We start from the raw sequence: 60,948 nt of genomic DNA, 5'->3' as shown, positions 1-60,948 counted from the left end.
ATTGCATGCACCAATAACATAAATGTAGACTTTAAATGTTACCAATCGCTTATATTCGTTAATATGTCCAGAAGGTGGCGATGGATCCCTTGTTCAGATTGTATTTATTCTGATTGATCAAGAAGTGATTTGTGTGTGTTAACAGAATGCCTTTGAAATGCACTGAAAAAATACACGAGAACAGAGAAACCCACCATCAGCCTTTCGAAATCCACAGCCTGTGCGAGAATGAGGCTCCTCTCCAGGATCTATACAGATTCTGACAGCTTCACTCAAGCTTGAAACGCTTCAACAAGTAGGTGTGATGAGAATTACATGTTTGTCTTGAGCATTGTAATATTTAAAAAAAATCTATCAAATCACTTTGTCTTACCTGGTACATTATGAAACCTACTGCTCCTCACCTCCCACTTACAGAGACGAAATAAAACTTTATAGCTTATCAGAACCGGTGTCAGCTGTCACATTTTTACTGCATTGAATATTTGATCAGGGTTTTTTTTTTTTTTTTTTTTTTTTTTTTTTTGGAAAGTATCTATCTTCTTGTCTTGGCTACAGTGCTTGTTTACATTTTCAATGTTATCGCCTAGAAAACAAACAGGTACATTTCACAGAACATACAGATAGTGTTGTCACTCTATAGGGTGTAAGATGTCATCATTAAACAGCATATTACAGGCTTTTCATTGAAAGCGAGATAATCCAGCAACAAATGTAAAAAATATATATATATATATATATTGAACCTTTGTTTTGGCTAGCAAATGCTGTACTTTATAAACTCTACAAATTTAAATATTTAAAATACTTGTGACATTTTGCCCTGGCCTGACGTTTATGAAAATACTTTTCCTTTAAGTTAAAACCACATTCATTATATATTGTTGGCAATTGCCTGAATGTATCCCAGTAGGATTTTATTTTGTTCACTTGTTCACCCAACACGTCAAAAATATAACACTGGAATTTTTACATTTACAACATATATTCTAATTTAAGAACATTCTGAACTGTGGGTGTAAAATCAATGTTAGGTGACATGTTTGCTTACCTTTATTATTGTGAAACTGTACATTAATTATATGATTAATTGTATATATTTTTTATTATTTCATTTTGGGTGTCATTTTGGGTGTAGAAAGGCGTTTTAGTTTTAACTGTCAAACATAAGTATATAAATACACTAACTTAAATCTGTATTTAAAAAAAATGTGTGATCCACAGTTCTTCATAAAATTCATATAAACCAGTAGAGATTGATCAAGTGCATCTGAGCTAAAGTTTTGATGCAGTACTGTTATTATTTTAACTAGCAATTAAGCCTGTAGGTTCTTTCTTGATCTTTTTTTCTACTTGGTATTCCTGGGGCTCATAAAATTGAATGATATCGGCAACAAGTCATCTCAACCCCTCGGTGCCTTCATAGATTTTCAAGCTTCTCAGTGTTCAGTTTCAGCTTCTGCAGATCAGATAAAAACAAACCCAGACGACTGTGAGAAACTCGACGTTGTCAATGGTTCTTTTTGTCTGTTTTTTTCCCCTTAATATAAAAGAAACAACTAGTAATTGGCTTCTACGCTTAATGTCACTTTCGGCCTGTGTGCGTAAGATTCGGTCCTTCTCACTTTCCGATTTGGGTGACTTAAAGCTAAATATGTAACACTTGGCTGGTTTTTGTCGTGTTCCAGAAGCGTAATTGCTTGTCATCGCAGTCTATTGATTGGTCATTGACTGATTAGTTTCGACAAAGAGTTAGCTTGCGTTGTTCGGTCTGTTAATTGAATATAACAGCGTTTAACAATGGCCCCTTAATGAAAACGAGGGCTTGTGGTTATAGCACGCGAAAGAAAAGAAGAGAAACAAGGGGGGGCTCTCTAATTAGGAGCTGTAACTCTCGGGATCTGTCCCTTTGTACGCGGGTGTGGGGAAGCTGCGAGGCCGGCAGGCAGGCGACAGGCGCCGGTTGCTGGACAAAGGGCTGTCTGCTGCCAAAGAGGCTCGGCGTCCAAACTCTCATCCTCCCTAACCTCCTATCCGCAGCACTTAACCCTTTCACTATAACATGAGAGTAGTTCCCCCCTAATATTTCGACTCTGCTGTGCAGCTTATCAACTCATTACGGCTGGACAGCCTAGAAGACTACGTTCTGGGCGCGCTCGAACCATTAATGGTCGGTGCCAAAAAGCGCACAACATATCTGGGTCGCTGAAAGATAATGAAGGAAAGGAGGTGGGGAGAGCCGAGGGTATTCTGCTTCCGAGTCAAGCTTGCTCTATAAATACCCGTACAGTGCAGTTCGACGACTATAAATAGGCTTAAAACAACAAAATCGTTTGCATTGTACTCCGCAGGAAACACTGGAAACGATAAAGGGGTCTAATTTAGACCCCTGGTCTTTGTACAACGATGTAGTATTTTTATGAATATTATCTTTTATTATGATTCGTCTGTTGTCATTATTAATTAGATTGTAAGTAATAAGGTGTTCAGCACTTTTTTTTCATCTGACAGCCAACGCTGTCATTTTTTCACATTGTTACGGATTTACATGTAGCCTAATAAATATACTAATATAATAATAATTATAATAAACAAACCCTAAATCAACTTTTTTTTATAAAGGCCTAATTGAAGAACTAGGCTACTGTTGTAGCGGTGGTTATCTTAGAATCACGCTGATGTCGATGAGGGGTAAAATAAGCCGGAAAATGAATCTACGACAGAGGGCGCACTAGCTTTTGCTTTGGCTGGGCTGCAATGCTTTTTTTCATTTTTGAAAACCCCATTTAAAAACCATGATGAATTTGTAAGTATTTCTACCTAATATTTTCCACATATTATTTCTTACAAAACATGACGTTTATTATTATTACATCTAACTAGTAATCACAAATAATGAGGGAATGGGTGACTTAATTAGCAGCAATAATATATATATATAAACACTTTGTTTCTGCTTGCATGTTGCAGTTATCCAAATATTGCTATTTTTCTTCTTCATAGGAATCTTCAAGAATTCTACAAAAATTTTCACTTCCCATAAGCTACATACCTTATTCATTGATATCATGCCATTAGTAAGTGTGCAACTTGTCACTGAGATAAAGTAGTGCCATAATTATAAAAAATATTTAAACACGTTGATTTTTTTTTATTGAAATTGTGAAAGAATCCTACAACAACAACAACAGAAAAATCCGGACAGCCAACACAAAGGGACACGTTCATATATTTCTTTATATAAACTCAGCTCAAGAAGAGGAATTTGGGTCTCTTCTGATGGAGTACATTAACCTGAGGCTTCCCAAACCTGGTGAGTCCCGCAGCGTGGTAAGTGTTTTACAGCGACTGCTACAATGCAATGATGGCACACGCTTTCATCACGTGTCACAGGCAGATTAAACAGCAACGCATCACAAATAGGAACACTTTCTGTCTCCAAACAACAAACGCTATAGCTTTCATTTACAACAACCATAGTGAAAAATGAAAAGAAAAGAAAATGCAACGAGTTAAATTCTAAATATTATGTACACGCAAATGTACAGCTTTGAATAAATTAATACCAATTTGCATATTCTTAGGTCCTTGTAGCTTATTTACAGAATTAGGTTTCTTTTATTAATAATTACATTAAATAGTTCAGGTACAACTGTCTGTCGGATTTAGCCTAACTAACGGTCCAACTGTCATGTCAGTCCCTTTTGAAATATCCTTTTTTATTTTTTTTCTTCTTTTTTAAGTTTTCCTTTTTGGATGTAGCTTGGATGTTTATAGTCTACAGGTTTTATGTTAATCACCATTTAGGCTAGATATTGCAACCAGCAGTGATCCTACTGACGTTTCGCAAAACGTATTTGTAAATTCATTTTTTTCTTTCTTTCTTTTTTTGTTTTTTTATTTTTATATATAGATTGATGTGGTCTTGTCAGCATGTTCTATAAAGAGTCAATTAGGCTACACCATAGATTGTCTTCGCAGCGCTTCCTACGTAGATATTTACCACCAAGAGCACCGAGTCCAACGTTTTCTTTTATTAATTGTTACTTGTTGACTGCTGTTTGCTTTTTTCCACTCCAGTCATCCATGCGCAAATTTCTAGCAGAGAACCACTTAATAAAATCCTCTGGCGATTCAAGTCATGCCCTGGATAGGTTTGGGGATGCTTGATCACTTGGGCGAATCCCTGGGTGAGGAAGTCTCCCGCTGACTCTCTAGGCCGCTCACTAGTCTCTGAATGTTCTTAAGTTCATTGACGGATTCCTTCATTGTTGTTTTAGGTGAGCCGTTTCTCTGACTCGCCCCCGATTTGTGATCAGGCACGGGACTCGCTTCCCTGCTACCGCATTTAGACGATTCGGATGAGGGGTTTAGGCCGCTTGGCAATCCGGTGGTGAGCAGGTTTGTGCTTTGAGGGATCGACACGGGGAGCTGGTAAGGGTTGAATCGCAGACGAGGGCGGGTGGAGCTGCTTAAGAACGGGTTCCTTGAGAGCGAGGAGGCCGTGTTGCTGTTCGTGGGAAGGGCGGAGGCCGCTGCAGCTGCCGCGGCCATGTAGGTGTAGGGGTACGGGAAAAGTCCACCGAAGGTTGGCATCGGAATGCCCTGTAATAGGAGACATTAGTTAGTTAGTAGCACATCGAACATGCAACAGTTTGAAAGGTGAGAATCTGATAGGTCTACATCATGGCGAATTTTCAGAGAGCTATTTGCGCAGATTAACTAGTTCCACCTGTTCGCAGTCCATCTGATTTCAATGGCAGGCGTATTTATATTGACTTTTAGGGCGCATAGATACAAACGCAACAGGGAATCATTGCTGATCGTGACAACTGTAAAACACAAAGATAATACGTGCCAATCAATCTGCGTCACTATCATCACGAATCGTTTTTCATGAAATAATAGGCCTTACTCGTTTACAAGAACAATTTGAGATATTTTAAAATCTTTATCTGGCTTTATTCAATAGCTAAAGTTTTGTAATCCTTTATAGCCTATATTTCTAAGTGATGCAAAAAGATTGAGATTTACAGGCAAGCAAAATCAAAGCATCTCTGCAAAAAGTATATCGCAAGAAGTCTGTTTTATTCACGTGCTTCCGTAACCAGACAGGATGTATGATAGCATAGCTCTAGATTTAAATTTGAATGAAGAGAGTTCCCTTACCTGAGAGGCAAACATGTGTTGCGATAGATGAAAGGGAAAGGCACTCGGGGTGCTCCCAGCTCCCTGGGCCGACAGGCTTCCATTCTCCAGGCCGCCAGCTCCTACTGAAGCCAATAGATGTCCCATTCCCATGGCTGAAAACGCTCCAGGTGCCATTGCAAATTGTCCGGGGTGGAATAATAGAGGTTGTCCGGTGTTTAGTGGGTTAAAGAACTGTTGACTGTGTAGGCCAGAAAGCGCCAAACTCTGAAGGTGCCCTGCCCCAAAATGTGAAGGACTCTCTGTCTGTACCATTAGAGGAGAGAAGCTGTCTTTACTGCCGCTAAGACCACCGTTTTCCGTGTCCTTCTTTGACAAGTCCGTGTCTTTCCTCGGCCTGTTCTCTAGTTTGTCTTTCTCCAGGTTTCTTATGCTAAATATGGAATCGCTTGATTTTCGGGCGTCCGGATAATCGTCTTTCTTCTCCAGAACAGGCCTCTCCCGTCCCCGGTCCCGGTCCTCACATCTCGACCTGAATGGAGACGGAGGCTCTGGTCCAGGACTGCTGGAGCCACCACACCTCTCGTCTTGGTGGTCCAATTCTTGTTCACTGTCAGTGCATGTTTTCTCGTCTGTGGTGGGACAAAATATTTTTTTATCCATATGTTCAAAAAATAAATATAGTAGCCTACTTACATAGTTAGCTATAATTTGCTCAAATGTCGTTTTAGAGTCGCCCAATTCCAATCGTAAATTTCATAACGTTTGACAATTTTTGTACACTTCATAATAGGCTACTTTATAATACTGTGTATTGCTAAACATAATATGTGGTAGACTAACTATGATAACAACTGAGAATAATTTCGATAAAATAGAAATTATTATCCAATTTTAAAAATCGGAATAGCTTTGAATGATCGGTGAGTTGTGTGTTGCTCCAGTCTGATTCATTTTATACCTTGTTTGAGAAATTGAATTTATCAGCACATTTGTTTCATGATAAACATTTTTAAAAAGACTTTGTCAATTATTAAAGTAGGCTTGAAAAACGCTAAAGGCATAATACTGCGGCTTGTAAATGATATGACACTTAGGCATGTTTATGCTCAGTGATCGTGAAGCATAGCAATATAATTTATTCATAGACTCACCTCTGCTGTTCCGGTTAAATCTAAGTGGGCTGGAAACCGGTCCAGGTGAATGACCAGCATCTCTGCCGGTTGTAGGTTCGCTCGAGGAAGCATCAGAGTCCGCGCCATCACGGTCCACTTTACATTGATCCTCGTACATGCGTAATGATGGAAGGGTCAGTTGTTTCCTTAAAAAAATTAAAATAAAGTGGAAAAAATAACTTAAGTTGACCCACATCACATAGTAAAACAAATAATAAATAAACCCATTACAATCTAAATTCGCTAGGCTTTGAATCCGGTTTCTTTGGTCATTTTACATTGCGTAATTCATGTGAACTATAAAGTTTCCAACCAAAACCTACCTTTTTTCCCTTCTTCCATTCCCTGTGTCTCTGAAGCCTTTGGCAAAGGGGTTATTGTCAATCTTCAGCTGTGTTATCTGAATGAAAAAAAAAAATATATATATATATATATAATTTTTCGTAATGTGTTCGTACATAGTTAAAATCGTTATACAGCAGCAGTCTACTAATATTAAAATGTTATTAAACGTAGTAGTGGTCATTTTTATCAGTTATGCTCCACTAATGCATAGCAAACATATTATATTCAGATTTAAATGCATAAAAGGCAAAGGCCTTATAAGTGGTCTGATCATCAGTTATTATCTCCAAACAGTTAAACACGCTACACAGACAACTTTAGAGTGATAATTTAATTATTAAATATGTTTAATGAAAAAGATCAAATCACGACCCCCCTGAGAAAATTCCACGGGTAAACATTTTCCATTTGTCAAATTGGTATTCTCCGCAGCACAGCAGAGAGAACAAGAGAGGCGAACTAGAAGAGTGACGCCGACCTGCTATCAATAATTAATAGTGTGGTTTGAATCATTGCCAGTTTTTACAAGTTCCATGAAAATACAGAGCGATGGAACAGAAGGATTTTCGTTGTGCCCAAGTGATTTGGAAGCTGTAGGCTATAAATTCAGGAGAAACCAAGGCCTTAAAGTTCATAGATTGCTAAGCTAGATGGCCCCTGCTTTTTGCGTTTAGTAACTGACACGCTTTGATTGCTGGGCCTCAGAGTGTGTAGCTCCCGGACAAACCGGCGAGCTTAAGTGCCTGCTAATCGATTGTGACTCTATGTCATAAACTTTACGATACCGACAAGCTCACTAGGCCCCTCGGACACAAACTACAATTAACATGAGCAGTAGCTTGAAGTAGCACTGGACACGAGGAATGTGAAATGTTTTAGAGATAGCCTACTCTTTTGCGTCCACATATTCAAAATAGGCCCACTACTTCAATAAATATTACTCATCTTAAGTGAGCATAAGATATAAATCCCATCAAATATAGAGCATGCAGAACGAAAGCAAAAATGCGAACATTGTGAAGTTGTTCTACTATATTATATAGTGCACATCTATAAGGTCCACAGCACGGTTGCTTTAATAAATGTTATAGTTTGAGTAGCCTACATACCTTGTCGTTTTGATAAGCTGTGACAGCAATAAAATCGGTCTCAGGAAAAACATATGTCCTGAAAGTGCTGTACGGAAGCTTCAGGATATCGTTGGCTCTCACAATATGGAACCTGGGCTGGTATTTATGCATTGAATTCAGGATGGTCTAATGAGAAGGAGAGGAAGAGGAATGGAAAACATTAGTGCTTGTCAAAATAATTATCCATTTAAGTCATTAGTCTTTAAAATGGTTTTAGACAATAAATACCGCATAATATATGTAGTAATAGTGGAAATATTGTTCTTGGGTTAAATCACATAACAACAAGCCAGTGGCAGGTAGACAGAAAACAGTCACGCGAACATGCAACATGAGTTATTTGGTGGTGCTATCATTATAACACAAATTAAATCTGAAATAGATATATATAAATAAAAATAAGGGTTTATTAATTTTACATTTTAAGAAAGCCTTACAACAATAAAATGTGATGATCAACACACACACACACAGACATATATGTATATATTTTCTGTTTGACTGTACAAATATCAAATGGTTGTGCCATGCATGTAAATGTTTCATTTGTTTCCAGTCGATTTGTTTGCAAGTCGTGTAAGGGAGCAGGTCACACACTATATTTGACTGCATGCTCGAGTACTGCTCAGCATCGTTGCGTTTGCACTATCAGAGACTGCACAGGTCGCTCTGCGCTTACTCAAAACAGCCCAAATTACACTTTCACTATTGCTATTTCTAAACTCATTTACTGTAGCGTGATTCAAGGTCTCAGATTCCTTTGACCTCATTTTTTGTCACTTCCTCCCCCTCATAAAAGTTATAGCGCTCTGCTCCTATCATAAACAATAGAAGTAACAGTGGCCAAGATAAAAAAAAAAAAACTCAGGATGAAGTATTTACATTACATAACCAAGTTGTCAATGTCATCATTATTCATAACGAATAAAATTATGACTTAATACCTCATATCTGGTTTATGAGCTTACCGAAACAAAGAAAGAAATGAATGTTGCGGTAGTAAAGAATTGTGCATGGGCCGAAGAAATTAAGTAGCCTGCTAAATATATATTTTAAAACATCCATAATTCTCTTCGCCCACGAATTAACAGGGAAATTATAAGTATGCACAATCATTACAACCGTACGTGAGCATTACAGCCCACGGATGGCAGTCAATTTATATTTATATATTATACACAGCAACACACAATTACATCAGGCCTACATGCAACACACAAAACGGGTTATTTGAAAAAAGGGGGTTACTTACAAATCCGTGTTTGTCCGAAATGTTGTTGGTTAGCTTCAGTTTATGAAAAGCAACAGGCTTAGCCATCCATTGTTCCCCAGTAGCTGGGCTATCCGGATGTATATACATTCGCTTTGGCATCTCCGGGTCGGCCTTCCCCGCGACCATCCAGCGAGAGTTGTGGAACTTGTAGCGGCAGTCGTCGGCAGCCACAATATCCATTAATAGAATATACTTGGCTTTTTTATCGAGTCCATTGATGCGGACTTTAAAAGGTGGAAACATTCTCCTGTAAAAAAAAAAAAAAAAAAGGAAATATGTCCATAAATCAAAACCGTTTTTTCTTTGCGAATATGGGCAGATGCAAGCTTAACGTTTTAACAAAACAACCAAATCACATGTAAACGTTTTTGTTTACCTTATTTATTAAATAAAACAACCGCACTAAAAATACATGTTCAACAAATATTAACATTTTACTTGGCTGCAGATAATTTAGCTCGCCGCAAGACTTAAATCTTCCATGACAGTGGCAGGTTATTTACATAAAATAGTTTCTTGTCACCTCAGTGCACAAGCAGACCAAGAGAAACATTTCTCTTTACGAAATACATGAAAGCACGATTTAACTGTGCCACACCGTATCTTGAAAGTCATTATTTGTTGGCATTAATGTAAGCAACAAAAAGCCTCAGCTATTTTCTTTTTGCTAGCCACACAATACACATCGCTTGTACTTTCCCCAGTTCGTTTTCACAAGTCAAATGAGCAGATGAATCGTTCAGGTAGGCTACACATGCTCTGACAGTAAGACATTCATTTCTACAGTCTCTTTGACATAATAATTAGGTCAGCTAGTTCAGGGCGCAAGACATGAATAGTGAGTGGAATAAAGGGGAAATCGCTTACGACATCGATGTGAAAAAGAGAAATTAAGTAATAAATTTACTGGGCCTGCTGTAGCTACACAGCCGTCGACCGACACGTCCGAGCAACAGACGGCGAATTTATTTTGGAGTATTATGTGAAACACTGAGTGCATCATAGCATTCCCTCATATAAAGACTGAAACAAAAGGCTAAAAATAGGCAACCATGAACTCACCTGCCAGATTTCGTAATAACCATTTCTGTTCCAAATTTGTGGAACTGGTCCCATAGATCCTTCGCTTCCAGTGTGACTTTTGGATCGTCTTCAACCTCTTCCTCTGGCTCCAGGCTCTTAAGACTGCGAAGATGAGCTGCCTGATGATGGTGACTCAGAGCCGGATGGAGCCCAGCCTCCGCGGCTCCGGCGAGGGCATGGTCCGGGATCGGCTTTGTGAGAGCCCCGGGAGGCAAGGTCAGCGCCGGGAAGAAGGAGGGTTGCGCGGCCGCGAGAAAAGCTGACATGGGAAAGTCGGTCGGCCGGTGAGCGTGGAAAGGGTGGTAAGCCATCGCAGTCCCTGTAAAAACTGGATCTCTCATCGGTGCATCCAACAATCGTAGTGAAAAAAATATATTTAGTGGTGTTTTCTGCCAAAAGCAGCGCGTATCCAGGCGATAGATTGTCTCACTACGAGGGATAAAAGCGCAACAAGGCAAATTAGGCAAAATGTGTTTCGCGAAAAGGCGAGCAAAGACGGTGTTAAGGATCTTCCGCTTTAACTCCCGTAGCTGCTAGTTTCCACGAAGTCCCCGCAATAATATCAGTCAAAGTGAGCGCAGCGACGCTATAAAGGCAGATTTGGGGATTCCTGTTCTCCAACAGTTGCTCTCATAAAAAGATTACTCTTTCGATGCAGATGTCCATTCAAGCGCAGTCATTCTACGCAGACACGGAGTTGAAATGGTTAGATCTTGCCCTGTCCACTGTACAACTGTAACTATCTCACATGTCCTTCCTGCTCTGATCCCAGCACTAATGAACCAAGCCCCCTTGATTGCTGATTTTACGCTTTCTGGACCAATTGTGGGCCTCCATAGGCGTGGTTTTGACAGCTCCGGCCAGGCTCAAGGAGAGGGGGTGGACAAGAAGGTGTCGGAAGCATTAGCAGTAAGAAAACATGTCAACAGAATAAAATATTAACCAATGACAGAAAAGATCGGGAAATCCCACCCCCGTCTCCAAGCCAAGCAGCGGGTCAGCCCTCAGTGCTTAGCCGGTGGTGACTGCACCTCGGTCGGCTTACGCTTTATAATTACGATGCCTCTTTGTTCGAGGAACAAACTCACCCTTCGACACACTGAAAACTAGAAATTAATATTATTAACGTGTAAATTAACAAAAAGTGCATATTGTTATGATCAAGTAGTGCAAAATATATGTTTTTCATTGGTAGCACATTTTAAAGCATTGCAAATTGAGGATAACTATTCGTAATGGTCAATAAAAATATCAGCAACACACCAAATGACGTAGATTTTTTTCGCTGTACATGTCAAAGTGACGCGTACGAGTATTTTGTTCATGATATAGCCTAGCACTGCACACTCATAGCCAAAGGACCTTGTTGTGCGTATCAATTGAATTCAACGTTTCACTGTGTGAATAACTATTTCCGTGCTTCCTGCGTGTGTCCGGACAGACTTCATGTGAGGAACAGCAGCCAATAATGGGACATTGGCACTTTAAATTCTGCCCCGGGTCATTCAAAGCGCACAGCCGAGCGCTATACTGAAGAAAGAGGAAGAGAGTTGATGGAATCTAAAGAGCAATGTAAAGATCATTTTGGTGAGTGCTGCATTACTCTTAACTGTTAACTCTTAACAGGCATCCGCGGTTAACTTTTAATAATATTATTATTATTTACTCTATTTATGTGGTAATATACAAAGACAACTGTTTAGGGAATGTAAAGGTTTTGCATTCACGAATTTACATGTTTTATTGATCCTAACGCTGATGAGCTTCAGGTGAGCGGATAAAAGTTTATGCTCGGCTCTATTCTCGGAAAAATAATAATACATTTCAATGCATTTAGGATTAAATGCCACGCTACTAAACGTTCACCATAAATTTTCGACCAGTAGTTTTAGCAGTGGGTCGACCCATAAGTGTAGTCTCTATACCTTTAAGAAATCCACTCGTGGACTCTAGATTTACTGGGATTGGGGTTGTTAGATAGCCGCTTGGCGCCAGTCGGCTGACGTACCGCAGTAAGAACCGTCTCTTGTCAGTTCATATTTACTCCAAAATCCTCTAACAGTGCACTCCAATCCCTTTAGCATTTACGCCAAAAGTTTTGGCTTGCGCTTGCCTTCTTTGTCTCCAAATGACTTGTGATCTTTATAGATTAGTATTTCAGTGTATGCTTTTCGATCAGATGTCGCACTGAATAGTTCCAATATTTCCAAAACGCATCAGTGTCCAATCTATGTTTTTGTGCGGACGGATTCAACCGGTTGCGGAATGTTGTCACTTTTACACTTCGATACAAATCAGCAGAACATGATGACAGGCTGTATGTTTAACCCTTACTGTGCCAGAGAGGTCCTGATGGCGTGATTAAATGTTGCTTATAAAATAGCCTACTACTGAAAAGTTACAAAGTAAAAATATCAGTGTATTAATTTATTTATTTATTGTCAACAGCTGGCCAGAAACTTGATTCGTTTGCAGCTGTTCTTTAAAAAAGGTAGTGAGGACGTTTAATATAGTCTTTTTTTTTTTTAGCTATTTAGTTGCACGATTTGTGATATTTACTGAATTGGACATAAAATGGTTTAGAGAGCATATGTTGCATTACGCATTGCCGCTCACGTCATAATGTCATTAAATCTTACAATGTGATCTTTGTGAAAAATAATTTTAACGCGCATTTTCAAATTGAACATTAAATATCAATCAAGGATAACATGTTTATCTAATTCATGACTGTCTTTTGACAAGTTAAATTACACATTCACACCATAACATTGCATTAGAAGCTAAATCCGCGCCGTGAACGGAGAAAGCAGAGACAAGTAGGCAGACACTTGTTGCCGAAGCCACGAGTGAACAGACACAGAGCTAAAGCGGGACTTATTGAAACTGACAGTAAAATATGGGATATGCACGCCTTTACCAGACAGGTATGCTAATTATGTAAACAGGATACAGTTTTAAAAGTCGTGAAAACAATAGCCTACCAAATAAACATAATAGGATACAGAATGAAAATAAATCAATACTATTACGAACGTAACATGTTCAATATGTATTGTATGACAATATAACAATAAAACGTTTTTCTGCTTTTGTGATAAAGAATATTTAAATATAACCAAACGAAATGGCAAATCAAAAAGTAGGTGTCTCTTGATATAAAATATTAATTATTTAAAGCTAAAAGTAAGAGCCATGCTTAAATACATTATTTTAGATGATTATTTCAAAGTCAGACGAGAATAAAATAAGCACATAACTCTCCTATGCTGAGTTTTATAGTCATTTAGAATATTAAGTGATAACTTGAAATAATATCGAATTAATTATGCGAACGTCATTTTGACAAACCAAAAAAGCCTGTGAAATGTTAATATAAAATCACATTCTAGAGGAGAAACTGCCCATTTATGATCAATATACTTCCTGGTTTAGTGATTAAACTCTTTTTTTTTCTGACACTGAAAATGCCGTTTCCACAGTTACTCAACAGGCCTATCGAGTGCATTTCATGCACATATTAAAGATGGTTTATGAAAAATATGGGCAACATTTTTTTTTTCTTTGCATGTAAAGTGTTACCTGCAGCACGTTGTTGAAATTGGACTAATCAATAGTCTTCTTTGATCTCTGGGCTAAAACCTCGACAGAGACTGATTTGGATTGAGAAGAGATTAACCACACATGGGAATGGTAAAGGTTTTCTATGTATATACTTAAGGAAGTAATGACATCAACAGAGTCTCTGCAATTACGCCAGGTTTATTTTTCCTGCTGTACACATCTAAACCGACAAGAATGTAATCATGCGCTGAGCTCTTATCACACATGATTTAAAAAGCGTTCATGCTGGAAAACTTTTCACAGCACTGCCACTGTTTACTGGCCAAAACAACGAGGCGTCGGAAAACCAATGACCACTTCCATTCCCAATAATTTTACTGATGAAAATCATCGTTAAAAGTTTTTCAGGAGATGCAGAGAAGTGTCTATGCGCATCAGCTTCGACCAGAGGACATTTTCATTAGTTAAAAATAGCCTGGTGCCAAACTTTTCTGCATGATCTGCTTCTGTCAGCTTTTGTGTCCTTGAGACGGTGTCCGCTAGAAGACAATGTGTCTAATTGTGTTTCCAGGTTCTTAGGAAATTAATATGTTCCTGCAAAAAGATAACGCAAACCTTTGCAATACCTCTCACATATATGAAACCAGATGATCCTCTAGGGCTGATCATTAAATGACCGTTGCTCTTTTTTTTCAGCTTTTACATTGTTGCTCCTTCTTTTCATCTTTTCATCATCTCTCTGCATCATCTCTTCCTGCTATATTTAGCCAGTAGACTGAGGCCTTGGCGCCAGACCGTTTAAGACCTGTCAAAGTCCCTCATATTTCCCCTTGTCACATGTAGCCTATACCAGCTAGCAGCCCCCTCTCTCCTCCTTTCTCTCTCCTCCAATCTTCCTACCACGCACACCCTGTATACATTTCCCTAAGTCTCCTCTTTTTTATTAGGACAGCGTATTTGATATGTTCGTGCTTATTTTGCCAAATCGTACAATTTGCTTTTCGCATAGCCCATTTTGAATCATCCAACCGAGTCAGCAGAACCTCCTCTGGACGTGGACATGCTGTATCTGATGGATGCTCAGCAACAGTTTTAGAGACAGCTCTGGTGCTCTGCTTCTTCTCCACACTCTCATTTTGCCCAAAAGTATATTGACAAACTCCAAAACACGTAGCATGTTGCTTTCACTAGGCTATTAACGAAGATCCCAGATAATCTTTATCCTCACATAAACCTGTTGATTTTAATAGATTTACAACAAAACATTATTTTCTTGAATGAGAACCAAAACCAAATCAAACTCATATTAGAGATAGGCTATACGGATTAACATTAGGTTTAACTTTTTGAAAAAGTAGTCTACTAATAGTGAAAAAAAGCTTCCTATTTCTGTAATTATGTTGTATTTTTACAAGACAGGTGACATATGCTGAAAGCGAGTCTCGCTTATCTTTATAGTAATTTAATAATGGGGACACATACAGTTTGTAAAGATCATAGGTTTCCGGGTTTTAGGCATTTAGGGCAAAAAGGAAGATTCGAAAAATATGCACGGGCATCAGTGATCAAGCAACAATCGCTGCAAAAAACAAACAAACAAACAAAAAAAGATATTATAGTTTTCTCGGTGGAAATGGTCAGTTATTCTTGCAATGTTTTATTAAATATTCAATAGGATCAGGAAATCCTTAAGTTTAATGCTTTAATAATTCTGAACTTCCAGAATCCACTCAAAATGACTTATTATTATTATTATTATTATAAAGACGCTTAAATTGATTTGGTCGAAGCAGGGCTGATGATTATTAGAAGCTACACCTTTCTCAGGTAACAGGTGGGGGCGCTCTAATGACCTCAGGGAAGAAGTTTACCTGCTTCTGCAGCCCGTTCACTGCCGTGTAGAGTCATCAGAGACCAAAGCAAACCATAAAATGTTGTCTAGTATGGAAATCCTGGTCTTTTCTCTCATTTTAATATTTTTTTCTAGCATGGGTTTAGCACCCTGAGTGCTAACTCGGTTATTTTATACTAAATAATGTTAAGTAGCCTATTACACATTGATAATTGTATTTTGCAAGCATTAGATCCGCACCAACTGAAAATAATAGTCTCTGTTTAATGCGTTAGTCGTAGTAGGGATAACCTGTTGATACAACCTTACATTGTGTAACCCAAAACCTTTAAAATGTTATAATCACAAGAAATAACATGTACAGGTACAGATGTATCTAGATGTTAATACCACACTGTATTAGTAATTACATCAGTGTTTTAATTGTTTCCTTTATGATGACACACACACACACACACACACACACACACACACACGCGCGCGCGCGCGCACATACTTTTGTGTTGTGTGATGCTGACTTGACTGAAGCCTCATTCTGCAATACACGCAACAAGTGCTTACCCCTTTGTAAATTTTAAAGTTATTTGTGGTTGATTTATATTTCCTTCACATCTAATGTAATTACACACTAACCGGGCTTATTACTAAACATATTTGTTTCCATGCATTTAACAAACAATTGCTGTCTGTTTACTTTTTAGTATAATCAGAAATTAACAAGGAACTAATTTGCTGCATATTTTATGAAAATACAATTTATCCTAATTTAGTTTTTCTACTATTGAATCGTGTGTAGCCCTATATATAAAATAGGACTTATCATTCGTTAAATAATTGTTCATTTATTTGTATTTCTTCCTTTCTGTGGCACACGTGCTGTTATCCTGCTGCTTTAAAACAGCAATCGAAGACTAGATGTTATTACTCTGAACATTAGTGCTGATTATATTAACTCACGATTAGCAAATAGCCTGACGTATTTTTTCTCAAGAATATTCGTAAAATACAAAGGCATTTCAGTCATATGATCACCTCCGATGAGAAATGTGTCGTGTGCAGTGTGAATAAAAAAATAAAAAAATTCTACATTATATTTGCATGCACGATTTGCAAGTTTCCTGCTTTATAATTAATTACATTAAATATATATGACTTTTTTAGGCTAGACTTCTAAATAATGGTTTTCCACAGACTGCTTCAAATAGGAAAGTTCAACTTGTCATTGTAATAGGATACAAAATAAGGGATGAGAGGGGAATTCTTAATTTATAACATCAATAATATAAAACCACCATCCTTTCACAATCAATCTGGCTCTATTCAGTGAGAATGACTTCAAGATAAAGGAAGATTGTTCTCACTGAGTCTGTAAGCATCGAGCAGACGCCCATCGTTTCGATCAGGACGCTGATCCAGGTGTGGGATCCTGAAGATAAGTTGATCTAATCGAGGCTATTCAGCAGCTAATTGAGAATAGTGTATGTCACACATTAATGTCAACACTGACCCCTTTAATCCTCCAGGAGCTGTCAGAAATGATCCAGTTTCCTGTCTCTCAAACAGTTGTGCATGGAGATGAGTGCTTTACACGCCTCGTCTGATTGACAAGTAACAGGCTTTTACAACACGAAGCGATTACAAAATGATACTGTTTACGGTTTACTGGAAGACAACAGACAACCTCCCGTCATCCAGCCCCTGGAAACACGTTGTTTTATTCGTGTATGTAAATATGCATGTCGTATAGGCCTATGAAGAATACAGCAAATAAAATATGTGGTGAACTTTAGCTCACTCGAATAATTTGCATCGTAATATTTTTTTTTCTCACAAAAGCAAGAAGGTGCATTTCTCAACATTATTTTCAGACAAAGAGTGTCTTTAAAATATAATGAGTGGGATTGTACAATGTAAATAACATGTCTGGATATAGATAGTCTACAGCCTTTTCCAAAAAAAAAAAAAAAAGGAAACAGGGTTGACAGTTTTTCATGACTACAAGGTGTTAAATATAAGCTCTGTTTATTGAATAAAAGATATTTGCATTATATTTTGTATACCTAACACAATATAGTGAGAGACACTTGCTACTTGAATGATGTTTATTAATAAAGGTTTTTTAAATTTTAACAAGGTTGATGTTTTTTTGTTTGTTTTTTTTAATAAAAAAAATGCATAATGCAAATAAAATCAGCGAAGCCACTGCAAAGTACAAGCTTTTCTTTGCACAACTTGATGCAGATGAAAAACAAGTTACTGGATTAAAAAAAAAAAATAATACCTACAAGAAACCGTAAAATACTCCAATATACTTTATTCTAAGGTGGTTGAGGTTCTTGTTCTCAAATTTATTCCCCTTTAAAGAAAGCTTATGTTTTCTGTTTATGGTTCAAGAGGAGCAGCCATTAGTTCAGTTAGAAGTTAAGGGATGCATGACCTCTGAAGGGGGGAGAGACCTGCAGTCCTGCCAGAAAACAGCCTGTTACTGAATGGAGCTCGTTCCCATTGGGATACATGGAGTCTGGAGGATTCCAGGAGTGTTTTGGAACAAACAGCCACAAAATCGTACATGGATTGCCAACAAGCCTTGACAGATTGACTCATGGTAGATTGTGTATCAGTGCCACTGCAGACTGTTTATAGATTAATGCTGCTTTAACTAAATGTACAAATTTGCACAGCAGCCTTCTGACCCCGCAGAGAGGAGGAAACCTCTGACACTCCTCACTGAAATGCTTGCTATCTTCTGTTGGTATTTATAGGCTGTCGCTCCGGTGATAAGGTGGCACTGGGGGTCTGGAGGGAGACAGAGAGGAACGAGGGCTGACCTGAGCTCTGCCACTGTCCTCTACACCGTCTAGATGACCACTTCACGTCACCTTTGAGACACTGTGGGAAGCATTACAGTTTAAGGGTGATTGTGTGCGTGTGTGTTTGATTTTAAAGGTGGAAGTGATGAGAAGACGCCTGAAGATGCTGGAGAGGATGGAAAAGTGAAAAAAAAAAAACGTTTTGCTTTGCATAAAAAAATCTATCTGCTTGTTTGACTCAGTACAATAAAGATCACTATGATGACAAAACAGTGGCTTTTTTATACTCTCTGTCTATCAAGACAAGTTGCATAAGAATTGTTTTCTTTTTAAAATAATTAAATGACAAAGTTACCGGTTATTATATATTGTTGCCAATTTGATAAATTTAAATATAATTACTCTATGATGTTATTAATTTCACACACTCAATATTTTAACAGAACATATTGATAAATTTGCTAGAAAATTCAGCTGCTCTATATAATCGCAAATACACCTTTCATTATAATATCATAACACAAAGTGTACACACGTGCAATTAAAGCAGCGATGGAAGAAATCTCAGCCTGTGTCCTGAAGCTTGTAGTAGATTCATGATGATAAAAAACAGTTCCCTAAACGAAGGCAGTGATTGAGATTCGTAGCCTCAGGCCCACATTTTTACCTCGGCATTTAAATGCATTTATTTATTTTTTGTATAACAAATATATTCAAGAGAGAGCATGGTAAGTTAACAAGGGAAAACAACAAACTAAGGAAGTCAGAATGGATATGCTGTATTAAGCAAACACATAAATGACTATTATACCCATTTCAAGATCACATTGCGTATTATTACAAAAAATATAGTCCATACAAAGCATGTGCAATGCATTCAGATTTTAAGTCATGGCAAACTGAATGGCGTTATAAATGATGGTGAACAAACTCTTGATGTTTCCTCTCCAGCTTCTGAGGCTTTCAACACGCACAGAGCTGCCAGCCAACAGCGAGATCTTTAAACCTTTTGACAAGCTGATGACTAGGACCAAGTATTCACATTTCTTGTTTAATTGGTATTTATCAATAACTGTGGGTTGTGTGTGTGTGTGTGTGTGTGTGTGTGTGTGTGTGTGTGTGTGAGGAACGTTACATCCAGTCAGGCAAAGCTAAAGACATTCTTTAAACAAAGCCATTTAAAATAGTTAAACAAACAATCTAATACAGAATGATATATAAATGATGAGAATGATAATGATGGAACTACATTTTTCACATTTGGGTAGTGTCAAAATAAGTTTGCTGTGGATCGTTGAGACCACCACTGCTAAATATCACCCGGAAAAAAAGCCAGTCAAACAAGGAAACATTAGAACACAAATATCCCTTTTTGAAAGAATCAGTCATACATGTCATTTACGCATAAATTGAAAGGAATTTAAATCATTTGTATCCACTGAATTTATAAAGCAAATAAAACTGAATCCAAGAAACTGACTCTTGAAAATAATGAAATCAAATATACAGAAAAATGTGCATAATAATAAACACTATAACGTAACAAGATTCGATTGTAAACACGACCATGACCGAAGCCAAATCAATTCAAATGTGAACTACAATACATTCTACTAAAATATATCAAACACTGTCTACTGATGTGTTGATCTAACTAAATCAGCGTAGCATTTTGTAAGCTCAAAGCTAAACTCAACTACCGAGAGCTAATTAGGACACACTCTCACACACTCACACACACGCATGCATTCAATGAAGATGCGCACTGGAAGTTCGATTGAAAATGATATTGGTAATATGACACATCTTTGAGAAAACAGTTCTACAGTTCAGCCGATATCCATGCACTCTCTTTCTCTCTCTTTAACATTAATCTACAAGGGAAGTGAATGACGAAGGATGTTAACGCAGGGCCTGATTGAACAGGGTTTTCCTGCATGCCAGGTTTGATTAAAGGAAAATCACATTTCAAAGAACAGAGAGAAGATATAGCGGAGGAGGATGGAGTTGTGGTTGTACTGTCAAGATTGTTCAAAGGGGACAGAGAAGTTTCCTTGGGGCAGGACGGCTGGTTTTAGGGGAAGGCGGTGGGGTAGAGGCTGAGGGGCTGGCTCTCATTGGTGGGGAGAGGGGACCGGTAGCCCTCGAAGTTTCGGGGAATGCTGCCACTGGTAGAGCCAGAACTATTGCTGAGCGTCTCGATGCTTCCCTCCCTCTGGAGCTCTGCTGCATTCAACACACACACACACACACACACAGAGAGAGAGAGAGAGAGAAGGATGAAGCAAATAACAACATTAAACATGACCGAAGTGCTTGAAGCCATTAAAGATTTGAAATGGTTCACTGTATTGCTGTAAAAAGATCTCACTAGTCTCCTGAAGGTGTTTACTTCTTTTAAATATAACTGAAACGTTTGCAGTTTAAGAAGATTCATAACTTCTAAACAATGTTTCAGCTTTTAGAATAATGGGGAAATGATTATTAACTGTATAAAGAATTTCTGGTCTATTTAAAGTAAATTATAAGATGGGATTTTAAAGTAAATTATAAAATCGAAAGATATATGACGGCTTGGAGACAGTAAGATATTATAATTTTTTTTTTTTTTTACATTTTATTCCATAAGGCTGCATTAAATGATAGAGAGAGACAGTAAATACTTTTATATTAATACAAGAGATTACTATTTCAAATATAATTTGATAAGTTTTTTACTTTCTATTCATCATTTATGTTCAGGAGTAAGGGGAAAATGTAACAGTTTCCACAAAAATGATTCTTTGTTGTTTCAAATATCTTTAATATGAGTTGATGTTTAGTTACCTGTGCAGCCTGAAAATTTCCAGAGGAAAAATCAACCTCCCTAAAAATTACTGTATAATTCACACACTGCTCAAAACAAGCTGCATGAAAATACAGAGATACCATGCTATCAGTTTGGGGGGAAATAATCCTTTCTTGTTTAAAAAAAAAATTAGATGACTAAAGTGAAAGAGGAAAGAAAGTGAATAGTGAAATATTTGTGGACATAATGACCGAAGACTGTGTTTTGGCACGTTGTGGAGAGTGTTATTCTCAGCATGATTTGTACTGTATATGTTGTGGATGTTACATGTTGTTAAACTTTGTCCATTGCATACACAGTCCTGGCCAGCAGGGACTCATAACCGCTGAGATATATGCAGTGTTTTAAACATACATCAGATGCAGAATGGTGGCGTCCATAATTTTTCAGTTATTATCTGGTGTGTATACAGAAGATCTCAAACACGCACACTGGACGGTGCTAAAGCGATAGCAGGGACTGGGTGGCCACATTCCCCCTGATGATTTGCACTGGTGGAGGAGGAGAGGAGGCACATACCCCTGTGACAGGTGCTCGTAAATCCTGTTCTACTGCCTCAAAGAGAAAGAAGCGTGCCAGGGAAGAGACGGTGACTCTGCTTTTCCTCGTGTGCCCAGCAGATAGCACAGGAACACAGTGGGGCAGAGCCAAAAGCCGCTCGCACGTGGGCATACGCAAATAAACAGAGCTTAAATGATGCCGTGCGGTGCTGGAGTAATCAGAGGCAGAGCCCACACCTGGATCGGGATAATGTGCCGGTGTGGTGTGTGTTTGTTTGTGAATCTGCATGTGAGGGAGAGAGCCAGCAATGATACGCTTCCGCTGGAAACTCAAACGCAGAAGAAATAATGATGTCATACACCAGGGGCAGACAGTCACTGTTTACTTAGTTTCACTATCTATCTATCTATCTATCTATCTATCTATCTATCTATCTATCTATCTATCTATCTATCTATCTATCTATCTATCCATCTATCCATCTATCCATCTATCTATCTATCCATCTATCAATCTATCAATCAAATTAGTAAAATCCAGTAAATTAAATTATATTGTTATATTATTAAAATATTTGATTTACTGGATTTTATCGTAATAAAATACTTCACAAATGAATAGCACTTCATATAATTAATTATATTGTTAAAGTGCTATTTGTGAAGTATTTTATTAACAGTAAAATCCAATGAATGAAAATATTTCATAATAGAATTATATCAACTACTACTATTTATTTGTGAAATATTTCATGTACAATAAAATAATATACTTCTACGTAATTATAACTATTATATAATACTATTAATTTGCATGGTATTTACAGTCAAATGTAATCAATTAATTTCATTCTATAATTTGATGTAAGCAGTAATAATAAAAAACAGTGGCTTCATGCATGCATGCATCATACAAAAATAAATAAATAAAGTAAATTGTGACTTTTCCCCCCAGAACTCATGGTGCATTTCTGAGAACTTTCAGAAAAGCCAGAAGTCAAGTCAGAATTGTGAGAAATAAAGAAGTTTTATTCCATTGTAAGACCTATGCTCAGAATTCAGAGAAAAAGCACAGAAATCTTAGATGTAAGCTTAATTATATATATATATATATATATATATATATATATATATATATACAGTCTTGTTCAAAATAATAGCAGTACAACGTGACTAACCAGAATAATCAAGGTCTTTAGTATATTTTTTATTGCTACGTGGCAAACAAGTTACCAGTAGGTTCAGTAGATTCTCAGAAAACAAATGAGACCCAGCATTCATGATATGCACGCTCTTAAGGCTGTGCAATTGGGCAATTAGTTGAAAGGGGTGTGTTCAAAAAAATAGCAGTGTGGCATTCAATCACTGAGGTCATCAATTTTGTGAAGAAACAGGTGTGAATCAGGTGGCCCCTATTTAAGGATGAAGCCAACACTTGTTGAACATGCATTTGAAAGCTGAGGAAAATGGGTCGTTCAAGACATTGTTCAGAAGAACAGCGTACTTTGATTAAAAAGTTGATTAGAGAGGGGAAAACCTATAAAGAGGCGCAAAAAATGATAGGCTGTTCAGCTAAAATGATCTCCAATGCCTTAAAATGGAGAGCAAAACCAGAGAGACGTGGAAGAAAATGGAAGACAACCATCAAAATGGATAGAAGAATAACCAGAATGGCAAAGGCTCAGCCAATGATCACCTCCAGGATGATCAAAGACAGTCTGGAGTTACCTGTAAGTACTGTGACAGTTAGAAGACGTCTGTGTGAAGCTAATCTATTTTCAAGAATCCCCCGCAAAGTCCCTCTGTTAAAAAAAAGGCATGTGCAGAAGAGGTTACAATTTGCCAAAGAACACATCAACTGGCCTAAAGAGAAATGGAGGAACATTTTGTGGACTGATGAGAGTAAAATTGTTCTTTTTGGGTCCAGGGGCCACAGGCAGTTTGTGAGACGACCCCCAAACTCTGAATTCAAGCCACAGTACACAGTGAAGACAGTGAAGCATGGAGGTGCAAGCATCATGATATGGGCATGTTTCTCCTACTATGGTGTTGGGCCTATTTATCGCATACCAGGGATCATGGATCAGTTTGCATATGTTAAAATACTTGAAGAGGTCATGTTGCCCTATGCTGAAGAGGACATGCCCTTGAAATGGTTGTTTCAACAAGACAATGACCCAAAACACACTAGTAAACGGGCAAAGTCTTGGTTCCAAACCAACAAAATTAATGTTATGGAGTGGCCAGCCCAATCTCCAGACCTTAATCCAATTGAGAACTTGTGGGGTGATATCAAAAATGCTGTTTCTGAAGCAAAACCAAGAAATGTGAATGAATTGTGGAATGTTGTTAAAGAATCATGGAGTGGAATAACAGCTGAGAGGTGCCACAAGTTGGTTGACTCCATGCCACACAGATGTCAAGCAGTTTTAAAAAACTGTGGTCATACAACTAAATATTAGTTTAGTGATTCACAGGATTGCTAAATCCCAGAAAAAAAAAATGTTTGTACAAAATAGTTTTGAGTTTGTACAGTCAAAGGTAGACACTGCTATTTTTTTGAACACACCCCTTTCAACTAATTGCCCAATTGCACAGCCTTAAGAGCGTGCATATCATGAATGCTGGGTCTCATTTGTTTTCTGAGAATCTACTGAACCTACTGGTAACTTGTTTGCCACGTAGCAATAAAAAATATACTAAAAACCTTGATTATTCTGGTTAGTCACATTGTACTGCTATTATTTTGAACAAGACTGTATATATATATAAACGATTGCATAAAAAAAATTCTGAATTATCTTTTTTATTTTTATTTAATTGTGGAAACACTTACATACATTACAATTATGATTAAATGAGTGGCAAGTTGTAAAATACACAATCATTATACTGTATTTACCAACAGCCATCTCTTTTAAAAGAAACTAAAACTAAAACTACAGGCACATCACACACAAACAGTGAAATTCTTTCTGTTTCTATTCCCTCTTCTGCATCCCTGCAGGCACGTCTTTTCGGCAGTAAACACCAGTCCAGCGTGGAACAGACATTTCCAGATCCTAGAACACTGTTTGCTGTGGGTAACCAACACATGCTTACACATTCGACTCACTCAGAAGAACACGACTGAGTGACAGAGAACATGCGGGCACTGAGGGGGAGTCAGCTATCATTAGAAGGAAACCAAACAGGATCAAACAGCCCTTCATCAGACTGCTGCCAGTGTAAATGCCAATGAGAGAGTGGACCCAATTTGTGCCCTCAGTATGGGGGAAAGAGGGGGTGAACGGGACAGAGGCCGTAACTTACTCTGATATACTCTCTTTAAACAGAGTTCAGCTTCTTGTTTGTGCTTTAATCGTAGCATGGATGCAGCTGGAGTTGATTAGCACACTCGTCATTCTTCTCTCCAGGTCATCTGTCTCTGCCTGACAAGATGGGCTTTTAATAAACCCTGGCTGTCTATGCATTAGAAACACACTCAAACAAGTTTGAAATCCATGCTATGTGACTAGAAAACTGAAAAAAAAGGGTTGTGGCAAAACCCGTAATACAATTTTAAGTTTACACATGATCTCTGGAGTCTGAATAATGCATAGTGAAGTGTTTTGCATAACCCAGCAGGACTTTTACAGAATATATTACACATTCTGGTGTGCGCACAATCACACACACACTAGATGGTTATTTCACAGCTCCTCCGAGTTTATCACTCAGATGAAGAGCTGGCATTAAGGGAATCATCCTCTCAAAAAGTGGGCATTAGCAACACCCCAGCTGAGGGGCATTGTGAGTGTGTACGGGTCAGATTATTGGGACAGGGCCTCATCCTGCGTCCAGTTTACTCATTCTGTCTGGGCTATAAATAGTGTGTGAGAGAGAGAAAGAGAGACCCCTTTCCAGATAAGAAGCAAAGTCGCTGCCAAACCGACAAGACCCTATCAGAACGGATGGAAGACATAAGCCCAGCCCACATGCAGAAGTCCATATTTCATGGTCATTACAAAATGAGCTTTTATGAGCAGTGCAGGTAAAGGTGGCCGGCCTCCATTATGCTTTCAATTATATTTAATGAAAACCTACTGTAACCTCTGCTGCCCTGACACATACCATCCTCCAGCAAGGGCGCATTACTCATTTACTCATTAGAAACAGAGCCACGCTATTGGTGGAGGCGATGGTGATGCGTGTGAGGGACCAGACATCATCTCACTGCATACAGACGGCCTGGAGGGTACAAACATAAGACAGACCGAATGGAGTCTATCGCTTCATGATCATTTCACAAAAAGCTCTTTTCATTACTGTCGACCACCCGAACAACCAGCAAGCAAGAAAGAAATCTAGTGAGTGAGTGCTAAAAAGAAGAACTGCTGCATACAGGAATATGAGTTATGAATGTTAAAACTTGCAGTGCACCACTCTCAGATCTCACATTGCTGTGGCGTTTCTAACTAGAGCACAGTGAGCTGAGTGCATGCTGAAATGAAAGCATATTCATGTCCCTGCATGTAACATCCGAGCTCAATGAGGCTCTAGTGTAGCATTAGCACAGAGGTGTGAATGACTCTCCACACATATACTTATGAGCTTAAATCATTCATTTTCTACTATGCTTTTTCCTTCCCTTACTTTCACTGAAATAACACCATGGTGATGAATGAGTCGGAAGAGCCAGAGAGAATGTTTCTAGGAAATATGAGAGGAAATATTGTCCTCGGATGCTCATGTCTGCCGTATCTGATATATCAGCTGCTTGTGCTGTTCCACAGAAGCAGAGTCTGAACTAGATTTTTAGATTTGCTGGAGAAAACGTGAAAGGAGAAAACAGTCTTTGCTCGTACAAAACTCATTTTTAGGGTGACAATTTAAATCATTAAATGCAGATCTACTAAAGGCTCTTGGGGTTGTTTATCAATAATATAAACTTCTATTAATACCATCAGTCTGTATTACTTGACCTTTTCACAAATCACACTGACAACTTAATTATCGGTATACATTACCATTCAAAAGTTTGGGAAGAGTAAGATTTTTAATGGAGTCTCTTATGCTAATCACGGCTGTATTTATTTGTTAAGTAACACAGAAAAAAACTGTAATATTGTGAAATATTATTGCGGTTTCTAATATTGGTTTCCTATTTTAATATACTTCAAAATATTATTTATCTCTGTGATGCAGCAATTAATTTTCATCAGCCATTACTCCAGTCTTCAGTCTTCAGTGCCACACGATCCTTCAGAATTCATTCTAATATGCTGATTCATCATCAGTGTTGAAACTCTTGGTTTTGAAACCCGTGATACTTTTTTCTCTGACTCTTTAATGAATAAAAGTAAAAGAAAACATCAACAAAAATGCATCTTTGCTGAACTGAAAACATTAATTTCTTGACTTATTCTAATTTAAAATGGCAAGTATGTATATATAGCTTTAAAATCCAGTTTGTAAAGTTGGGACTCACCTTTGTGACATACCTTGTAACTCTTACATTATGAATCTTCCAGAGTGGGCAGGCATGGTTACACTTTACAGCGATTCTTGTCTTAACAACGTCACTAATGACTCTCAAATGATTTAGTTTGTGATTCAATTGGATTATTCTTATTATTGTTTCTGAATAGTATACAGTGATAGCAAACTTTCCAAATGTGCTAAATGGACTAAACGTGGCCAAATCCATTGAGATAACAAACACGACAGATTTCGTATTTATCGCACTAGACCACAGCCTCAGAATAAAAACCCAAGTCAAACAAAATCACTCCGATTCTGCCGGCATTAAGAAGGTCTATTACTGCTTGCAGAGTAATTGGTTAAATAGTTGCTCAAGGCGCAGGTCTCAAATTTAAGCAAGTGGGATGGAAGGCTCATGCCATTTACAATTACAAACCACTCAGGCTGGTGGCTTCATTTGAGTTTTGATTCAATTAGCTGATTTAATTGCTGTCCATATTGCTTTATGTCTCTTTGATTGATGGGCATGGTCAATGTGACGGCCACGGAGCTGTACGCCATGCCAAGCATCCTAAGATGTATACACACACACACACACACAGTCTTGCTGATGGAGTGAGTTTCAATAAAGCCCTGTAGCCCAAGGAGGAATCCTGCACTCAGCTGGTCTTTCAATGAAAAGCACCATTGCTCACTCACTCACCCCGAAGCTCAAGCTCGCATGTGCTCACCAATACCAAACCGGACTTTACCAGCCACAAACACATTAGAAAATAAACAGCAATGGGCTTTCTGCTTTGCATAATTGCCATTTTGATTTGCATTAGTCCGATCATCACTAAGCGATTAAATAATAGCACTAAATGATGTTGTCCTCTTTGAGCGCACAATCACCTGAAAGTGTCGGAACGCCTCTAGAGGAAGAAAGAGAGAAAATGTTTATTCACAGCTCCGGGAGAAGTGTGTGTGAGTGCTTTCCTAAGTGTGAGGCCATTAGAGAACCGTGTGTGTGTGAAAGAGAGGCAGCGGTGCAGGCAGCGACACTCACACTCTCTCTTCCTCGCTCGCTTCACATCCTCTCTCCTCTTTTCACTTTCCTGGAAAGTGCTGCAGTCAGGTCAGTGATCTTATATCGGTGCGGACCGCTGGCGCTGTAACGCCTCTCAGCTGCACCTTCAAGAAACCCTCCATTATGTCCTCTATCTCTAATTCATGCAACCTCTTTTACTGATATATATACAGCATGCACATGTGTAGATGTGAAAGGAGAGGGAGGAAGAGTTTGGAGAAGTAGGAAAGAGCTAAGTAAGTGAGGTATTGAATAATGAACTCTTCCTTATACTCTGGAGAGGCTAAACACAGTAAATGCCCTATGAGTCCGGATCGGTTGTGGAATCACGGCTGAGACACGTAGCATGTCTCACTGACACCTGCCTCTTGCTTCCATTTGCAGCGCTCTCAAATGCCTGCCGCTTTCGTCATGTTTCACCAACACCATGTCTAGACATCCTGGAACATCTTTTAAAAGTGCCCCTTCCGCCCCCTCAGCTGTCTCACTTTCTTTTCCCCTTCTTTCTTTCCGAGACGCTATTTTCTGACTGCCGCTCCCTTGAGCGAGCTGTTAAGTGCAGTCTCAAAAAATCCCACAAAAAGCCCATTTACTGCAAGCTTCGGTTTCTACCCTCAATCCCAGCTTCCGTCCTTTTCTTTACTGTTTTAGCAACTAGTTTGTCGGCTAGCAGAAGAATGATATCCTCACAGTATGACGAACCACAGAGATTTGTTTTTGTGTTCCTGAGCTCAGACAATGTAAGTAATGATGTCAGCTACAGCTGAGCTCAACATCAGGGTCAATGGCCCAGTAAACTCACTGAGAGCTGCAGGCCCTATCCTCAGCAACAGCTCCACATAGGTCAGATCAACACGGCATACAAAAACGGACCTAATATCTCTATGATCACGCCTGTGTTGTTGCCCACAAATGCAGGGTCACTGCGTGCTGGAAGAAATGCAGTTTACAGAGGGGCAGTTTCAGGAGAAGGAAGATTGAAATGACATATGGAGGTATTTACACTTACCAAACTCAGATGCACCAGGCATTATAGAGCAGCTAAACACTATAAACTTGAAGCACAACTTCATGGTCCAGCACACTTTCACTGAGGAACTTGGGTTTGGCAGGAGATTGAGCAGACCTAGATTAGAGCCGGGTTTGTTTATGCAATCCATCGTCCGTGTGCCTCGTATAGGTGGCAGATGATTGATTAGCACAAGCTAAGTCCTTTGCGTGGCGAGTGACTGGGCTGCTGTGCTTTCAGCTGTGTCTTGTTGCTTTAGTGATGACTATCGCACCACATTAAAATGAGCCGTGACATTAAGACACGGAACGCTCTTTCTGATAATAGCTTGCGATTTGGCGAAAGAATACTTGTGAGTTTGTCCAATTCAAACAGGGAAAATTACTGTCATTAACCAGGTAAGCAAACAATAGAGGGTTTTCAGTACACCCAGAACAGGATCTACCCTATTGTGCTCTGGAATAATCTGCCATGCCAGTAATTAGCTGCTGCACATTACCAACTTAAGGCTTGTTTGATACATTTTCATGCCCAATTCTCAATCAAACCTCAATTTTTTTTTGTTAGCATGCATGAAATAAATAGTAGATGGTGAGGCTCCGTCTGAGTAAGCATTACCACAGACATTTACTGTAAATCTACTTAAAGTTCAAACTATCAGTGATGTCAGTCTGCAGCAAGACGTTCACATTTCTGTGCTTATTTGGGAAGGAAAATGAAAGAATAAATTAAAACAGTAAAAAGTTTAAAGCTGAGAATATAACATGGTTATTTATAGATGAAAACATCATCAAATTTGCAAAAATATTAAATAAACAAACACACGAGCACTCAGGGACTTTTCAGAATGACGTCATTCTAATTCTATGGAAACCCGAGGAACTTTCTGTGGAGTTCTGCACGCAGATTCCATGAGACCCAATAACCAATTCCTGGTCTTACAATTAACTCTGAAACTTTGAAAACTAGTGTGCAAAGGCTAAAATATCGAGTGATGAATGTTTTGATGGCTTTGGAGAGGTTGGAAAACAAACATCCTGCTTCTTTCATGAGTGCTAACAGCCAATCGAGAGGAAGACAGATTTTTGGCGCCCTGGAGTGTCTAGCCATTGGCGAAGTATGTGCAGACGAGTGTTACTGGAGGATGTAAGCGCATTGTTCTTAGTTTCGTGACAAAAGCTCTAATCATCGTAAGTTCAGCCGGTCACAGTTCAGTCAGCTCAGTGGTGGTCACAGCATGCAAGTGTCCATTTATGTCGGGAAAACTATGCTCATGTACATGTGTTCTTTCTTTTACCAGCTGCCATGCATGACCGTTTAAGGGCCAGCCATGTGAATGTTTCAGTGTTGGGAACCTACGTCAAAACTGTAGTTTAACAAGCAACTAGATATTCATAAATTAAAGTAGTTCAACTACAGTCAAGCTGAATAAGCAGTTCGCAACACTATAAATTATGACTAAAAAGCTAACAACACTGACGTGTGTATATATAAAGGTGTTGTGTATGTGTGTTTTAGAGAGTGTATGTACGTGTGTTGCTGTCAAAGTGAAGCTCTGCCCTGAGGGTCGAACTGAATACTCAAGGATGAAGAGGAAGAAAGAAAGAGAGGGTGCTTGAGAGCTGTCGCTAACATCCTCTTCACAATGAAGCTATTGTGGCATGTCCCACTCCGATAGCGTGGGCTCTCCTTCAAGTGCACAAAAACCCATCGGCCTTAATAATTTTAAAAGAACACATATATTTGGTTCAGTGGACAACAAAGGAGGGGCCTTTCAACTTTGACACACAATTTCTGTAAAACCTTTCCATAATCACAATACTGTGCTAATCACCCACACAAAACATACAAGCATGCATTCAAATCTTTATATCAACGAAGAAACGTTAACAACATTTTAGCATTGCTATATTCATTTTCACAAGTCATGACAACACCACTACTAGAAAACACTGGGTATCATAAGTAGGACAATTGCATTATTTGATTTTGAAACCGTTTGGACTGTGAACCAAATGAACCGATTCACTAAAATAAAATAAACGTGAGAAAAATATTCGCTGCAGCATTTTGTTAAAAGACAGATAGTGTATTAGCATTATCAAATTTTTAAGAGTCGTGTCTTTCTGGGAGCTCTGTAAGGCTGAAGGGGGATGGGGATTTGAGAGTGTGCACTCAGTACTGTAGGCTTAACGGGGAAATAGATATAAATGTGTTTTTTGGGGCGGCTGGAGTAATGAAGAATGACAGAGACATAATCCCTGTGTGTAACCTCAGTAAACACTGGCAGCGGTGGTGTGGGGAGGGACGCCGCGCTTGACAGGGTTGAGCCCTGTCCTCTTCCCCCTGCTTAAATGGAATTTATGTTAGGTTAGCACCAATGACAAAAATCCAATTTGCAACATTATGCCGCCGGCCAAAATCTAATTTTAAGATGACTGCATTTCAAGAGTTTTCTCTTACATTCCTTGCGTGACGGTAAACTGGGAGTCTTGCGTTCGCGCTCTATTACCTGCATGAGAAGAAATTCCCAATTCTCAGTTTTCCAATTTCATTGTTGTTAAACTTTGCAAGAATGCAAAATCTATGGAGTGGAGGAAGGGGATAGATGGAATGAAACATGGAGAAGTAGTTAGCGGCTGATAAAGTAGAAGAAGAGTCTGAGACGTCCCCTGATGCTACAACCCTCTTCTGAAGAAGCGCCTGTGCGTGAGGAGATGCTAAGTGTTGAACCATCTGCTTTCGACCCTTCAAAGAGGCTCCCGGCTGAACCTGTCTTATTAAACGGGGCGTCCCACAGCTACAAAGAAAGCTGTTCAGATATTACATATGCAGATGCACTGGCTCACCAACAGCTCAAGGACACAATCCCACCCTGCTTTACAACCGATCAGACAAATCCCACACCAGCTGTATTGTACAGTCATGTCTAGATGGCAATCCTCAATCTGTGAAAGTCTAAGAATAAAATTATGGCACTTATGACACACTATAAAAGAGGTTGAATTTGGGGCCCATTTAGAGACCAAAAGAGATATTGTGGGAAAATAAATGTTATCTATCCATCCATCCATCCATCCATCCATCCATCCATCCATCCATCCATCCAGACACATTACTTTTCAAAGGTTTGAGATCAGTAAAGTATTTATGTATTCATTTTAATTAATTTTAATTAATTGTAATCCTTGAATCATGGGTTACAAAAAAATTTTTATCGGCATATTCGAATGATTTGTGTGACATTTAATGAAGGAGAAATTGCTTCTGAAAATTCAGATTTTACCGCCATATTTTAAAATATATGTAAACAAATAAAGTGAAATTGCAATAGTTCATGTTTTTGTGATTTATGCTTTTACTATATTTTTATCTAACTAATAATGCTCTGGTAAGCATAAGAGACTTCAGGCAGTGGTCATGAAATTTCAAAATTGTTTTTTTTTTTTTTTTTTTTTTTTTTACTTTTGGTCACATGTCAGATCATCACTTTGACACATTCTCTGCTTTTCTTTTGATGTGCAATCTTCATGGAAATCAACAAATTCATTGCATTCTCGTACATCCTGTCGACCATAATTGGCGAGTTGCTGCAACATACAAACACACTGTATTTTGTCGCACATGAATCCTGCAAGATTTTTCACAGAACACCAGTTACCGTCTAGACACATCCCAGACACGACCCATGGCAACAAATGAAGAGGCTACTCTGGATGACTATAGGGTAATTACCAATATTCGCCCGTTACTCTCAGCACTTACTGCCACATTAGTCGGTACCTTCAACAAAGACCCAAATGGGAACTCTTAAAGTCTGGCACCGATTCCTAACTGCAGCCGGACGTCTGGGTGAAAAAGACACAGACTGACATAACGGATGGTTAGCGCTCATCAGAGGCTCCAGCACCCTGTCCCCAGCCACCATGCTGTTTATTTAGAGCCTCTCGCCGCAATCCATTTTTCGTCCGTACTCTGGGTTTCCTGCTTCAGGAGATGCTTAACGTTACATTCATCCGCCAGCCCATGGGGCCAAAAGTTGAGAGTAATGTGATCAGTAATGAATTTTGTGTTACATTAGGCTGTATAAATGGATGGACAAGCGCAGACTACAAGTGTCCGGGAGTCGGGCTTAATCTAATGATGCAAAAATAGAGACAGAACCAATTATGGAGAGGGCCAACTCGGTGCTGCTGCAGGGACTGCAAATGAATAGGTACAAATCAAATTAGTGCCTAATAGACGCGCTACGAGAGAGGGCCAGTCGATGCTAAATGCATTAGGGCCTTGTGACCTCGCTGCTCCAAGCAGCGGCGTCTAGGATCCAACCTCCATCTTCTCCAGATATCAAAGAAAGTCTTGTTCAGATGAGGGGGAGGGCCGGAGAGCAGCAGCTTCCTAACTGAGTTAAATATTTGGATTGTCAAGAGTGGCAATTTCCCCCCTCATTGCGCGTCGCTCGGCCGCCTCAATGCGAATGACCTAATTTGTTATTGTGAAACCTCTGAAATGTGTCTTTTCCAAGATCTGTCCGAGAAATCACGTATATACGCCAGGACATATTCTAATCTCTGTGTAATTCAAACAGAATTGAGGAGACATAACTGATTCCTCAAGTCACTGGAGGAGTACGCAAGAACAATCGAACAAAACAGGGTTTACCATATTAACTTCTGAGGGACTTTGTTTGCTTTCGAGCTTAATGAGCCACTAATGAGAAGAAAAAACATGACTGAAGTTCTTTTTGTAGGTCTTTAACAACTAAAAAAAGAAATTATATATATATATATATATATATATATATATATATATATATTCTATACACTTTAAGAAAAAAAGGTACAAAGCTGGCAATGGGTGGTACCCTAAGGTACAAAAGCTAAAAGGTAAGTACCTCATATGTACTTCGTACCTTACATGCTACATATAAGTACTTTAAAAATACGTAGCAGCAGCTAAAGTGCATGTTAGTACTTTATGAAAGGGAAACATCCCAGTGACAGTGTTATACCTTTTTATCTTAGTATACAGAGTTATCAATACATATTCTACTTTTGAACATCACATAAAATGTCCATACAAAGAAATTCAGTGGGGCCCAATGACTTTCATTATATGGACTAAAAGATTTGAAACTTTTTTACTTTTTAAGAAAGTCATAAAAATTTTGAAAAACAAAAAAGATTTTTGTGAGAACCATCCCTTTTAAACTGTGACATTAACTGTTGCATTTATTAATGGTATGTTATCTGACATCCATTGCCTATAAAATGTGCATAATACCATGAATGACAGGGTTTGCGCTCACCTGTCCCAGAGCCCACAATGTCTCTGCTGGGCGACTCTGACATTGCGTCTGCAAGCCTCTCCTTCAGGCCCTCTTCAGTGGCTTCCACAGAGGACATGTGACGCAGTCCGAAACTCTCAGGCCAGCTGCCACACACCTCCAGCAGGGTGACGCTGCGGTCAAACATGCCTGCCAGAGCAAAAAACAGAGAGAAGAACAACAGTTCAAACCACGATTTTGATTCACAATGCATTAAAGCTCATTACGAGTACATATTATCACTGCAAATTGCAATTTTGTCTGTTCTTTATGTATTGTTGCTTATCAATTTTTATAAAATTGATGATCACACCAAAATAAACACACAAATAACCAACTTGAAAATGTTTCAGTTCTGTAAGTCTCATTGAAGTCATAACACATAATGAACCTGAAAAAGTGTCCATAGCTACGCTGGTGTAACTCGGAGGTCATAAACAGCTATCTGTGTTTTATCTGGCACACATCCGACCCCCCCAGCCTTCCTCTGACTGGGATAGCAAAGAGGAAATGACTGACCCCTGAAAAACACCACTGTGGGCCAATATGACTTCAAACAAAAACACTGGGCTCATTTTTTCCAGCAATAAGCGCCTAGGCCAATAAAAGAGATATTGCGTAAGGAGGGGGGTGTTAAGGTAGCGCAGTTTGTCTGTCTCCCGTGATGCTGCATTTCAGACAGTGGCGTCTTTCTGTTATAGATACCTGCTGCATGAAATACAGCTGCTTTATCTGAATGGCCTGTAGGGAGACCCTTTGATCTGCAGGCCAACGGCTATCTGGCTTTGTCTGGCCTCCCCTGCAAACCTTCAGCCACACTCGAGGCCTCTGACAGGCGCTAATGCGCGGGCGGCCGGTGGAGCAGCGCTGATAGGGAGGCAAGAGGCCTGCTGTTATCTGCTGTAAAACACCAGCCCGGCCAGACTCACAGACAGCAGATAACTTCATACCACTTCATAAAAAGCTGTTTGTCCTGTGTCTGCCATTGACTCCTCAAAGCACTGAAATCGCCCAAGTCAACAGGCCGGCCATCAAAGCAACTTCCTGCAGGCAGAGTGGGAGTGGTCACCGTGCCTGCTGCCCACAATCAACAGCTCTAAAATACTAAAGCACATACTGAACAGCACTTTGGTCTTATGGGATTTTGATATTTCAGAATACCAAAAAATGAGTACAGAACTCAACTTTCGAAAACAAAATCAATAAAATTCATTTGAACAAAAGAATTTGAATTAAAATCACCAACGAAAGGATTGGATCAATACATAATCAATACATAATTATATATATATTAGTATTTTTTTAAGTAATAATAATGATGATAATCTCTATATAATGTAGCTGATATATACGCTGCCCGTTCAAAAGTTTGTGGCCAGTAAGTGTTTTGTTTTTCACCCAGGCTGCATTTATTTGTTCTAAATACAATAATAACAGTAATATGGTAAAGTATTATTAAAATAACTTTTTTACTTGCAATATATTAAATTGTCATTTATCCCTGTGATGGCAAAGCCAAATTGTCAGCAGCCATTACTCCAGTCTTCAGTGTCACATGATCCTGATTTGGTGCTCATTTCCTCTGATTATGGTTTTAATCATTGTGCTGCTTAATGTTATGTTATCAGGTTTCTTTTTTCTTTTTAGGGTTCTTAAAACATTACAAATGTCTCTCCTGTTATTTTAATCAATTTTATTGATTAAACTCTGTGCTGGATAAAAATTATAATAAGTAAATAAATATAATTTTCCTAAACTTTGATTGCTCAGCTTAATGGTCAGCAACCTGTTCAGAAGACAGACAAGCACCTGACCAGTGCAAAGTGCTTTCTTTTGCATTGCATCATTTGAAACAAGTTTAGGAGGCTGTATGTCTGTGAGCATTATTTTAAAGCAGCCCAACAGCTGAAGGAGAATGGCACAGAAGATGTGGGGTCAGAAGTTCATCCCCACCAATAGGGAAGATCTCTTCATCAGACAGGCTGACAGCCGCCACAGCCCACATTCCGCATTATTCACACCCGTCAGAGAGCTCAGCCTCACCAATTCAATAATAAAACGCCTGCCGCAGGTTCTGGGTGAGACGAAAGGCCTGAGCGGATCCACGTGGATCCTTGCGTGTTGCGTTTGATTCTTCACTTGGAAATCCCGTCTGAACCACTGAGGTATGAGGATGTGATGTTAACATTTAACAGGCCGGAGAAAAAAGAAAACATTTATCATCATAAAACCCATGTGGGTTAGTCATCTCTAAGATGTTGGCAAACGCAGGGCTACTTATCTCATTTTTGAGATTTTCTTTATATAGTTCAAAGAACATGCACCTTGACAGCCTCGGGTTACGGCAGGTTTACTGAGGCATGCTGGGGACACACATTATCCCGTTTCTGGGCTACAAGGGGTACCAGAGAAGCGTAAACACCTAGAAGAACAGCAAAGGTGGGGCTAATTCAATTAGGTTTTATTAAGGGGCCATAAGTGAAATTGAGCTAACAAGCAATTATCCCTAGGAAAGTGTGTTAGACTTGTGTAATGTTGCTCACTTCTATCTAAAAACAAACAGGCTTCTCGTGGAAAATGGACAGTGTGTAAATCACAGGCTGCCATTTGTCCAAGAAGGCATCTGCTGAGAAGACCTCCACCTTTTTCTGGCCTTCTGCCACTTTTATTTAGAAGAGGGTAGACGGAGGACAGGGAAGTGCCCACATGATCAACACAATATGCACCAATTACAAGCTGACTGAATAAAAAAAATTAATAAAAAATAAATAAAATAAATGCAAATAAACAAAAACTAATTCCAAGTTAAATAAAAGCTGACAAAAAAAAAAGCAAAAGCAAAACATATATATATATATATATATATATATATATATATATATATATATATAGTACTATGACTAGCTGCTAATAGTATTTATTACAAAAATGTTGGTGGCAAATTTAGTGGGAAAGCAGCATGGCCAGAATTCAATTGAGTCCTTTAGTTAGTCAAGTAAACTTTATTATCAGTTGATTATGGCCATGCTCGAGTGAGTGTCCTCTTTGAAGAGATCAAGCCGTCCAACTCTCTAGATAAGAGCGACACTGGGCACTCAGGCCGGCTTTATTTCCGTGCCCTCCAGCTCCTCGATGTACCCTGCTTTCACTGGCTCTTAATCAGAGACCACTTTAAAGTGCCGCCGGTATACAGACACACACAGCATCAACGGCTCCTAAAAGCCAGTCTGACAGCGCTGCAGACGAGCACACCACGGCTAGAGCGATACGGACCCAAAAGCTGCCAGAAGTTGTTAGCGGCGATGTGTGAGTGTTAATGTAGATGTAAGCTCTGAGGATTAGCAGTCAGATAGATGGCCATAAGGAAGTCTTTTCCCTCACCTCCAAGGCCCCCATCCTCATTACATTACACTGCCTTTTAAATCATTTACTCCCTCACTCTCTCTTTTCACTCTCGCTCTTTAGCTGTGAGACTTTGAGTAATCCCATCAATACCCTCACCGGGCTTTTACACTCTCGTTCACACAATGGATTCCGGCTCACTCAGCCACGGCACTCTCTGCCCCGCTCAAAAGCCAGGTCGGCAAACTTAGAAAAACAGAGCGCCGTCTGGCAATTAGCCTTAAACCTTTAATAGCCAAGAGAGCAATGCTTCGTGTGTGGCGCTGGCTGCGATTCCTTAAATTGTCAGTGCGAAAGTGTATTCAGAGACATTCTGTCTCCTATTCATAAAAACACCTTTATTCACTCCATGGGTGTGAAACGGCTCTTCCTGCAGGAGGAGGATCAAAAATCAGGGTTAAATCCATGATAATGCCGCTAAGAGTTATGATGACCTGGTGTCTCCACAAAAGGGTTGTGAAACAATCATAGCACTGGATCATAATGCACCCATTGAGCTTATCTGGATTAGAAAGTCCTGCCTGGGCTCCCGAACACCTTTAACAGATTAAGACAAGCCTGTGTTTTTATGTATTCACATGCTCTGCCCTTTGTATTCTCCTTCTTTAATTATATATGGTTTCAAAACACTTATTCATTCCACTGAGAGATGGGATGGAGACGAGGCACAAACAGGAAAGCCAAAAATTCATCCACTACATCTGGCATTAACATGCGTTTTAGGTGATAGGATAGGAAAGCGCATTACTGAAAACACATTTTTGGATGGTTTGAAATAGTTTATGACCACATTTATTGAAGATATCAATGCAAATGTCATTTTATTATTAGATTACAGATATGTGCATTACATGCAATTAAGTTTACATTACATGCAATTAAGTTTCACACTGCTAATAATCATATGTCACTTTGATGGAAGAGTTGGAGTGAATGTAAATCATTCTGGTTAAAAAAAAAACATGCTTACTTTAGTAGAATGCTAAGATGTAAAGGTGGCCTGAAATGCAGCACTAGAAATCAAAATCAAAGTTTGTGTAAGGTTTTATATACAAAATGAATGTTCATGTCCATGTGCGTCCATGTCAAATGGTAAAAACATACAGGAGCTTTCACAAGCCCCCATCTGATACTGAGTGCACAGGTGCTATGTGTATCTTGCTAATGTCAGAAGAAACCCATTGCATTGATGATTAAAGCAACAGGGGTGATGTTGTGATTGGTGAGGGCATCATCAGTATTAAAACCCACTGGTTTATACAGGATCAGCTTCTCCCTTTCCCCTCCCTAAGAGCAATTCCAGGCAAGAGTGGGGCTGCTGAACTCGTCCCATCCACCTCCATTTCCAAGTTCAAGCCACTCTTCTCAGTATTTGCTCGCAGAAGCCCTCAGAACCCCATAACTCAACATCAAACATCAGCATTAGCGAACAGCATGGCTGCTGCAGCCTCTGCGGTTCTCGCTCAATGTCCGGGAAATAAACGAGGGCAGAAATGAGTGCGACCTCACTTGGGACAACACTGCTGTGTGTTTTTCCTTTCCCATTCCTTCGCTTCGAATCAGAGGGCCACGGGACCGCGTTAATAATAAAGAGCGCCGCGGTCCCGGCAATGATTAAAAGAGAATGATACGCTTGACGCAGAGCAGACCCTGCAGGGTGTGTTTGCTGACAAACTGCCCCGCTCTCTGACAGCTCGGGCGAGAGAGCGTACTCCAATGGCCCTGTTCAGCAGGGTTCACACACATATGCACGCAAACACACTACATACACACATCCGAGTGTTGATCAGTCGAGTCTTTCACCACTCATGCCGGAGTTCAGCACATTAGCGTAATATATGCTACTGAGTTAAACAGTGTTCGCGTCTTAGGTGTGTCCCGAGGCTTTTCTAATAAATGAAGCTGATGGAGTCGGTGTAAACAGAAAGCGGCCTAATGATGGAGAGCGAACGAGCGAGAAGCCGTTTTCCACCAGCCAAAGTGGCAGGGACGCCTAATTGATATGGAAGAGTTTTGTATTACGCTGTAACTTAATGAGGCAGACGTCTTGTTTATGCTGAGAAGCTAATGTGTTTCACAGCTACTTGAGTGCATTCATTTCTCTGACAGGCTGGAACATATCGAGCCCCTCCCAAGCTCGTCAGAGCCAAACTCTACAGGGCCGCACCGATCCATGAACAAAACATGACGCCGGGGCTTGACTCAACAATCAGCACTTAAAATACTATCAAATCTTATTCAAAACAACAACAGACAGTTACTTCTATTTAAGCTGTATTTGTTAATAAATTTCAGCATGGCTGAAGTTCACGGTAATTACAGGTGGCAAATTGCAATATTTGTCAAAAATGTCACTTGGGCTGTGATCAGACTTGTAAAATTAAACGTTCCAACTCAACTGATAATAAAACAAAGACTTCTAGAAAATAAAATAATTTTGTGCACTATTCAAAATTAAACTAAGAATCTTTTAAATTTTACTTAATGTAATTTAAATGTAAATAAAAGCAGAATAGAAATTTGAACGTAAGGAAATACAATTAAAATGAACTGAAATTAAAATTAATTCATATAAGAAATTTCTGAGTAGAAAATCTTGTGAAATCAAAGGATATACAAAGGTTTGTTTAAACATTTTGAAAAATGTTTAAGAAGCCTTTTTGTTTGAAGATTTATAAATCAAACAAACAAACAAACATCAAAACGAAATAAGCCTTTTTGTTTGAAGATTTATAAATCAAACAAACAAACAAACATCAAACGAACCAATGAACAAAATAACTAGAACAACAAATGAAAAATTAGCAAATGAACAAACTACTAAACGAATGAACAAACCGTCGAACCACAAATGAACTAACTACTAAGAACAAACAAGAAAACTATCAAACCACAAACTACTAAACAAAATGAACAAACTACAAACTAATAAATGAACAAACAAACCATTGAACCACAAATGAACAAACTACTATAAGAACAAACCACAAACTACATACAACTAAAAGATTGAACAAACAAACTATCGAACCACACATGAACCAACTACTAAACGAATTAGAAAAACTATCGAAAAACTAATAAATGAACAAATTACTAAACGAACAAACAAACCATCAAACCACAAATTAATAAACTACCAAATGAACAAACGATAGACAGACACAGAGACTGACAGACAGATGGAGAGACAGATAGACAGACAGGGTGTCATCAAAGCATACCGTGTGTGTGGACATGAACATGTTTCTCAGATCTATGAGAGACGCGTAAAATCTGGCGCTAGGGGTGAGTATCCACATTAATCACAATACCGCCCATCCCAGCAGACCCCATCCATCAGACCGCTGTTGCCGGCGGAAACCCAAGCCCACGCATCGCCTGAGACTGCCAACCCGCAGTTGACGGATGGACATGGCCTTAATCCCCACATAACACAAACACACACCTGTACTCACTCTCTCTGTCAGTCTCACACACACATACTTCTAATACCTCAGAGCAATGAAGATGCACACAGGGACAAATACAGTATGCATTAGGTTCATGCAATAAATCTGAAATGTAACATTCCTGTTACATCTGGTCTGACTACAGGAATACATCCATGATATAAATACAAAGGACTTTGTGCTCATAAAAAAATAAATCGTCTGCATGACACCAGGATTTATTACACTTTGTGATGCCTAAATTCACTTGCAGCATATAAAAGGATTTATTTTTAGTTTTTTTTAGTTTAAATTTATTTAGCATACTGGTCATTTATGGCCTATAAAATGAAAATAACTACTGGTGTATCACTATTGGTCAGCATTTTTATTACAGTTTATGCCTATGTAATGAAATGTATACATTTTTATGTGAAACTTAAGCATTCAAATACATTTTACTGCCCAGCATTCCAATTCATGCAACAAATTGTAGACACTCTCCCTGTCTCTTTCAGCATTTATTTACAGTGTTTGCATTTCCAAGCGTCTTGATAGTTCACACTTTCAGTCAGGAAATGACCCAGTACAAACACAAACTCACACTGCATTCTGTTTACTGTTGCCTTAACGCACAATGACTAAATAGCAGTGTGTTTAGATATTCTCAAGCGAGCAGAAATGGAAAGTCACGCTCAGGGCACTCAGGGGGCTTTGTGATCTCATTTGTAACGAGGAGGGATGCTCAGACAGACATGGCGACGGTGATTCCTGCGTTTGTCCGGCTAACTAAGTTAGGATTGCATGGACAACAATTTGTCTCATGTCCACCAGGGACGAGAGAAAAGGAGAGAAAGTGAGAGAGAGAGTGAAGACGTGCAGAGGACAGAGGTCTCAGCTGGCTGTGAGATGGGAGGTTAGCGCCATAGAGTTCCACCATCGCACAGACACGTCCACAGGGCCCTGGCCTTGTCAGATGGCATTATCTATCAGACTGGTGAAGTGCACCACAGAGGCTGCACTATGGGAGAATGTGATCTGATTGATTGGAAGCACTGTTACACCTGACTGGAACAATGACTTGATTGGCCACCAGGACTGTGGACCCTGGATTCTCTTCTTCCATGACAGAGCAGCAGTGGACTACTAGGTTGAATCAGATAATGTTTGGGAAGAACTGTATATGTTGTATTTATAAAACAGATACTGTAGCTCTTAGCTGTTAAATATTATTTGATAAGCCATGATGTAATAACTAATAAACACATGTGCATTAATGTACAACAATAAACAACCTTCAATTAATTTACACTCTGACTACAATTAAACAAACAAACAAACAAATAAACAAAATCATAGAAAAGCCTATCTTGGTCAGAGCAAACCTGACACAGCACATGGTACGTAAGCAAAAAAAATTGAAGTATATTTAATCATCATCACCATTTATTATTATTATAATAATAGAGCTGTCAAATGATAAATCACATCAAGAATAAAAGTTTTTATTTACATAATATATGTGTGTTTATTGTGTATATATAGATACACACACACATATAGTATATATTCTGAAAATATTTACAAGTATGTATTTACATGCATATATTTATATAATTTATATAATATATAAATTTAATATATAAATATAACTTTTTTCTTAAATATATACATGCATGTGCTTATATATACTTAACATACTTAACATATATACATATATATACATATATACATATATATATATATATATATATATATATATATATATATATATATATATATATATATACACACACACAAACAAAGTACACATTTATTATGTAAACAAAAATTTATATTGTAGATGCGATTAATTGCGATCAATCATTTGAGAGCACTGAATAATAAAATAATAATAATAAAATATTTAAATGCATTTTCTCTTGGTCAGACCAACCCTGATACACCACATGGTACACAAAACAAAATAGTATGTATATTTCTTCATTTATTTCTTCATTTATTCTTCTTTTTCTTATAATAATAATAATAATAAATAGTTGTTGTTGTTCATAAAATAATAAATCTCATTTCACATTTCCTGACTAAATTTGAAATGTCATTCATTATATTGTCTGACTAAATACGAATTCTGACTAAATTCTATATATATACAATAATAAGAATGGTTATCCATTTTTAATTCCGAATTTAGTTAGAATTCAAATTTAGTCAGAAAATACGATGATATTCCAAATTAAGTCAGGAAATGTGATATTACAAATAGCCATTCAGCTATCATTTCAGAAAATATGAACTCGTTTTGACATGTAACACCTCTTTTCACAGTCCAATCAATTCCCTGAAAAAAACCATATAATAAATCAAGTCCCATCTTAAACATTTTCTCATTAAACATCCTTCTTTCTTACCGAACAGTGGTTGTGAAGGACAGTTCACTTCAAGTTTAGCACTGTGTGAGTCCGAGTTTAAAAACAGCTGTCTACAAGTTTCTGTGAGGGAGGCAGTCTCACTTTCTTCTCATTGGACGGCTGAGTGACACAAACCCTCTTCTCATTGTTATTCAAAGAAAAGGGCCAAAACTTCACCCTTAGTTTTCATTACAATAAAACAAAAACTTGTTGCAGATGAGGCTGAAAAAACAAGCTGTGGAGCTAATGAAAGGCCTGATTTAGGGAAACATATTGCTTATAATCACTTACAAACACTTCCTGCATCTTGCCGAAAGTCGAATTATAGGGTTAGCGGAGCCGTGCGCAGGATTGCTGTGTTCTGATGTGGCAGCGTGAAGCAGAGCCTCCTCGCAGTAATAACAGCTCTGATCTCCAGACTCCAGGGCCATGCAGGACAAGCACCATCCGTACTGCCAAACAGCCAGCCTGCCGTCCCCAGGGTACAGGCAGAGGTCACGGCCCACTTTGGCACCAAAGAGAGTAGGCAGAGAGGATTTTCATTTCGACATGGTGCAATCTGTCACAATCCCATTTGATAATGAGAAATCATCGCCTAATGTGTCTTTAATCTGAGCGTTTTCGAGTTATTACGCAGACTATGCAGCCTTCGTTATATTTCCTCTCCACTGTCAAGTCTAAACCCTCTTAAGTGAAAGTAATCTTATTGGAGAGACCGAGGAGAGAAGTGACGTCTCATCAGTCAGTGAGTTTAGGACTGTGTGTTGCAGGCCACTGAGGAGCATCTGATATGATGATTGTGGCCAAATCCAGCCGTCCACCTGGGACTTCACTCATTCTCTCCTTCCAGCACTCAAAGCTGCTTATCACGCACACATCACCCCGTTCCACCGACTTGTCTCAAATCTCCTCATTTGGGAGTCCAGGTCTCCTAAGGGGTTTAAACCAGTAATCTGAAAAACCAACTATTATTTAGGATACCTAACACTGTAAAGAATTTCACAGAAACCTATTTCTGCTGCAAATAAAATCAGATCCGCTCGACACTTTTAGTTTCGCAAACTAAAACGATTTATGCGATGCTTTAACGATTTGAACAGACTGTATTCTGTACTATAACTAGTCATAGAAAGTGAGGAACTTGACTTATCTTTTCATTGGCAATGTCACTTAAACTAATTATGTATCACCGTTAAAAACTTAATCAATAATGAAATAGACTAAAAAAGTCAGCGCAATTAAACTGAATTTTTTTATTTAGTGATTATTTTAAATAATTCATATAAGTAATTTGGATGAATGATTATAACTGAGTTTATAGAAATGGCTAGCTTGACATTGCATGTGGTCAACTATAAACCTGTCAGTCTTAGCTCCAGAATAAGACGTAAAGATATAAGACTGAAATGTATTAAGAGTCCATTACTAAATTAAAAAAGTACATAATCTAAAATGATGTATCTGAATCTGAAAATACTCAAACAATAGAGAAACTCACCCTGAGGTATGAAGGGTCAAGGACTAGCAGCAGAATCAATGCTAGGCAACTTAAAATTAGATTTTAAACATAACCTGGATGGTTAAATTCTGAAAGCAGCCAAGTGTGCACAGACATGTATGAATGCAAATAAAATGTCGGAAGCAAGGCAGCCTGAGTAGAAGAAAAAAAGAAACCGCCTTTAGAAGGAGCAACGCCGAGCGGTAATGTGCGCAATGACATCTGGGACTGTAATCAGCCGGACGCTTTCAAGACCTGCCAAAGCAAACAAGGCAATAACAAATCCACTTTACAGACCATCGATCTGCCCTGGACCAGGCCAAGCCAAACACAGGAGGACAGGAGTCTGCAGAGCAGGGTCAGTCTCTTTCAGTGACCCCTACAGTCCACAGATCCCCCAACATAGTGTCACACCATCCCACCTACTGTCAAACACACCCTTTACCCAAAAACACCTGCAGGCTGATGCTTAATTTAACAAACAATGGTGGGATGATCAGTTCAGATGAATGATTCTGTTAAATCGTATCTGTTGGCACTAATGTGTGACACTTCACATAGATCTAATTTGGATCAAAGATACTCTCATACTCCATTTATCACCACTTCTGGCAGCCTTTTCAGCACAAAAGGTGCATAAACAAATAAACAAATATTATTTTTGGAAGAACTGCATATTCACTAAAGCATACAATGTACCTATCAATGATAAAACAGTTCCAGATGGAGAAGAATAATAAATGAAAGACCGCATTGATTTTTTTGAGGGGGTGACCGAGTGCAGAAACAAGGCTCCTGCACACAAGTGTTTGTGCCGGATGGAAAATGGAGACGGGTTAATCTGATTTGAGAACAGCCCAAGCAGCGGCGGTGCTGAGGATGCTGCAGGAGCCAAAAGAGCCGAGCACGGCTGGGCATTCTGCAAAAATGAGACAAGACGGGACTCGGTCACTGAGTAAACTTTCACTTTGAGACTTGAGTGAGCTAATGAGGTTGAAAGACAAAAACACTCAGGCAGGAGAAGTCCCTACAGACATTGCAAACTTCTGCTCAGAGAGGAGGCACAGAGAAACTACACTAATGTCAAAGAAACAGAAAACTCAGCTCTGCACCAGACCATTAAACCAGCTAATCTCAAACCAGGAACCAGTAAATATCAGATAAAATACAAATTGCTAAAAAATGTTTCTGCATTAAAGTAAAAAATAAATATAATATAATATATATAATATAATATAATATAATATAATATAATATAATATAATATAATATAATATAATATAATATAATATAAATGCTATTGTATGTTTGTTTCTCATAGCTGTCACTAAATTCCAAAATTTTACATTCCATAATTTTATATCTTGAAAAGTGACTATTTCTTATTTTTGATCCACAATTCCATTTTTCTTTTCCTACAAGGCAGAAACAGGCTTAAAAAAATAATAAAACAATATAAAAACATACAAAAAGGTAATTGTGAGCTTATTTTACATCTTGCAATGTGACTTTCTTATTTCTCTCTCCATCACCATCACAACTGTTTTTTATTTTTTACGCTTTTTATCTATCTATCTATCTATCTATCTGCCATTACATCAAAGTCAGCTAAATTAAAACGCAATGTTCTCAAAACTTAGTAAGACTTGTAAACAGAGTAAAATGTGGTCTGCATTAGCGCTAGACAAGCTAGGAACAATATGAAATGAATAAGATGCAAATGGAACAGTTTTTTTTTGCTGAGGTAGAACATAAATCGCCTGGTCAGCTCACACCACTGGATGAATGATGCCTCATTGGCAGGAACCTCTGTCTCCACAGCTTGAAACGAGAGCGATGATTCACTCACTGAAGATCCAGCAAAAGCACAAGAGAGACACACACTCCACTCCATACAAACACAGCCCCTGAACCCAGAATTAGGACAGAGTGTCAGAATTAGATCTGATCCACCGCAAGGCAGCCCGCAGCAGAGAGAGGCTTTTCCCTGATCAAAGCGGCGGTCGGATTTCCTCCACCCAGACTGCAGGCAGCAGAGGAGAACGAACGTACAGCAGCACTGTGCTCCATCAACACATGGGCCAGATTTTCAACATTTTGGGATGAAGGTCATCTGTTTTGGGTGTGGAAAAGTGAAGCAATAGCTAGATTGTTACATTCAGAGCAAAGAACGGGAACAGTTTGTCTTGTGTAAACTTTCCCGGGGAGAAGAACCGAGAAAGAGGTGAAAAACTGGAAGCCGCCGCATCTGCTCAGGCTCTGTGACGGACAATGAGCTCTGAGCTAATGTCTGAGGCAGCGACCTCTTTGCAAAAACCACAACCACATCATCTGAGAGCGGAAGAGGGAGAAACAGAGAGGGAAGCTGGAACGGCCTCATTATATCAGCCTGATATCATCCTAACCACGGTCTCAACGCCACACCACTACAAACAGCGAGACACGGAGACTGATGAGTGTGTGGAGACGCAACTCTGATGTGTTTAAGGGGAAAGATGCAAGGTGGACAGATGGGCACAATGTGAGCTGACATCCTTTATGGGCTCTGCTGATTCTCAGTAATGCTAATCATTACTAAACTAAGCGACTCTCATGAAAGATGTCAAGGGAAGTCACAAAATTCCCCATTAATGACAATGATAATTATAATAATAATAAAAACTATTATAAAAACTATAATAAAACAATTCTTAAAGGGCATGCATTACAAGATGTAATATTGGTCTTGGGTGTCCCCAGAATTTGTCTGTGAAGTTTCAGCCCAAAATACCCAACAGATAATTTATTATAACAGCTGGAATATGGCATTTTTGAGGTGTCAAAAAAAGAGAGCTGTTTTGGAGTGTATGGCTTTAAATGCAAATGAGCTGCATATTCCTGCCCCATTCCTAGAAGAGGGTGTTGCCTATACATCTCTCTGCATTTCATGTCTACAGCAATAAACAGCCAGTAGACATAACATGGCACAGAGTGAGAGAACCGGTGTTTAGCCGTACATATGCAAAGCCAAATGCACTGAAAACGGGAAGAAACAGTGAAACGTTAAAGAGATCGCGCCTCGCAGACCTGTCACGCGACTGTGCTACTGAACAAATCTCATGCTACAAATGGCACAAACTAATCTCACAAGCTTAAAATACTGAATGTAAGCACACAAATACAATTAAACACTATAACGACATGACTGATTTGGTTTAAAGGGAATTAACCAATGAGGAGTGGGTGGATTTTTATCATTTACGGTGGCCAACACATTTATATCCAAACACCATGTAAAAGTCGATTTTGCAAAAAAGTTGTCCTTTAAATCTATATATATATATATATATATATATATATATATATATATATATATATATATATATATATATAAACTTTCTGACGTAAGACTTTTGTTGTCATTTTTATTTTTATTTTTATAAGTTTAATTTAAATTTTACATTTCTTTGATTTTCAATTATTTTCACCAATGTATTTCTTTGTTATATTTTGGGAAATAATAATTGTTAGCAAAATCAAAAAAAAAAGGATGACTACACTTTAAATTTTGCCATGATTATTTAATTTTATGTTTTGAATAAATTTCTTGTTGCAAACATATATTATTACTATTATTATTATTATTATTATTATTTTGAGGTAAAAATTACCTATTATTTCTTTGTGATATTTACCTGCTCATTTCTTTGTTTTTTTAATAGATAATAATAAATAAAGCAAAGCAAGAAGCTAAAAACTTTAGGATTTACAACATATTCCAGTTAAAACAGCCTGATGAACAATGACTAAAAAATAGAGAAAAAAGGCTAAATGAAGTCTAAAATCAATGAATGTGACAGAAACTGAGAAAGGAGAATACCAATAATAGATATAAAAAGAGAGAAAAAAAGAAACAAAGAAGGATGAGGCAGAGTGCTGGAATAGTAATATGAAGTAACTAAATCCAGATGGGCGAGCGAGGCAATGTGAGGCGAGGAGGCGAGCGGCCTGTGTGAGAAAGAACAGACGGATGCACGGCTGCCGCAGCGGAGGGAGGCTGATATTCTGCGGCCTGTCTTCCCCAACAACTCACACATCAAAGAGCCCAGGGCCCAGCCCCAAGCCAGCACTGCAGCCATGACAGAAAAACAACAACAACAACAAGTGAGCCGGAGAAAATCACTGTCAGATTTGGGCCGGCCCTCCCCGCGCTCCTTCCCCTATCATTTTCTGTATTAGCTGTGGTCTGGGTGTAGAAATCTCCCAACATGTGGGTCAAGATGCATGGCTGCGTGGATTTGAGAGCATCTACATGTCGTTTTCACCAAGCGAGAGCTGGAGCCCAGCTGGTGTTGTGGTCGGTTCCGGCCCAAGATTTATACTTCCAGGGCGTTGATGAAACTGTTGCTCATGACCTGCACACATACACACACATGAAGGGAGCGTGGCCAAGTCATGATTAGAGCCGGAGCCTACGGCTTGCATCTTAATTCCAGAGGGCTGACTTCACACGTGCTCGACCGCTGCAAATTACCACCCACTTCAACTCGGGCTCGGTTTCACAGCCTTCACAGAAAGCATTCTGCACTCCCATTTCTTCATTTGTGCCGGCGTCCGACCTTCCGCAAGCTGAGAAACTATTAATTAAAGCATCATTCACAACTTCAAAGATGACAGAAACAGAACAGAAAAAGATCTTGGGTGAATAAAGGAACATTAAACAGGACTCCGGTCCTGCTAAAAAGGAAACAGAAGTCATGTGTGCCTTTAAGACAGCTGTGTAGTTCTGTGTTTGAGGTTGTAGAAAAAACTATTACGTCCGGGCCTTCGCAATCCAGGGCTGTCTGTGCTGTGATTTAAGAGTGGGATTTTTTCTACAAGCTTCTGGTCACTGCAAGTAATCACAGAGACCTCTTTTGGCTTGGATATCCCTTAGTGTTCAATTTAGAGTTACTTTAATTTACAATTAAATTTCCCTTAGACTTAGAAATGTAATTTATGCTGAAAAAACTTTATAGACAGACAGATAGATAGATGGATAGATAGATAGATGGATAGATAGATAAATAGAATTATAAATTTAGTTTACACAACATATTCCTGTTGGAAGAACCCAAATTCTAAAATCAAATAAAGATAAAAAAGTAAAAAGACTGCGGTTACTGTTAAATTACACACAGCAAACATCTACTTTTCTATTTAAATATCCATCATAAATGTAAAATTGTATAATATTTCCTCTTTATAATTATCATTTTAGAATTAAAACACATACAAATTCACTTTCAAATGAATGTTTTATCTTCAAGTACTTCATGTTTCTCTTAATTATTTGTCAATTTGAATATGCTTTAAAACCGGACCATAAGTATGACTAAATAAATTTATATATATATTTATATTCCTAAATTTCATAAGTCATCTAATGAGATCTGCAAGTCAAGAGCCGTTTATATTAAAATCCAGTTCTGGTGACTGATAAGTACTTTGTTTTCATCTAAACTGAATTTTGCTTTACTGACATAATGAACACAGCTCCCTCAAATTTGTGGTTTATCTATGGATGGAAGGTGGAGTGTGTGTGTGTGTGTGTGTGTGTGTGTGTGTTACTGGCTAGCTTCGACTGTGCTTTGTAGCCCTGTGCCCATATATCAAGCCTCCCGCCGTTCTGTGCCTCCTTCCCCGCTGTGCAAATTTGTCCAATTAGCCACGGCCCCACAGGGTGGAATTCAGTGTGAAATGGGCCTGCCACTGTCCACAGATTAACCAACAATAAAAACCATTTCACAGACACGCCCATTTACAGCCCGGCAACAGCAGCACTGCTGAGGTGAGATGCAGCGGTAACCTCCCATTACCCTAACACGTCTAAACCGTGGCTATTTTATCACCTCTCGCTGATCACCTCACACCAGTGACCCGCGCACTGACATAAAACCCCGCGAGCAGCCAGGATTAGATGCATAAGAGCTTTACGCACGTCATAATAAGCTCCTGTCTCCGTTTTCCCAGTTCAAGCAAATTGTTCTGCATTACACACAATTACAAACTGTGTGAAAACTTGTATGAAATTTTAATTTATAAAACAAATATGTATAAGCAGAAAACTTAAAATTACAAGAAATAATATAAAAAGCATGCATAAAAATAAATAAAATAAAAATAACATCCATATTAAGAGTGACAATAATTTTGGCCCTGTGACTTAATATGGGCAAAAAATAAAAAAACATATTACTAACATCTATAGGAACAGTGCCATTAATTTTGATCTTGTGACTAAACATGGATCATAATACTCAAAACTGTTGTAATATTATCAAAAAAATAAAAAATAAAATAAAAAATAAAAATACACTGAAACAATAAACTGAAGGTTAAAAACCCCGAAAAAATAATGAATTACACAACAACAACAAAAAGTATATGGTCTAATAAAATAGAATAATGAAATTAAATAAAATCCATACTAACATTCATATTTCAGAGTGCCATTAGGACCCTGTGTAAAAAGATAATTTTCAGGAGTGTTGTAGGAAAAAAAGTTATGAATTTCAAAATGAAAAAATAAAATAAAATCAATATTAGTGCCATTAATTTGGAAAAAAAAAAATTAGGCAAAAAAAAAAAAATACATAAAAATAAAATAGAAATAAAGAAGAAGAAGAAGAAATGAAAAAATATATATATATTTACACATTCCAACTATGAGTGCAATTAAATTTGAAGGGTACTCTACATCAACAATGACTACAGATGCTGTGTACTCGCACATAATAATTCTCAGGAGTGTTGTAGAGTGGTTTAACAAACCTAGACATGACTAATCAAATGAAGATGGAGCTCAGTTCCAGTAAGGTACTCAGGAGGTTCTGATAAACAAAAGAGCATCCATTAGACTCGGCTGTAGAGAACATGGAACTGCACTGACAACATTCCTAACAATCGTATCAGTATTTCAAGCAGATACTGCAGGCGTGTTTGGGGAAAAACAAATCTGGGTCAATGCGTGGATGACCTGATAAAGTCTAAAAAACACAGGATTACCAAGAAACTTGAAGGATTGTATGCATACCATAAAGCAAGGTTAGAAAAGAAACAAAAAGACAGAGAAAGTGAGCAAACGCTGATGGGTGAAGAGATTCGTTTCTGCGTCTGCCGCCCTTCCTAGTCTCAGCTGAGCTGTTTTGACAAATCTGCCCATGTTATCTGGTGAGGTAAATCCGGCTAAACCTGGTGGTAATGTCTTCGAAGTGAAAGAGATTAATAAGTAACCGTTCCAAGAGCTTTAGTGCGGTTAAGATTCTTAACCCATTTAACCTCGCTGGAACACATCAAATCAGGACATGAGAGACCAAAACAGCCCCTCAGCAGGGTCCAGAAGTGATATTTTTTCCACACTCACTGTCTGTCATGTTTTCGGTCAGCTCCAACAAACAAAAGACGGAGGCTATTCAACAAACAAACGAGTTCCTAGAGCAGACGTGCTAAACTTCGAGGACTGTAATGACACAGGTGCCGTCTGCTTTAGTTGGAGTTGGAGCAGATCTGTTTCTCATCCAGCTGATGGCTTTCCTTGATTTACACTGGTGTAATTTTTCTGCTGTGGGCGCGTTGATGTTGTTTTGGCTTTCGTCTTTGGCAGAGCTGATTTTAGTAATCTAGTGCTAAGAGCGAATGGGCGGGGGTAGAGGCCTCTCCTGACGCTTCGGCGGGACGGCCGTTTGATGTGGCCTGCATGTTTTTGTTCCTGGAGCGCTGTACATAATGAAACATCAAAGGCCCGCCGTGACCCAGGAGGAGAGAGGACACTTAAATCATCCGAGCTGCAGAGGTCCACAGCCATCAGGCCTCTCTCTAATGAAGATCAGCCTCCGTTCAAGAATGACCACTTCAGCCTCTCCTGAACCAGTCCCCTGATCTGCAAATGTACTTAATCGCATAAGTCAAACCTCACGAGGCATGGAGGCAATGCGCGACGCCATTTCATCTGGCTTTACAGTGAGCGCTAGAATATTAAAAGACCAAAATCATGTTTACGAGCTCAGAAGAGCTTAAAATACTGGTCGTGCGCTGAGGAGCATCAGTGTGTTGAAGGGTTTCGTCGATGGAGTTAACGGAAAAATGCCTGTGTAATAAAAGAACGCAAATACAGTGATAATACAGCATTGAGTAATAAAGCAATATTACCCAAAATTCAGTTCACTCTACATTCAGATTCAACGGTATATCATATTTCCTAAGAAAAACTAATGAATGGGGCAAAAATTAGCTGTAACATATTTCAAACCTGCATTTTAGTCATATACCATGAAAACAAGTGATTAGAAGAGCTAAATAGCCTCTGTTTTATGTAATTATGCTGTAATATGTTGTACATTGTGCCTTTTTCACAAACTTAGCACTGTTTATTTATCCAGTGAAAATAATTACACAGTTAAGTAATAAATGTAAATGTAAGTAATTGAAATAATCTTATTTTACGTGCAAATTGTGTTATCACAATTCTTTGAGCAGATCTACCAAAATAGCAGAATTATTTTTGAAACAGGCACCAAAACAGAAAAATGGCACTTTGCGGGTACAATTCATTTAAAGAGACAGTTCACTGAAAATTTCAGTTTACCCTAATGTTATACCAAATTATAGTTGTTGTTTTTCTTTTGTGAAACATAAAATACAATATTCTGAAGATGTTGCAACTGTTTAATGAAAGTGAGTGGGGTGTAAAACAACACAACAACTCTAATGACTTTCATTGCATAGGCAAAGTAAATCATACAGGTTTGGAATGACATGATGCATATCTATTTTTCCAAGTACTTTCTAATTTTCAAACTTTCGTTTTTAGTATTGCACTTGTAATTTCTTAAATATCAAACTGCAACAAATAGAGAAAAAGAAGCATTTGATGCAAGTGATACAGTGCAATCAATACACGCTCCGGCCCATGTAAAGAGGGCATCAGTATTGTGAAGAGCCTGCCAACATGCTGACAATGTTGGGGGGTAAACACATATTTTAATTCATGTCTGTTTCCTCTCAGAGCACAGACTCAGACATCCAGTCCTGTCCTGTCCGCCATCTTGACATGTGCATGCATCAGGCCGGCGCTCCAGTCTAATATTTCCTTAATGTAATGGGGTTTGATCTGGGGTGTCGGATGTCCGATATTGTGCTGTTTTATTACTGTAAAGAGTGCTGAGGGACTCTCGGGTTGAGGCTGGCAGGACCCTCTCCCCTCTGCTCCAGCACTAGACACCGTTGTTAAAGCTTGTCTGTACGGCCCAATAACCACAGACGAATCAGCACTGGCAGAGTCATATGGAAACTGATACACTCCCGACTGAACACTGCCTCCGGACACTGGATACTTCTGGAGAGTATTAACGCCAAACCCTGTTGGACCACCTTACTCGTACTATGCCAGCGGCACACGCGTCCACACTAACACACACAACAGAGACCACATATAAGTCTATGTGCCCACATAATAATCTAATAAACCCACAAATACAATCAGAACCACTCTACATGAAAGCAAACACAAAATAATTTTGCTTACAGAGACTATGAGAGTCAGACAATGAATGAACCACAAACATTAAGTACAGATTGATACATGCCGTTGTGTATTTGCCCTTTTTGCCCTGAATTCAGAAAAGCTGTGACACCTACTTACTACACTTACTAGTGTGTATTATATATATATATATATATATATATATATATATAGAGAGAGAGAGAGAGAGAGAGAGAGAGAGAGAGAGAGAGAGAGAGAGAGAGAGAGAGGTAAATAATACACCATTAATAATAATTAATTATGTGGTATTTTAGTAGTCTGCTAAAATTGCAGGAACACAAATAGTTAAATCTAGTATTATTTTTACATGTAATTTTATATGTAATACACAATTTAAATAAATATAATTAAGAATTGTTGTTTGTGCTAAATTTGCATTTATGTTACTAGGAAATTAATCTTGCATTATTTTGTGATCCTTAATATGAATAATTTTAATATAAAATGCAAATCAAATTATTATATATTGTTTACTGACTGCATTTGTACCAAATTGATAAATGCAAAAAGTTATTTTAAGTTTAAAAAGATTAAGGGCCCTATTTTAATGATCTAAACGCAAAGTGAATTAAATACCACTATATAATATCACTAAAATAAAATCCACACTATATATGATACAACATAAAAACATAATAATAATAAATGAATAAATAATACAGCATTATAGTAATAATTCAGCTTATAATATCAAAGATCTTTCAGGATCAAAGACGATATTTGAAAATGACATTAGCAAATAAATCATAAAATACACAACCTCTGACGAATTCCTCTTCTGTCTGACACTGGATTCTTTCATAATAATCAAATTCACTTCATATGATGGAGAGCAGAAGGTTAGACCCCAGTGATCTTTTATTCTAACGCTGCAATTTACAAAGCTTGTTATTGACTTTGATGTTAAAACTATCCGGGAGAAACGTTAACCATCGTATTGATCGATCAGAGGGAGCACTCAGCATCTTCATCTTCAAGTATGGTCCATATTGATTGTCTTAATATACTCCGCTCCACGGCTCAAACTAGGAGTTCATTCTGCTTTACATTTGCAAGTAACCACTGAATCTGGTTATCACATAACGTCCATGCTGATTATCAACAAGCTTCCTGTAGAATTCCAGATATGCAAAATATCCAGGACTCTAAGCTTGTAAGTCATGATAAAGGCCGGGCCATTGACCTCTTCAGGTTTATGCATCAGACACAACATCCTGCTTCTGTTCAGCAGACCTAACACTTCAGACAGACAAGCTCCTGCCATGATGGATGGTGCTGTGACAACTCGCTCTAACAGAGACGGACTGATTCATGCACCACCGGCAGGGGTGTCCGGGTGCACCCTGACCCACCTCCTGCCCTCTCCGCGGGCCCCAATCTGCTGCGGCCCCATAGCGTCAGCGGGATAATGAATGGGAGGCCGGAGGGCTGCTGACAGCTCTGAAAACATGTGGCCTAGATTTTTCAGGGGGCCGGCCATCAGCACAAGGCAGCCCCATGAAAACAGAGCTCTGTCATTGCCACACGGATCTGCCGATCAGCATGCTCCGGAGCTACCTGAACCAGCTGCCACCTGCCTCGACACTTTACCCTGATTGGGATGACAACTGCAACAGCTGGCTGGGGATTAGGTGGGCAGCGCCAGCCTGCGCCGCCAAGCACGGAGGGTCATGGCAAGCCAAAGCCAGGCCCGGCACCTGTCACCAGCTCAGACCTGACTCCATCCCCCCTTGTCGGTTACTGCTCGCATACGCTTCCCTGATCCTGTCTACTGGGTCACTCCCTCTCCACTCCATATCATAGTGCTGATAGCCATTTCTACATGATGGGGCTTAGAGTTCCCACACAGCTTCTGAGCTGGCAGGGATCAGTGAGATATTAATGGGACTTATCAACACATGTGGGTGCAAAAGGGCCGGCAATTTTACGCCCTGATCCACAGGGGTGAAGGCCAATCCCAGAGAGAATATATCTGCGGTAGCACAGGCAACTCTCAGCACCCTGTCTGCTCATGGCTGATGACTCAATCAGAGTAAAAGGACAGATGGCACTGTATACTGCGCACGTAAACATATGGGTCAATGATATGTCTATGATAAGTCACATGGGTCAACTGCACAAGTTTGTCCATGAAAAAGAAAAAAAAAAAGAGAAGAGTTACATTTAATGACTCATGTAGTGTACCAATCCTAAAAAAAATCTTATTTTCTTATTTGAATATTTGAGTTTATATTAATTTAAAAAGATACTTTAAGTTTTCAAAATCTATCTATTTATCTTTTTTTTTAAACAAATATCATGAAGTAATTGATAAATATCTAGTTTTAGAAACTAAAGTTGCCTCGAAAAAGTTTGCACCACATATTACTTTGTTTTTTTTATTACATTTTTATTGTTTGTTTTATATTGCAATGTATTATATTTATTACTAGCTTATTATAATTTATTAGTATAATTATATTAATATTTAATTAATTAATATTAATTAATTAATTTTCAATTCAAATTGTATATGTATCCAAATGTATACATTATAGTAACTATGCATATTATATAATTAATATCTAAAAATAAATACCAATTTAATACAGGAATTAAAAACATGCTCATCACGTGCACTGATATAATTGCATGAATTTTCTGAGGAAAAAAATAATAATAATAATACATTGTGTCACTGACCCATATCTACCTATAATCTTTAAACAAATTTCATGAATTTATAAATATAATTTAGTCTTGGGAATTAACCTTGCTTCCAAAAAGGTTGCACCACTTTCCTTAACATGGTTGTGCAGAATAAATTTATTATTATTATTTTTATCATCATCATCATCATCATCATTGATTATTTATTGATTAATTTAAATTAAACTATGTTTTATACACACACACACACACACACACACATACAGTGTTTTGTAAGTACTTGGACAGTAAAGGCAAATTTGCTCCATTTGTTGTTGAGTCAAGAAATCTGTAAATATGATTAAAAGATGAATAGGAGATAAAACTACAGAATGTCACATTTTATAATTGGGTGTTTAAACACAAAGATGTTTTACCAGCTAAGAAGCTCAGCACTTTTAGAGTTTCATCTCCCTATCTGATGTGAGCATTGCCTCACTGGTCTTTCTAAGTGTTCAGCTGTGTCCTGTTGCATTAATTGTTCAGATATTAAAAGCAGGGAATATATCTTATCAGTTGTATCTATTGCTTCTGCATTCTAAGTCTTGCATTTAATGATGACACACACAAACCAGGATGAAGACGAGAGAGCTGACTTTGAGAGAAAAGCAAGCAATTTAGATGCTAAAAGAAAAGAAGAAGTCACTTAGAGCTTTAGAAAAAACAAAGGGCATGGAGAAATCAAGAGTTTGGAAACCAATGGCGACATCAGCAACCAACGACGACCTGATCGGCTGAGAAAAACAACAGTAGACAAATCAGACAAATCATAAAAGCTGTGAAAATAAACCCTAAATTACATGTCTGTAAATGACCAACAACCTCCCAGAAAGGCTGGGGTGATGCTCTGTCAATCTACAGTCCGCAGGAAACTAAATAAATAACAATAACAAAGGTGATCAGGTAGTTTTATGGACAGATGGGACAAAGATGAACCTTTATCTAAGTGATAGGAAGCAAAAGTGCGAGGGAAAAAAAGAACCGCAAAATATATATTTACATTTAGTCATTTAGCAGACACTTTTTATTCAAGCGTCTTACAAATGAGGACAATGGAAGCAATCAAAATCAACAAAAGAGCAGTGATATGCAAGTGCTATGAAAGTCTCAGTTAGCCCAATGCCCGTACAACTAGCAAGTTTTTTATTACTATTGTTATTATATAACAAATAAAAAGAAAGCAGAAAAGAGAAAAGAAAAATAACAGGCAAGCTAGTGTTCGAGGCCATCACACAAACATGCACTTAGATCATTCTATGCACTGATTGCATTTTGTTCTATAATTACATAGTTTCTTTAAACATCACTAATATAGTATGAGTGTGTGCGTGTGTTTTAGCTTGAGCACCATGTTGATTAGATGACCAGTGTTGTTAGGGCGAAATGTTAGAGGCAAACAGGTGGCCGAGGCTAATTGAACTTGTAGTGACCTCAAATACACAAGTGTTTACATTAGATCCTGTCACAGGAGATGCTTCCAAGAAACATCTCAGTGGGCATGTGAGAACGAGCCGAGCGAGCAAAAGTTGCTTCGAAAAGACAGTTAAGTCCCCTTGCTGCCCTGCTCATTGTGTGGGTGGTCAGGAGGTCACAACCCAGGCTTATTTCAATGGCCCATTTAAAACAGAGAAACAAACACACTGGTTTGAATGCCTCTTGGTTCCTATTCACACAAAGTGACACAAAACAGAAAGGGCTTAGCTGCTGGAATTAAGCAGGGGGTTAGGTCTATAGAGATTCCCAGTCATCCAAGGTCATCCCAGCATGAACCTGCAGAGGTTTCTATAAGGAGCTTCTGGATGAGTAAAAGAGTGATCTAATGGATGATGAGCTCGATTGTCCCACTGTAGCCCTTTGAACGCAGTGTCCAGCATGCTCGATTGGTCGTGTTGGGTTGCAGTACACAGACTCCCTGGGCAGAGGCTGCCCTGAGTGACAAGAAGCAGACCGGTTCTTTGCCTTTCCTCACCCCTAACTCCCCTCGCTCATCCCTGGCGACGCCACTTTTAACAGAGGAGCTCTTACACATTACGGCTCCAGACTCTCCAGGCCTCTTCCAAGGTTAGATTGCCATTACACCTTGGAGAGAGAACGGAGAAGTCGAAAAAACTTCAAACTTCTTATGCAGTTGCTTGCAGCCTGTTCTGGCGCTCTGAGGCCATAATGGCCGTCATTAAGTGAAAAACGATAACTCGAGCAGATAAAACATTCTTTGGGCCGTGAGATACACTCTCCTGGCATTTTTCAAAAGTTGAAGTACCAGGCTATGGGATGAGGGGCACAAAGGAAAAAGGGTGGGCTGGTACAGGGGCGTATTCATTAGGAGCATCGAGCCTCAGAGAAGCACATTTTGCATAGAAGTGTCCAAGTTTTCTGGTATAAAGCAGAGGGTTTAATTCAGGGGAGCTTTTTAAAAATGATACAAGAGCTCAACAACTACACTTAGATAAATCATCGACAAGCATTAGCGAACACAGAACATCCATTCTGCTCTGAAATATCACGTCCGATTACTTAATTCAACTGTTTATACACTTGAGCTGGGACATAATGGTTGTGGATAGTGGACGTTCCTTTCAGGCACAGACTCTGAAGAATACCACAGATTCCTCGCGTCAGACTTCAAAGGCGAATAGTTACTCGCAATTAGAGTGAGTGAAGCCTGTTGGATACGCAGTGGTTAGATGCTCCATTCAGATAGTAGGGACGGTAAATGGAGCCCTTTACCTGTAGCCGTCACTGATCTCAGGATATTTAGCCCATCACGGCTGATCTCAGGAGGTTCAGCATACCTGGAGACTCTGCCAAACTGTGCTCTTGCTTCTTTGTATATGGCTTTGTCTTCCAACAACAGCTTAAACTTATGGAGATTGTTATAATTAAGAAAATGTTGGATTTATTTTTTTTAACAGTGATAAATATTAAACAACTTTAGCATGATTCTGATGAGGGTTTCTTAGCCCTTTAACTCGTCACTATTAAAAATAAATAAATAAATGTAAAGTACACTCATGTCTTTTGAAACCTGTACGACTTACTTTATTCTGTGAATGTTGTTAAACAGTTTCGGTTACCATTGACTTGTACTGTATTTTTTGTCAATATAATGGAAGATAATGGGACCTTCCTTTATGTTTCACATAACAAAGAAAGATTTGGAATGAGTGTAAGTTAATGATGAGAAAATTTTATTTATTTTTTATTTTTTGTGGGCTATCCCTTTAAAAAAAAAATAAAATAATAATAAATAAAATAACAAATACACTTATGTAAACATGAAACGATTATTTAAAATGTAAAAATAAATGATATACTTTTACATAATAATTTATACTTTTAAATTTATACATTTAATAAAACA

General features: G+C 38.5%; 1 protein-coding gene and 2 long non-coding RNA genes across 4 annotated transcripts; 1 reads left to right on the top strand and 2 right to left on the bottom strand.

The window, feature by feature from the left end:
- Positions 1-4,029: 4,029 nt before the first annotated feature.
- Positions 4,030-10,495, bottom strand: LOC113114899 (T-box transcription factor TBX2b). Of its 2 annotated transcripts, none has more exons than XM_026281984.1 (7): positions 10,134-10,495; positions 9,051-9,318; positions 7,778-7,924; positions 6,647-6,723; positions 6,303-6,469; positions 5,170-5,780; positions 4,030-4,605 (listed from the first exon to the last, which is right to left on the bottom strand). In XM_026281984.1, the coding sequence occupies exons 1-7, from the start codon at positions 10,493-10,495 to the stop codon at positions 4,171-4,173; spliced, it is 2,067 nt and encodes a 688-aa protein (XP_026137769.1). In that variant the 3' UTR covers positions 4,030-4,170. The 2 variants fall into 2 exon arrangements, with proteins under 2 accessions (XP_026137769.1, XP_026137770.1); XM_026281985.1 differs by lacking the exon at positions 10,134-10,495 and adding an exon at positions 9,939-10,014 and having other exon boundaries at positions 4,171-4,605.
- Positions 10,496-10,896: 401 nt separating this feature from the next.
- LOC113114900 (uncharacterized) lies at positions 10,897-18,650 on the top strand. The gene is made up of 2 exons (XR_003293804.1): positions 10,897-11,741; positions 18,333-18,650. It is a non-coding gene; the product is annotated as an uncharacterized LOC113114900 (long non-coding RNA).
- A 490-nt stretch (positions 18,651-19,140) lies between these two features.
- LOC113114898 (uncharacterized) lies at positions 19,141-34,742 on the bottom strand. The gene is made up of 2 exons (XR_003293803.1): positions 34,578-34,742; positions 19,141-20,606 (listed from the first exon to the last, which is right to left on the bottom strand). It is a non-coding gene; the product is annotated as an uncharacterized LOC113114898 (long non-coding RNA).
- Between the last annotated feature and the right edge of the window lie 26,206 nt (positions 34,743-60,948).

The sequence above is a fragment of the Carassius auratus genome, chromosome 15 (genome assembly GCF_003368295.1).
Source record: "Carassius auratus strain Wakin chromosome 15, ASM336829v1, whole genome shotgun sequence".
Lineage (NCBI taxonomy): Eukaryota > Metazoa > Chordata > Actinopteri > Cypriniformes > Cyprinidae > Carassius > Carassius auratus.
This window is presented reverse-complemented; position numbering and strand designations above follow the sequence as displayed.

Excerpts from the sequence above, each read along its gene's own strand:
- LOC113114899 (XM_026281984.1), bottom strand. The coding sequence starts at position 10,495 with ATGAGAGATCCAGTTTTTACAGGGACTGCGATGGCTTACCACCCTTTC. Across the intron at positions 9,319-10,133 it reads GTTATTACGAAATCTGGCAG|GAGAATGTTTCCACCTTTTA; the intron begins GTGAGTTCATGG and ends TTTTTTTTACAG. Across the intron at positions 6,724-7,777 it reads CAGCTTATCAAAACGACAAG|ATAACACAGCTGAAGATTGA; the intron begins GTATGTAGGCTA and ends TTTTTCATTCAG.